General features: G+C 41.0%; 2 protein-coding genes across 3 annotated transcripts; one reads left to right on the forward strand and one right to left on the reverse strand.

Moving 5' to 3' along the window:
• Nucleotides 1-1128: 1128 nt before the first annotated feature.
• On the reverse strand, nucleotides 1129-28585 carry pik3ap1 (phosphoinositide-3-kinase adaptor protein 1; the record flags this gene model as incomplete). The annotated part of the gene is made up of 17 exons (XM_079229804.1): nucleotides 1129-1237; nucleotides 3568-3665; nucleotides 5038-5108; nucleotides 6669-6833; nucleotides 7009-7081; nucleotides 7169-7359; nucleotides 7901-7957; nucleotides 8049-8303; nucleotides 8387-8449; nucleotides 8544-8721; nucleotides 8804-9000; nucleotides 9248-9380; nucleotides 9966-10108; nucleotides 10228-10372; nucleotides 10576-10808; nucleotides 11468-11884; nucleotides 28483-28585. The coding sequence occupies 17 exons, from the start codon at nucleotides 28583-28585 to the stop codon at nucleotides 1129-1131; spliced, it is 2631 nt and encodes an 876-aa protein (XP_079085930.1).
• Nucleotides 28586-32959: 4374 nt separating this feature from the next.
• Nucleotides 32960-49078, forward strand: fam204a (family with sequence similarity 204 member A; the record flags this gene model as incomplete). 2 transcript variants are annotated; one of them, XM_079229623.1, is made up of 7 exons in its annotated part: nucleotides 32960-33202; nucleotides 33550-33640; nucleotides 33989-34019; nucleotides 34616-34721; nucleotides 36328-36417; nucleotides 48491-48600; nucleotides 48894-49078. In XM_079229623.1, the coding sequence occupies 7 exons, from the start codon at nucleotides 32960-32962 to the stop codon at nucleotides 48943-48945; spliced, it is 723 nt and encodes a 240-aa protein (XP_079085749.1). In that variant the 3' UTR covers nucleotides 48946-49078. The 2 variants fall into 2 exon arrangements, with proteins under 2 accessions (XP_079085749.1, XP_079085750.1); XM_079229624.1 differs by having other exon boundaries at nucleotides 34619-34721.
• Nucleotides 49079-72089: the final 23011 nt, after the last annotated feature.

Genomic DNA, 72089 nt, shown 5'->3' on the forward strand with positions numbered 1-72089 from the left:
GATGACCATGACCGTGTGTTGCTGGATTCCACTTGTGCAATGTTACAAATGAGCCTGACTTGTATATCTCTATTTAATAATTTAAAGATTTGTGATTAAAATATATACATTGATGAATATTTGCAATATTCTTTGCTTTTTGAATTCTAAAAGAGTGAATGCATAGAGTCATCTTATTCAGGGAAAAGGACAGCCTTAATTAAAAAACTTGAAAACAATTCTCAGCCAGCTGTAGCACCATTTTTTTTCACTTTCTCAATATTCTTTTACACTGAAAATCTCCACTGGGTTATCAATCACAAATATATACAGTGAATGATTCAATAAAAAACACACCCTGTAATTTAAAGCATGCTTTTAATGTTTCACTATGATGCTGTGTATTTATCAGTGAAGATTTTACTTTGAAAATGTTGACCAGAAGTCCCAGCTGGCTACGCTCTCTCACACTTTATACAAGTGTCTCTCTCCAGAGCTTTAGAGGGGACAGATTTGGCAGCCAGGAGGATTTATTCATATTCATAGCAGTGAAGTCATTTATAATTTCATTAAATTGCTGTGTGCTTACAAATCTACTTTGGGGAAAACATTTTCACATCCATGTTAAATGTTAGTGGAATTCAAAAAGAGAATATGGAGCGCCATCAAGTGACCAAACCTCATACTGCACAATAAAAAGATACACACCAAGTATAGAAAAGGAACACATTTTTTTTTATATTTTATGATGAAATTCAGAAGTTAGAAAAATTCCGATGTACAAAAAAAACGTACTTCCTAAAGGTTATTTTATCATCCATGTAAGAAAGATATACAAATACCACAACCAAACTGTAAGTTCTTTCAGAAGCATAACGGTGACATTATTTGAGGTAAAATAAGTACAATATAATGTCAAAACAACTTGCAATTAAGTACCAGCAGAATTATAAAACAGTATAACTCACTCAAATTATGGGAACTCAATTGCATTATACATCAAAAATGACTAAAATCAAAATCCATACATATATTCACATTGTCTGATGGTTGTTTACAGTGGAACACACTGTCTGTCTGACTCCTCCATCCCTCTTAAAAAAATCCTAACTTTAGAAGCTGAACCCAGCAGAAGCAGACACGTGTCGATCAGCGCAGCCGTCGAGGTACAGGAGGGGCTGAGTCTGTGTGTCTCTGGGTGGGTCTTTGAGGAAGTGCTCGAGTCGGGCAGGATATGTAGCGCTCATTCTCTGGCACCCTACGAGAAACAGACAGCGCTGTAAGGTTATCGACCCGAATGCAGTGGTAGATTTACAGTTAAGCATTGGAAGACTGTGACTTCCAATTTTTGATTAGCCTTTAAAAAAAAGAAGAAGCCACATAGCAACAGATACATCCAGACTCCGAAACTACTGCTTCATCCAATATAATATGAGATAAGATAAGATATTCCTTTATTAGTCTTGCAGTGGGGAAATGTGCAGGATTACAGCAGCAAACGGGTAAAGTGCACAATAGTAAAATATAAATATAAATAAATAGTAAAAAACAGTAAGACAAAAAACAGTAAAGAATCCATAATAGCAATATTATATGTACAGACAGAATAAAATGGATTTTTATTGCACCGGTTGAAGTGATTAGAGTGAATAAAGTGTTGTTGTTTTTTGCCGTGCCATTTAACGGAGCGGAGGCATAATAAAAAGGTTACAATGCTTTTTAAGCCTGTTCTAGCTGATTATTTAACCCATAACAGTCATCGCAATAGAACATACACAATACCTTAAAAATAGTTAAGTAGATACTCCGTTTTTCATTCATGTTACGAGAGGAAGAGCAAATGTCTCCGCAAGCAAAATGTGTTCTTTCAGATTTTTTCATCCATTTGAACAGAGTTTGAACTGAAACCATTACAATAAACCAATTTACAATTTGGATTGATTTAAATGTTTAGGTGGGACAATGCAGCTCAACAACAGCAACAAATCCCATGAAACAATGTTGAATGCTCAGCTAGTGGGTAATGCTACTCTGCTAAGCTAGTTAGCTTTAGCAGGGGTTTAACTGGGGGTGGGGGGTTGTTCTACCTCATTACATGGTTTAGCTGCTGCTTCATTTAGTTATTTGGAGTAAAAATTGGGTTGATGTCAATTAATAAAATACAAAATAAAAAAATAACAGCTATAGGGGTAGATCTGAATATTTAGCTCTAGTTTTAGCGATCAGTGGCTATAACTTCCTCTCGCTCTCACAGGTCTCTTGTGACATTTAGTTGGTTGTTGCTGAGTGCATACTCGCGTGACGGTGTGTTCTTCCCTCCACAGATTACCAATCAACCCGAGTTCAGTAACTGTGGTTTTGGTTTTCAGCCATGTTTGGTGGAAACTGAACATCTAAAATATCCGTTTGCACAGATATTATACATTTCTATGACTGTCTAAGAGTGAGATTCTTATCACAAAGACGTTATTATAGCATTTTGCCGGTTATTTTTAATATCCGTTGGCGCGTAAAAAGGTAATGATACATATTGTACTGCCTTGTGTCATATTGTGTCGCCTCGCGCTGAATCTTATTGTACTGATTGTTTGGTACCATAAGGTGTCAGCCACACAGTTGATTTGCTTGTTGTGTATGATACAACTGTATAGCTGAGAAAGTAAACCCCAAATATCTTCGATCACTCCAGCCTCAGTGTTTACTTTAAGTTGAACTCACACGTTCAGACACACACACACTTTTTGCAGGCCCTCAAACTTTCTTGCAAGTGTAATGCAGATGTTTGCTCATTTCTTTCGTCGTTATTATCACCCTCACATTTACTTGAAAAGCATTACTTGGTGACGATAGATTTACTTAAGTATATATACGCAGAACATTATAAAACGATAAATATAATGTGTTCCACAGCTGAACCAACTAAAAGTGCATTGGCGTGTATACCTGCGTTTGCTGCAGTACACACATTTATCACACTTTTTAAAGAGATACTAACTCCTCTATCATTTTTTGATCATTGCAGTGTGTTGCAGAGAAAGTGAACGGAATTCAGTTATAGTTAGCAATCAAACCCCTTTTAGCGGCTGTTTGAGATGAGCTTTTTTATTTTCAATTGTTGTCAGTGTGTGCCATTCTCACCTCTGTGAAGATAAATATATCTTCACACGGTGTGAACATCAATGCCTTTATTGCTTTCTCACGTAGGCTTCCTCCCTCATGCACAGCTGTGAATCACTGGTGGGTGAGCGTTTCTTCTTTATCATTTATTGTAAATGCTGATCGTAGATTTGACACTGGTCTCCCTGTTTGCTTCTGTCGCCCGTCCACACTTTTACTCTGACACTTCTGAGTCGAATTTCTATAGATTCCCATTGGCTTTTTGTCATTAGTGAGATGTTAACGTTAAAACGAATGGCCGCAAAAAACAAATCATCCCTGCAGCGCGCCACTGGGCGCTGGCACATTGCGATACGATATGTTTGCTGCATCGTATTGTTGTACTATATGCAAAATTGTGTCGAAATATATCGTTCAATGCTGCTCTTCATTGCAACATCAGTGAACTCAATCACTGGTCCTGAGACTGACCTTTCTGGGATGCGTGGAGGAATCCTGGGTGGAGAAGTGAGAGGCGTGGCATCAGGTGGCCGCGGAGGGCGCGGCAGAGGGCCATTTTCTGTCATGTCCTTTTGGATAGAAGAAAAACACACTTCGATAAGTCCAAGCTTCCGCGAGACTCCACCAATACACACAGAAAAATAATGCTTCTTTAAAATGCTGTGTGGTTCCACAAAGAACCATTTGATGTATTGGATGGTTTGTCATATGGTTCTTTGGGATATTAAAGGGTTCTTAATTCATATTTGAGTTGTTGGTGAGGGGTTGAAAAAGGTTCTTTAGAAACCTTTTTTTCTTTAAGTTCTTCAAAGAACCAGAAATGGCACATTTTCTGGTTCTTTAAATTTCTCTTTGAAGTTCCTTACAGTTTAGTTTTTTTGAAGAAGCATTTAAGGAAATGGTTCTTTCAAGAAACGTGGTCTGAAAGACTCTTTGGGGAACCAGAAGTGGTTCTTCTGTGGCGCCGCTCTAAAGAACTATTTTCAGGGTTCCAGACGGCACCTTCATCGTTCTCTGTGTACAGCAGAATCAATTTGCAGATGAATCAATGACTGGACAATCCACAACTGTTTTTGAATTCATAATATGTTTAAGTCATTTTTCAAGCAGAAATGCCAAACACGGTGAGTTAGGACCTTTTTGTTGCCACAAAATATGTGAATTAGTAAGAACACCTCAGCACACATTTACTGCACCGCGACCTCACCATCGATTTTTATGTACATTAGTTTAAATCTGTCCTCTCTGGATGTCATGGGATGTGTGTCATTTCCAACTTTTGGACCCAAAAAGTAGACAGCAAAGTATTTTCTATTCTGTATCTTGAGTGACAGTAAACTGAAAATCTTTGGGTATTAGTATCATTAATATTAGTTTCAAGACAACACCTTGGGTTTTAGGAACATTTTGATGATATTTAATAGTCATTGTATCAAAACAATATGAAAGATGAATGAATAATGAAAATATGTGTTGCTTGCAGGCCTATCCACCGCCAGCAGATAAAAGACGATATGAGTTAGTTCAGTTCTTGGTACACTCTGGTGATTTCTGAGAAACCACAGAGCCGTCGAAGATTTCGCAAGAAAGAAAAAACGGGGGTCTTGCAGAGTGATTCTTTTAATAACTTTTAAATTATAAGTACATATGTTTTAGGAATGGAGGGACTGAAGTGCCCTGTGAATTACATTGAAGACCGGACTTTTTCGTTCATCTCTCTGTTGCACATTTAGTCATGTCATGCATGTTCCTTGTGCAGAGGACAGGGTCAGATACGTGCAGCGCCACAAGAGAGCGTGGAGTTATGTTTACAATCACTAATGCAGCAATAAAAGCCCGTCATGGAGCATCTCACTATCCAGTGTGACCCTTTCTGATGTGAAAAGAGTGGCGTCTTTTTCAAGTGCACTGAAACTGCTCTTGTTGTTGATTCAGGCTCACCTCAAAGTCGGGCTCTGTCCCGCTGCTGTAGCTAAAGTTGCTGTGAGTGCTAAGTCGGTTGCTTTCAGTACCTGATGTAACGAGAGAGAAAAAAAGGGTTAATGTACAAAGAAAACACGTGACTTTGAGTTTCAGTGAGGTCAGTGCTTGTGGTGAAAGATGCTGTAAAGCCACTTCACCAAATGTGGATAAAAATACCTGTTGTCACAACAAAGAGGCTACAGTTGTGTAACGTGTCTACAATGAGCGGTGTGAGCGATCAGAGCGAGATTAAACAGAGGACAGGCGGACCGAGTCTGTGAGGATGAGAATCAGGAGGCTGTTTGCTAACTCCTCAGGCCTTGTCCACATGTGAGGAGTGCATTTCAAAAGCATATTCATATGCACTTTTCTGTTCATTTTTCTTTTAATTTGAAGCAAGTTTTTGAGAGAAAAAAAAACACAAAAAAAAAAACATGATACTCAAACTTATAACATGCAATATGGGTTAATATAAGTGACATTTTAACATTTAAGAGCAGAGCATTGAAGCAGATTTGCTATCTGGAGGGTTCTCAGGAAATCTGTTGTGCAATTGGTCTTTGAATAAGTGAGTCTATGCATGACTTTAATCTGAGACAACGTTGAGAATAAACACAACAGGAGCAAATCTCCTCAGATGTTAAAGTCTTTAATACATCTCTTGGGCACCATCAGAGTCGGACCTGTTTGGAAGTCAAGACATGTGTCCAGATCAGAGGGTGCCTAAACATTGATTTGCTTGCAATAGTGTGCGTCATACTGTAAAAAAAATCTAAATCTTCACGATTTGATATCTCAAATAACGACATTAAGCCTGGTGTTTTCCTCACAGATGATGTCATCAGTTCAGTCGGGTCTCAGGGACATTATAGCGGGGTATAGAAAATAATCTTACGCAATCAATCAATGGCTAAAATTCGTTTGAACTCTGACTGAACAACCAAATCTAGGTTTCGATATCTAGACCTAAAGATCACCAAATGAAGTCTGACTGACGTCTATTCCGTATCAATGTGTTGCACGATTTTTTCTTTTTAAATGATTAATATTTGGACTTTGTTGCCTTTACTTTTGGACATCCGAAGATAGACAGTTAAATGAGAGAGAGGGGACGCCACTCAGCAAAGGGCCGCTGTGGCGAGGACTCAGCCTTGGTGGTGCACATCGGTGCTGATGAAAAACTAATTTCTCATTAAGTCTCTAAAGGGATTTTTCATTGGTGCAATTTGGTGCATTCTGTCATCACATGGTTATCATCCCTCGAGAAGGCACCAATTCATGCTTGAAAAGTAAATTTATATAATAAAATATTTTACTTTACCAAAGTTTACTATTTCCCTCCTTACTGAACAAACAGCATGTACTTATTTTAACTATCCAACACATGTTTTAAATAAAACTAACAGAAATGTCTGTACTCATTACTGCCATTCATGTTAAAAGGTAACCAGAGTCTACTTTCATTTCTTGTTTCCAGGTTGTGTGCTGACGAGAGCCAGAAGCATCATGTCACTGAGGGGTTTGTGTTAACTGTATTTAGTTACAGTTCTCACCACAAACAAATAAAACAATCAAACAAACAAACAGGAAAGAACAGCTTTGGGACTCACTGGATGTGCTGGACGTGCTCCCCGTCTTCCAGCTGCCTCGCTGGAGACTGTGAGGCGTCGGAGGAAGAGGAGGAGCCACCATTCTGGGTGCCGGCTCGTACACAGAGCACTCCAACGCCACATTGGGGCTCCAGTTCCTCTGCAGCGGAGCACTTATCTCATAGTCTAAGAGGGGAGATACCACATTAAATAGAAGCATTTATTTTAAATAGCCGGTGTGCTGCCCATGAATTAATAATTTTATAACTGTAAAATACGCGTGTAGTCAGTTAATTGTGGAGATTTATATTAAATCTGCATTCGAGCCATAAATATTCAAATAATAGTCAAATTATTCTACCAAGGTCCTTTCCTGTCTTCTCTCTCTCTTTGTGGCGTCTGGTGATGCTATCTCGTAATCTCTTCAGATTTTCCTGAATAAGCAGAAAACAAAACAGCACACATGTTAGATCCCTTTGTTGACCACCAATCAGCGCATGAAGTGGATATCATGGATCTACCTGCTGATAGCGTATGGAGCTGGATCTCCGCTCATGGTCAAACTGCCAGGCCTTGAACTCTTGGACGGCTTCTTCCACGGTGATCTCCCCCACCTTCACCCTCTCCTGCAGAGATATGAGCTGCCTCTGTCCAGGTGTCTTCATTCCAGCGTAGGGGTCATAAGCAGGAGAGGGCGGGGCCACAGGCTGAGCTGGATGGGGGGAAAAGGTCGTTGTGAAACTTTCCACTTTGAGTTATTTCATGCCTTACTAGAAACAAACAATGCAGAGTAAAAACGAAAGGCCCTTCTCCTCTCTCACATTAGCTGCACAGCAAACTGAAAAGGCAAACTGTTTGTCCTTTGAGAAATGAGGCGATGATGCAAATTATGTAAATGTTTTATACACTTTGAAAACTGCAGCTGTCAATGCAAATTGACAGAAATGTTGCATGTTGGGGCTAATTTATTAAAACTGTGAAGTGCTTATTTAAAAAGTGTACATGATTAAATCACTGAAATGTTAACATGTATGGGTGATACAGTGGTGGAGCAAGTATTCAAAATTGTTCTAAAGTAAACGAACCAGCATCAAAATGTACTGAAATACCAACATTAAACCGTAACAGTATATCAGAATCATCTATGTTATATTACAGGATTATAACTAGTGATGCATTGATGTCTTTCTCTTCACTACAAAGATTATAAACAGTTGGACGAAAGAAATAATGACTCTCAAACTGTGCCTTACCTGTAGAATATCTCGTTTCCATTGTTCTACTCTGGGACGCAGCTTTATCTGAAAATACTGTCAGAAATATGAAGTTATCTAGTAGCGGAGAGCAATTTTATGAAATCTGATGTGATTTTGGGGGAAAGAAAAAGAGGCAGCCAGATACCTGTGGAGATGTAGGTCTGAGGCTTTTCAACATCAGACATGGACTCGGGTCTGGGGATGGGAGCTGGTGGGCGGTTCAGGATTCCTGGGCTGCAGCTTCCGTTTGCATCCACAGTATCATAGATATCCTCTGGAAAGAGGTTGTATGGATCCTCCTCTTCTTCAACTTCATCAAAGTCATTATGACTTCCCTTTTCCTCCTCCTCACTTTTAAGGCGCTCGTTGTTGTCCTGGTTTACACTGGCATGTGGTTTTGCTGAAGGACACATTTACCCACACCTTATTATATACACCATACTACAAATGTTGCTTTCTAAGGCCATTATTTCAGATGTATACCTTTGAAGAACTTCCTCAGCATCGCTTCTTCTGGGTTATTGTCTACTGCAGTCATCTCCTCGTCTGAAAAAACAATAAAAAAACTCAATTGTTTAACCATATATTTTGTCAACGCCATTATTGTCAGTACCAATAAATACAATCATGTTCATCTTACATAGGTCCTCTGTACATTCAGGGTCAATCCCCAGCATCGACTCATATATGTCCTCTGAGCAACCCGAGTACTTCATCATGATGTCTTGAGAGCTGGCTGACATCGGCTCATACACATCTGCACCTTCCTCTGTGTGGATGGAGTCCTCTATGTGGGACTTGAGCATGTCTGCCGTCTCCTAAATTGGTTTGGACACGAGAGACCGTCACAGAGTGAACTGAAAACACCCGACACATCGTTGGATGCGTCATTGGACTTACAACAAACTCATCCATGAACTGTCTGAGATCGGAGAAGCCGCTCTTCTCTGCCAGCGTGTTTGGGTAGTCTCCAGACTTGTTCATCACGCTGTAAGCCTGCAGAGCCCCGGGACACTGAAGGAGAATGGTGGTCAGCTTCTTCAGGCCGTACTTAGCAGCGAAGTGGAGCAGCGTGGGAAGCTCCTCATTACGCTGATCTGAAGGACAAAAGGCAGTCAGATAAAAAACGCTCCTAAGACTGTGTGTTGACTCCTAAAATATGCTTCTACTCTCCGAGGTTTTGTAGTGATAGATCCAGAAACAGGCATTGCCGATGTGGATCCAATATCAAATGCTTCCAGATATGTATCTGCAACAACAGCACATCTGCCCCCAACTTTGGGGAAGTATTTGGGGAATGACTTCAAATAAATCAGCTTTGGCAACCGGTAGTGTTGTACTCACATGCCTCCATATTGTCTTCTTCGATCTGTCTGACTCCAAACAGCTGAAGACCAGTTGCAGGCATCATGGATTTCAACGAGTCAGTGAGCATTTTGTCCAGTGATTCCGTTGCATTGGACGTTAAGTTGAAGGCCTGAAAGTCCAAAATGACTCGCATGACATGGAGAGCTATCAACATGAGCAGTTATATGTCATAATGGGCCTCATGCAGGAAGCAAAATAGAAACACATTTCCTCTTATTTTTGTTCATATACACAATTTGTTCTTATTTTGTTAGTAGTTCTAGTAGCAGGTTTATTTATTTTTATCCTACGGTCTGGTCGAAAGCACTCTTTTACAAAGAGTCATTCAATTGTTGAAAAATACCATTATAATGAAATTGAGATTATTTCATGTTCTTACAATGATTGGATTGTTAAATTGTCATCGGCAGAAGAAATACTTTTGGTTGGTTGATCCCAAATAAAACTATAAAAACCCTTGGATGATTGGCTGACATACTGCTCTTCGATGCCTTTTGGTTTTCCTGTAAATCACGTATTCTTTGTTTAGGGTCATTTAACGGTGCCTCAACTTCCATACTGCTGCAGTTCTTCTTCTTCTGGCTTTTATTGAGGGGCATTTTTCCAATAAAGTGTTTAGGAGGCGATATCTATGCCAATAATACACAATCGCTCAAATGAGAAATGAAAGAATGTTTCTGCATGAGGCGCTCACCTGGCAGATGAAGTTAACAGGATCCGCAGCATCTTCAAGATAGCGACTGACTTCACCCATATTGGTATAAAACGTAACAGGCTTCAAGCGGACGCAGCATTGATCAGTGTACATGGTGAGTGACACCACTCCAGCAGGCATGTCTAGAGGGGAGAAACAGAAGATACAGTCATTTCAGATTGGAGTTTTCAAGATGTTGCCATCAACACGGGAAAGAAAACCCAACCATCTGAAGATCAACTGACTTCCTGGAGACACTTACCAGGTGCAGCAACACTCATAGTGTATTCATTCTCCACAGTGCCCGGGACCCTTTTTGGGGCTACATTTTCAGATGAAAACTCCACCTCTGGTACCGACCGATCATCTACTTTATGCGTGAAAATTATAAAAAGTTTCTCCCGTCCCTTAATAAAAAAGGCAAAAATAGAATCAACATAGCTTCTTAGTGATTATTTTCTGATTCATCTCTGCATATTTCTGCACGTAATCGCATATCTCACTCAATCAAATGCTGAATCAAACACAAGTTACACATAGTATCGCCATGAAAGCATCCATACCCATGTTATCTTTTGATGTTCTTATTATGTAATCCCTTCAGTCTTACCCCGCACAGAACTCTGTTTGGCTGAACGGTGAGACAGGTGAGCTGCGTGGGTGCACTCTGGTCCTTGCTGGTTGAGTCCGGCGCGCTCGCTGGTTCTTCGTCCCTCTGGACGGCCTCTTGGAGCTCGTCTGACACCGCTTCCCCAGTGGCGGTATTTTCAGTCGAAGAGGCGTCTGTGATGGGCAGCTCTGCCGCAGCTACAGCCTCGCCCTGTTCGGCCTTCACTCGTCTGCCTTTTGAACCCCCCCCACCCCAAAAAGAAAATTATAATCCGAAATGAATTACTTCTATGGTGCCCCAGATATACAGTGGAAGCTAAAGGCTCAGTTTATGCACCACAAAACATTTTTCTCTGCTGATAGCTTCAGTTTTATATGCAGACGTTTCAGGTACTCACCTCTGAAACTTCTGCCAGCACCTCAACCCGATGTGCGGGGGGACGGCAACATTTGATAAACCACAGTGATCAGTTCCCTCTGTACTATTCTCTCTCTGAAAATCGCTAGTTCTGGATCAACCTGATTAACCAGGACATTGTTCCTGGGAAGGCGAGTTGACGATGACGATGAGGAGTATTTTTCAAACGTTTCTCATTGTCAGAGCTCAAGCCAGATACAGTATGAAATTGAATATATGTCTGTTGCAGGGAAGTAGAGTATAGCTCTACCTTTACCACAAGTAAGATGACATGTCGGTTCAGCCAACCGACTCTGTAATCGACTACGTTTGCTCTTTGGACCTCTAATCAGCTTTGTCTGAACAATTAAATAGTAGTAACCTGTTTTGTGGTGTTTTATTATGTCTGTATGTCTGAAGCTCCTTCCCCCCCCCCAAAGTGTGGCGTCTTTAGAGGCACAAAAACAAATCAATAAGTGTGATGTGCTTTGCGTACATTCAGTGATGGACTCCAAAATGGTGGTAATGTAGAGAGTGGGCTCGTCCTCGGCGTACAGTTTCCTCCAGCTCGGCCAGTCCTCGAAGCACTCCGTCGGCACGTCGTCCTCCGGCACGCCGCACAGCAGCGCCACCATCCGCTGCGGCGGGTGAAGCAGTGTCCGGAGCGCCCCCTGCAGGCCAGGGTCACAGAGCATGTCGAGGACCGCTCCGGTGAGGACCAGCACGATGCACTCGCAGCTCTGGTAACGTTCAAAGTCAAACCCGCGGAGCTGAGCGGCGGGGTCGAGCTCGTGCAGCAAAATGGACCTCTTGCGGAATTTTCGGGAGGATTTCAAGATCTGCTGCAAGTACGTCGCCCATTCCTGTGCCTCGGCCGCGTGCACAATTACCAGCTGCTGCGGTTCGGATCTAGCTGAAAAGCAGAATGCAAGCGTGATCAGTACGGACAGTGCGAGCATTCAGACGGCCTCAGCATTAAAACTGGAAAACATCAATCATGAGTTGCTTAAACACTGCTGCTCGAGCGTAACCACGTGAAATGAATCACAATCCTGTCCACTGATGACACGACATCCGCCATATTATGGTAATGTTTGCGGTGGAAAAGCTCCACAACATCTGGCTGTCCTGGGGGGCAACGTCAAGGTGACAGTGGCTGGAGAGTGAATGTCCGATTTGTTTGACATACCAGCGTCGAGCCGGCGAGGAGTAGTGCAAACATCGCCCTGTGTCAACACTGGTGAGAGTAATTTAGTTTGACTCATTACAGTGTTTAATCAGGTCAAGTTCACCATACAGCGCTAACGGGGACAGGAACCTTCCCCAGCTCTCCTCTGGTGACAGGTTTCCTACTGGACCCAGAACGTGGGTCGAATTCAGATGTGGCAAACGTTAAAATAACCTTCATATTAATTTGACCATACAGGAAGGCCGAGATGCTTCCTCTTTTTTCTTTCATGAGCTCAGAGAAGAATTGTCAATGGGAGTTCAATTGCATAAAAATACATTTCAAGATACAACATTGTTATTAAAGGCTAATACATGTTGGGTAAAATAAAACATTGTCACCATCTGAAAGTGATTAAAAAGACAGTTGCACTGAAGAATATATGTCGTATTTACCTGATCTATGGGGTTCCTCCATAGTCGTGGGGCTTCAAAAGTGTATAAAATCACCCCACAAAAGGCATCATTTGCTTTAATATGTCCTTTCGGTGCGTGAGGTCCACTAGAGCGCCTGTCTTCTTCAACTGAGACTACATTAGCTTTCACCAGCTGCACTACAGCCCTTTGCTCAGTTGTATTAATAGCAACACTTGGTTTCCTGATTTTGGTGACACGGCCCCACTTCCTGAAACAGTTAAAGAAGTGAGAAAATGCAACTCAGTGGTGCCATGTCGTGCAACACGTCTTGCGACTTATTTCACTACTCATTTCTAGGTTGTGGATCATTCAGGGGGGGGAATTATAGAATAAAAAGTATTTATAGGGGATAAAAAGAAGGGGTATAGTTCAGAAAACAAATTAAGACAAAGCCTTTAGTCTGTTGAGTAGGAAACACTTTTGCTTTCTGTTGTCAATAATACTGCGCGCACACACACACACACACACACACACACACACACACACACACACACACACACGCACACACACACACACACACACACATCCATCAGTTCACCTGTTGTGTGAGTTGCATGCTTCTTCCGTTTTTTCACTTCCTTAACAAGGAACAACGTTTCAGAGCCGATATAAAAGTTAATGTTAAACTAACATAGTCCTTAAATAGGCAATAAAACGGACTCTTAACATGTCGATGCTCTGTGTGCTCTCACGTACACGCACATGTAATATGTATGTCGTATGTCGCTACACTCAAAGGGACAGTGAAGGTGTCTTTAGTCTTTTTGCCGTTTAAATGTTTAGGATGACACTTGTAATAATATATGTTCTATCACTGGGATATTAACTACAGAGTAATGTATGTGCTCAGATGCTGACTGAGATGATCACACACACACACACACACACACACACACACACACACACACACACACACAAGCATACAAGCACACACTGTATGTGTGTATCGAGGTGAATGAATCATCTGTGTGGTGTCCCAATTACTACGGAAGTGAAGTTTCAGACTTCCCAATAATTTCCCCACTAACAACCGTCTGCAACATCACGAGGCACCACACCGACACAGCCACTAGAGGGCAGCAGTGACTCACTTCCACGAGCCAACGGACCGTCTCCATCACCGTGCAGACAACTGCCAGAAGAAAGCAGTCGCTACAAGGCAGTTACCTCTAAAAAGGTGTGGTACTATACTTCAGCAATAATATCCCACCATACGTATTATTTAAAGGCATTTGGAGTATTTAGACAGACTCAACGACGTACTTCTAACTGCAGGGAGTCTTTACAAAAAACCAAGTCTTTCTCTTCAGCTTAAGATAAAGACAAATGGAGACCCTTCCCCCCCCCCCCCACACACACACACACACGCCACATCCCCCCCCCCCCCATACCGCCCCATGTCACGTCAACAGAGGAAGACTGTTTGCACTTCTGCAGGCCAGGATGATGATTATGCTCAGCTGGAAGAACATGGACACACTTATGTTGGGAATGTGGATGCAGCCTGTCTTGCTTTGGAGAGATGGACATCTAGTGTTCAAGAGAAAGGCCAGAGCGTTACTCATTTCTGGAGTATTAATACAGAATTTGGGGATTCGTTTTCCTTGAGGAGCGTTTTCCTGGCGTGGATTGGACCCACTTTTCAGGCGAGGTAGCTGCCAATAAACACAAAGCAATCATCAGTGATCACTGGATGTGAATTGATAGACCTCATCGCAGCCCAACGAAGCACCTGAAACAGCTTTTTCCCCCACTTCCATGAAAAGAAAAACACCCAAACATCACATCTCTTGAACTCCTTCAACGAACTTCCAGACGCGTGTCGAATCAAATCCGAGAAGCTGTTCTTTAAAGCTTTTTCTTGTTGGTGTTTGGTGTATTTTGGCATGCACATGTAAGTTTGCCTCGTCTTCAATCTTCATTTTCTTTAATTACAGTTACAAAACCACAAGACAAGAGTTTATCGACTTGCCTGACCGTGACCTTTTTCTCTCTCCAATAATGCAATTAGTTCTGTTTCTGCGTTGACCTCTTTTCCCCGACGGAGACCTTTTAATGGCCGCAGCAGAAGTTCACTCTCCGGCTTCTGAAGCTGCCTGTGAGGAGCAGGGTGATCCATGACCCGCCTTTAAGTACAATTTCCTGTTGAAAAAAAATCCCCTAATTTCTTCTAACTCTGCCATTAGCTACCATAAGCATGACCGGCCCGTTACCTTTTGTTTGGGCTCCCTTGAAACCACTATCTATTAGGTGGCTCAAATCAAATCCCTGCAGCCCGAGTTTAATAAGGGAATATTTTCGCTCCTTTGTTTTAACCTCGTTATCCAATATCCTGTCTTTTTAGTCAGCAGTGGGTTTCCAGCACAAAGAGCGACTGCCAGAGAGCATGCGTCAGTTCACAACAGAGACCTGAGATCCTGCCTATCGGAGCACAAAGGTTCACGCAAGGACTAAAAGGTCGGTGATAATCTGCTCTGCTGGCTCTGGATTAGTCACTGACACATACATTAACAGTTTACTACTGACCAGGCTATTTTTAGTTCAAGTCTCCCTGAAACTGATGGTCTCAATCGCTCGTTTCAAGTCTTCTTCAATACAGCATGGTGTCCATTTAGTAAATGATGGTCACATTTAGTCAAATACATCATAAAGCAGAGTATGCTTTAGGGCGGGGCTACCTTGTGATTGACAGGTTTCTACCACACTGTTGTCCGGTCCGGAGTTTGTGTTTTCCTCTTACAACTTTAAGCCTAAAAATGTCTTATTCAGCGTCTGGTTGCACCCCGCCCTCTCGGGTCACTTCTGGTTGCAAAATAGCAAGATGGCGGCGGCCGAAATGCCAAAAGTCCACAAGCAAGTTTGTGACATCACGGATGTTTAACTACATTGACTTCTTACATGCAGTCTATGATGGTAGCTGCACCGCTAAATATGAGACTCACTAGGCTGCTCGACTGAGTTTGGCGATTTATTTTCAAGAAATTAGACCTTTAATTATTATTTTTTTAAAACGGTGCAGAAATGATTTTGCAGCTTTTCTCGGTTAAACCTGTTGTTACTCAGAAAAAAATGTCATGTAGCTGCACAGTTGATCTGTGCCAGTTTTCAGAACTGAATTTGATTTCCACAACGTCCACATAATGTTCCTTCTGGCTGGTAATTTCCCAAAAGGTAATTTTTTTGAGGAGTGGAAGATGTGCGGCCTTATTCTGACATGTATTTTGAGACTTGGAAACAGTTCCATGAGCTCGGTTCACAGAGAAGCGCCTACAATGACGGAATAAAAGCATGACAATCAAACACCAAGCACTCCGAGGCAGGCGGCTGTGACGGAGGGGGAGTGGAGTACTGTACTTCTAATATTGCCCACATAACGGTCATGTTACCGTCTCGTTTGCTGTCCCGGGAAAAGCTCTACCTCGTATCTGCACCGCCTCTGAGGCCATTTGGGAGACTTTTAAAGCGGAGGAAGCTCGAGACAAAGCGCAGTCCGAGGGCACGGAGTGCAATCTTGAAATGGAAAACTGAAATGGGGAAAGGGTCTGGAGCTGAAATGTTATTTGGATGATAGCCTGCATAAGAAAGGAACTGTGTTTGGTTTCTCATTGAGAGTCACCAGCAGGGCTCATTGTGATAAGAAAATAAGTCTAATGTTACCTGATCTGGTATAATGTGGACCAATTACCACTCCATTGCACTTCATTACAGGACTGTAATAGGGCCGGGGGTCAGTGCTTGAGATGGAGTGGCAGAGGAAAATTGAGTCGTCATTGATAATATGATAAAAACTGACAGTGAGAGGGCCCCTCCGACAAATTATTGAAATTTACAGTTGATAGGGAAACACTATAACCTCATTTGGTAAGCAGCTGGCAAGCACTTGTACAAAGCAGGTCCTGGAACACAATGGGAGGCTTATGGAGAGAGGGAAATCCAAAACTATCACAGAATAGTTTGAGACTCCTGCTCGTTGGCCTCTGGCAACGAGTGTGCATGTATTCTGTTTTTAGAAATAGCTTAAGTCACACAAACTACCCCACTGGATTGGGTTTTCTCTCTCTTGAGCAGGTACAGGCGGATTGAGGAACCCATTATAGGTTGCAACAATGATACGCTGACAACAAAAAAAAGAAGAAAAAAAAATCTGTCCCGAGCGACGTTATCTTCATTCTCGGTGTCTCGCCGCAGTGGAACAGAGAAGTGCGCAGCCTAACAAAATATAAAATCTCACCGTCTTCGCAAACCACTCTGCTCTTGGGGAACGTACGGCGGCCATTTGTTTGCCTCAGTTAAAGTGCCTCCATTTGAGGCCCCTTGAATAAATAAATCAAATAAACTACCGTCAGACATACATTTCCAATCCATCAAGGTAATCAGATTCTGTTTACCTGAATGGGAACTATTCTAAAATGTTATTAAAAACTTAAATGGAGTTTAGGTGTGGAATAACCAGGCACAGGAAATGATGAGCAAACAGCAGGATAAGATTCCAATTACTATTAAACAAGCATCGCATTGACTAGTAAAGAGAAAAATAGCTTTGACATTTTCCTCAGCCGGAGCTCCCACCTGACAGGCTTTGTCGTATGAGAGCACGGCAAATTCAATTCATGGGCTTTTAGACACGAGGTAGTCGACGAAATACCGCTTCAAGGTCCATTTCCACTTCCGCTATGTATCATATAAAGTATATTTATAGATGAGGAAATAAGAATGAACATGTTTCATCATGCGTTGGAAACGGAATAGACATAAGGCAACACACTGCCGGTTGAACATGTGTCTCTTCCAGCTCATCGCCGTCTTCCTGAAGCATTCACAAGAAGTCCCAACATTAGGAATTCAACGAGGACATGAAGTCATTACCTAGTACTGGCGGAAATATAATTTGTGAATCATTTAGCGGCCCAGTTAAGTTTATCTCACATATCTAAATAGGCAATATATTGAATGCATGCTTCATTGATCAAAACTGTTGTGGGACAACTTATCAAGGGACCATCTTTAACTAGTATTTAAAGATCATTCCGCTTTCATCTCCAGTCCCCACTCAGCTGAAATCACTTCGACACGATAACGCAGTCAATTTGGATGTCAGCTCTGGCTACAGTAATCACACTGGCCACTAGATAAGTGTGACTTTATTTATTTATATTGAGCCCTGCTGTGCGTGTCTAGTTGAAGATAATAGTTTCATTTTCCAGAGAAAGTTTGCCAGCCGTCCTCATTGAGGAGCAAATGTGGCCGATTTCTGCTTCAATAGGATTCATCGCGCTGGCAGAGATGGACTCGTCAGATGAATCAACAATAGCAAAAGCAACGTGCAAGGGTCTGTGAGTCTCTTTGCTTCCCTTTTACCGGCTTAAAGACGAGCCTTTATGGCTGGAGACTTACAGAAGACAGGCGACAGCAGGTGAATAAAGAAGAATACTCACTCTAAGGAGCACCGGTTCAAGAAAAGTTGCACCAACATCAAATGTGCCGCATGAAAAACACATTTTCTTAAAACAATTGAAGAAATGTTCTCTTTCATTCATGAAAAAAAAAGCATTCTGTATTTCAAGTGGTGTATTGAATAATTATTTGGACTGTTGTAGGTGCTTCAGTCGTGTTGTCAGGATTCATAGGCGGCCAGAATATTTCACAGACTTACACTGTAAAATGCTTTGAATTAACATGCTGGTGGATAACATCTTTCTTTTGAATTTGAATGTTTTATTGTGGTAATATTCATAAGTATTGTAAGTTGTTGTGTTGTATATATTGAGTATTTTGCATTCCTTAAATTTTTTGTGATATTTTTCCCCTCGGGGATAAATAATATACATCTATCTATCTATCTTCTTGAAAGGGAGCTCAAAGTGGTTATTGGATTATATATAGCAGGTTAAACATAGTTGATGAACTGCACATTACATCAGAGACTGACATTAGTCAAAAAAAAACTAACAGCTGTTGATTTTTGTAACAAAAAAATTATAATCATACAGTAAACTATTATTTGATTATGCCCATAAAGGGCTTAACCACTTGAGTTTTTTTGGAACAGATACAGTCAATGTGATACAATGTGCCAGCTGGAACCAACGTTTCCACATTGTTCTCCATATTAGCTCGTATTATTAATGGAGGCTCCATGAAACACATTTCATAAGATTCATGCCATCAACAGACGGCGAGGCCACGTGTCCTTTCCTTCAGTATGTCTCCTGGTATATTTGAAATCTTGGACTTTTTGTTGGATTTCGCCGATATCAAACTGGCCTGTCATCTGTGGCCCCTCAGAGACCGTCGGTCACAGACTCTCCTGGTTTTGCTCACTGGCACTACGCCAGGCTGGATTGTTTGTCCAGGTTAGCAACAGTAACATCGAGAGGTAGAAACTTATCCGGCGGCTTCACTGCACCTGCCAGGAGTGAAGTCAGTACTTTTGAAGGGTTATGGAATATCTAATGGCATGTCTGCTTTTGACTGTGTGCAGTGGAGGGTGACAGGAATGACGAGTCCAAGTCGGGGACGTCGGAGATCATGACCCGTGTGAAACAATAGAGCCACATGGCACCACAAGACAAATACCTTCATTAAATGCAGATATGATGATGACACTGGCTCCATATTTAGTTCCATTGCGAGTTGCTTCAGTGAAGCCTGGCTCGACCATCACCGCCATGCGTCCTTTCAGAAACTGATAAAGGCTCCTTCACAGTTCCAGTGTGAACAGCCCATAAACGGATCCCTGTGGAACATTTCTTTGGGCTGTTGAGAAATGTGACCCAGCCCGTCTATTGTGACGGTTCTTCTGGAAGTCACCAGAGGGGTTCATAAAGTGCTGCATATGGAGACTGTGAAAGAGGCCTCCGAGAAGCTTTAATTTGTCAAATTACAAAGTGCATACTTATAAGATATTGCATTACAGAGCTTCTTATTGCCACCCCTGCCGGTGTAGCATGAGGATTTTGCACTTCCACAATGAGGCACAAGAGGTCAGAGCTCCACTACAAATACTGCGAAACACCTCGGCGTCTAATCCACAGCCACAGTATGCGAGACATGCGCCATGCACCGTTATCACCGGGGCCATTGCCTGAGAGATGTCTGCTGAAATAAGTTTGCTTAAAACATCATTACAAATCCAATTAATAGCGTCATTAAACTAGATGAAAAGAGTGACAACATTGTGTGATGTGAATTCTTTGAAAAGGCAGGAAGCCCACGGCTGGATAACAGGTAGCAATCGACCTTATCAGCGGCGTTACAGAAGAAGTTACAGAAGAAGCTACCGCTATGGGCTTCACTGACTGGCATCAGATGCACTGTTTACACTGACAGTAATTGTCAGATGGATTGGAGATTTTATTTTAAATATATATATATATATATATATATATATATATATATATATATATATATATATATATATATATATATATATATATATATATATATATATATATATATATATGTCTAAGTATGGCCACATGATGTGTTACCACCAGTAATACCACATCAATCATTTCGAATGTAATATGAAAATTACATTTTAAAATGCACACGGTTTAACTCCCCGCACGTTGATCTTGTTGAGGTTGTTTTCATTAAAAGCCCACGATCCATGGCGTGCACATGTGACCAGGTCTCTACTGACAGTCCAGCACACAAAGACGACGTAGCACCATTCATGCCTTAAAATAATGTACGACCCGTTAATTGTTGCTTTTAGATGTTTTTGACACATTCTGTTAAAAGAATATTCATCATTTGGTTGTTTTTTAGCACTAGTTGTTATTTCTTTAAATTATCTTACGGTCATATGTTTATATTTTCACGGGACAGCATATTACTGTATCTTGTATTTTTATTAGACTGCAAGGCACAATGTACTTTTGTATTAACACAGTAATACAATTAGATCACTCAGGGTTTTGTGTTGCGATACTGTATGCAGCTGTAGTAGAGGACACAATAAACTCTCTGATATAATATATGACAACTAAACTGAGAAAAGGTGTCACAGTTTTTTTTTTTTTTTTTTTTCAAAATGTAACAAAGACATAAGCATGTCACACAGAACGACAATGCAGATGTGACAACTGGACTGAGACGATTCATGAATTGCACCTCCTGAATCCTGAAAACACACGCCTGTTTAAGCTGCAAGGCTCTGCTCATGGCTGACATGAAGCCATAAACACTCTTTAAAATTAGCAACAAATACATGTGCCTCAGTCATAAAACAACAGCTTGATAATTCTCCTTGTCGGAGAAAAAACTTCAGAGATTACCTCAAAAAAAAAGATTTAATTTCCAAACGAGTAACCTCACTCTCTCATGTCGAATCCTCCAACGCCTTTTTGCTGCATTCTGAGACACTTAAATAACATTTTTACGGGCCAGCTTTTACCTCAGAATACTCATTTAAAAGATGCTAATTCATACTTTTATCTTATTTTTTCCTCACTGAACTTCCTGATCTTGCTTGTAGAAAATGGAAGATAAACACTAAATTACCACATACAATGTTCTCAAACGTTAGCTCCTCCATCACGCGAGCTGGTCTTTCAACATATTAAAAAACAGCCTTGGAGCTAATCATTTTTTGGAGTGCCCCACGTCCAAAGCCCACAGGAGAACATGAATCCCATGTATCCCATTAAAAGCTAATCTGTTGTCTCCTTCTGCTGTCAGAAAATATCCTCCATCTGACGCGCCGCTCCCCATTTCCTCCTCCGTCATCGACGACATTGACACTGAAGAGGATTACGATGTAAATCAATAAACAGCGGCGGCTTCATGAATGAGCACAGTGAACTGATACCTTCACACCGGGTCAGGTCTATTTACCTGCGATACCAATCCACAGAGGCCCCGCTCTCATATGGCTAAGATTAGACGTGGAAACAGGCAGGTGAACACCAGCTTCCCCGTTTCAAGCAGGGAGGGAACAGCCGCCATATCAATAATGTGATCTAACACAACAGAGCCTTTGTCATCCCGCTCATCCTCTTCTTTAATAAGCTCCGGGTCTTTGCACGTATCCTACTTCGGATACGCATAGCCAATAAATCGAACGTCTTCAACTAGGTATTCGTCGCTTCCTGCAACTTTGGGAACTTCCTTGCTATTTTTTTTCTTCTTCTTCCAGTTGCAGATCTCTTAACTTTCAGCAAATGGCATGGGACAAGAGGAGGCAGGGCTGCCGACCAGACAGACGAGCGTTCCACTCTCCAGCTCTTAACAAGCATAGTAATACATCAGTCAAAAGCAATAATTTTACTATTAATGAAATTCCAATTTGCCTTCAGTGCATTTCACGTTGACATTTTCCACATTGCAACAGTGCTTTGATAAAGTTTTTAAAATGCAAAAACGCATCTAAGAGGCTAAAGACCAGCCCGGGTGTCAGCGTGCCTGGCAGAGGACTATGGTACTTAATTTTTATCGCTGTGTGCCCGGGGCACCGAAAGCCTGAATGTTAACATTGGCTCCATTTTCATTATCATCATATGATTATGGATTTTACTGCATTTAGCTGATAATACAACTAGGAGCTCACCTTAAAAGAAGTTGCTCGAAGGTTTCATTTCTGCCCAAATGAAATTTTCATTTGACAAACAAGTATAATTAGGCTGCACTTCTTGTTCAGTGTCAGTCTGTTTTCTGATTGAACTTAGACCAATTTGCTGCCACTAAATGAGTTTGAATAATTTCCATCCTGAATGTCTCGGGGACATTAGCTTTAGGAGTGCTAAGTGGCCGCATGCTTTTTGAAGTTGCTGATTATTTGATGCCACCCCTGTCTACCTATATGTTTTTTTTTAGCTTACTTCAAAGTTAACGAGGAAAAAGGAGAAAAAAAAGCCTTCCTCGGGAGTACAATGAGAATTGGAAAGTGTTTTTGGCCAGGTCTGGGAGGCAAAGGGAAAATGACTTTAATAAGTGTGTAATACACTTCGTTAGCTTCAATGCTCTTTGCTTCTTCACTTTATTTCTTTCATGTGGCCACTTTTATTGTATTGAATGAGCGGATTTGTTTCTGTTGAAACTGTGCTCCTAATAACTAATGTTGCAGTATCTGTTTCATTAAAAGCGCTAATTATAAATTAATGAATTATGAATTATGAGAACTGCTGCAGCCTCTGTTATTGATAATAAAGTGACACCCCGATGTTTAGTATACATTAGGAGAAGTGGTGGAGCTGTTTACGACTGGTCGGCAGCGTAGGCTTCATCCACGTGAAGTGTTTATTTCCTACGACACAATAACCGTAAATATATTAGCAGATGAAACTGTTGCAGATTGCCTACTATTAATAGCACCGTAAGCCTCTGCAGCCACAAGAGCAGACCACTGTGAATGGCAGAGAAAAGTGGGGTTATTTGTATATTTTCCCCTAATGGATTTGGTAGATGACCTAAAATCTGGGTAACAGCTATTTCAGTAGGTTTAATCCAGTCATCCTCACAAATAAATAAAATAAACAGCGACGTGGAGTGAAATTGAGCGAGAGAAATGAAGTGAATCAAACGGGCGAGGGCAAAAGAAAGAGAGGATCACAAATAAAGCTCAACGTAGGATTGATGAGAGGAAACGGGGATTTTGACAATGTGATTTAGTAATGCTTTCAAAATGTGGAGGAAATGGTAATGTCAATGAAGGGCGGAATTACATTTCATTATCATACATAAGGAAAACCAAACTAGGCTTAGTTATGAGGAGTTTACACGCTGGTGAGCCAAAGACTCCACTCAGACGTTTCTGCCAAATTTTCTTCTGTTGGGTTGCATTTAAAGATCTCTTCATTCATAAGAAAAGAAACTGAACAACTGAACAATTTAACAATAGTAAAACACATTGTTGAGTTAATTCTGTCGATATTGAAAAGAGTATTTTCAAAGCAGCAAATCCTGTGTCATTATGTGATCAAATCTATTTTCCATGCTTTTCAGGGTTCCCAACCCTGCAAAAGGATCGCCGTGTCCATAAAACAAAAGATCAAGCTCTCTCCTGTGTCCACGTTCCCAAAGTGGCACTACATAACAGAGCTACACACAGAGCAATGCTGGTTTACTGTACAGAGGACATTGAACTAACACGACAATGGGCTCAGAGACCACTACAAAGTGGAGATAATGCTGTGGGTTCCACTCAAAAGGCAGAATTACTGTGGATCCAGAAAGGATTGCAGCACATCTGCGATTCATTTGCATTGTACTCCTTTTTCTAAGGACTGACACGACTCCAAAGTTGTACAACAAGCGGACTTACACAACGACGCGCCCTGGCTTTGTCCGTTCACGGAACGTGATCGACACAGAAAGGCACATTTGTAATGCACTTAATGTGACAATAAACGGTGGGGTTTTTCCATTTAATCGTCCCACAATTTTGCGCTGACTTCCTGTTTTCCTTTTCGAGGTACCTTCATTCGCTGAATTCCAATAAACTGAGTCTCCGTGCAATCATCATTATGAATTATTATGTCAAAAAGCTGTGAAAAACACTTCTGAACGCTGCAGTACCTAGAGCACAGACTTTTAATTGACATGTTGAAATTGTATGCATGACTTTCTATGTCTAGAGTAATTCTATGCCAGAAAGTGTTGACTTTTGCAGGTCTTACATCTGCCATAATGATTAGCAAGAGCTCCGCTGCATCGTGGAGACAGGCTGCTGTGTGTTCCTCTACCTGGTTTTGACATGTTGGTGCTGTGTGCCAGAAATAGTGGGGGAAAAAAGAAAGAATAAATCTATGCTGAAGGCTCACTATGTCTCAACCAGAAGCAACACAAACTAGACTACAACACACAGTAGAGTCTCATTAGCTGACAAGAATTAAAAAAAATGTACTGGATACCTCAACCTGATTATCACAACCTCTTATTACCTCTCATAATAATATCCATGCCTCTGAATGTACATGATTCAACTGTGCTAATGCATCCATCTGGGAGCGGTGAAAGTGCAGCATAATGAACGCATCACATGCCATCCTCGTCTACCTTCGCTCACTGTAATGCAAACAAAAAAGTTTTTTAGAAGTAATTAGAGCAAGTTAGAGATGATTTGTCAGCTCCCCCTGGTAAGGATTTCTAAAGATTAAATCTCTCTACACCCACTCCACAAAACACAAACAGCGATAAAGCCCAAAATCTGATTCTGGTATCTATAGCGCACAGTTTGCATCCCCAACCAAAGAAAAGCAGCTTAGCCTAGCTGGCAGCTAGCACACGCGTGGATCGCTCCGGCGCTAACGGGGTGCAGGAGACCTCTGAACCGAGCTGCTGGGAGCGTAATGAATGAATGGGAGGAAACAATGCAAACGATTTATAGCCATAATTACTGACGGCCTTAAGTAGCCTTTTCATCATTAAAGGCAGAGCTGGTGGCGCGCTACTGCTGGTGGGAGTTTACCCGGCTTCAATGAGCATCAACACTCTCCCTCCATTCAGATCTATAGCTAAATCCCAGGTGAGTGACAGGTGCCAGCTACAGGGCTGTTAGGAGAGAGCGTTTGTTGATATAACCGTGTTTTCCTCCCTTTGAGCGACTGATCTGCAAAGGTACACATAAAGGCCCTCCTTCAGCAATGTACACAGAGCACTTCGAAAGGAGTACATAGAAATGCCTCTCCCCCCTCCTCCTCCTCCTCCTCTCCTCCCTGCAACATTAAACAGTGTGGAGGGGGTTCAATGGGAGGCGTGGGTGGGTGTGGGGGAGGGCTGGGGGACTCAAACAAACGCTGGAGAGTGGCAAGTTTGCATTCGCCCATACCAACAAGCTCCTATCTCATTAACAAACCGCTGAAATAAAAGAGTGCTTTTTTGGCTCACAGCTATAAAAAAAATTATCATAGTGATGATGTTCCTCAGCCGTCAACAGAGCTGTGATAACGTTGTTTGATGATGACTTTCCCATGAATGTTAAGCAGCCGCCGCGGCAGAGGAAAGGAGCTTATCAGCGTCTAATGCCCATCTCTAATTCCTGCCCTTCTTGAACTAGCCATTTTCTAACAGCGTTAACTGTCAAATTTACATCCCGTCTTAATGCCACTAAAGAGTACGGGGGATGAAGAGTAAATGACAGCAGTGTAATGAGGAAGGCAAGGCATTCCTTCTTACTTTCTCTCCCCCTCGCTTTCTCAAAGGGGAGAGAGATTTCCACAATATGGGGGCTTTTTTTCTCTCCTCTTCCTCCTCCTCCTCCTCCTCCTGTGTTGTGATGGAGGGCTTACCTGTGAACTTACTGTAGGTGCACATGAGCTTAATTAGCAGTGGGCTCTTATGTGAAGGAGGAAGATGAATATGTATTTTCTAAATTGCACTGCAAAACAAATACATAGGCAGAAATACATTTTTTTTTTAATCAGCACGGCATTACAATTACACATTATTGTTGAGACTTTTTTTGTAATAATGCTGCTGCTCTGATAAGCACAGTTATATCGTCATCGTATCCCCGTCATGTCCGTCAACATCCTGTTCCCCAATCTCTCCGACCAAACTCCTTTCACGTGTCATAAATCATTAGTCCGCGGTGCCCAGTGCACGTAATGGAAGAAAACAATGAATTACAACAGTGTTTGGATTCAGCACAACTGAGCGCGTCTTATCAGAGAACTGACCACTTTCATTTCCTGTTTTTAAATTGGCATTTTGTCCATTAAGTCAATTAAAAATGCTGAACTTCTGCAGGAGACAATCACTTTTGACATTCAAAGAAAATAATGGGAAAAGAGCCACAACTTCATTGTAAAAACAAAATTAGTTTTAAATTGATAAGGTTTTTAAATATATATATATATATATATATATATATATATATATATATATATATATATATATATATATATATAATAATGTAATCCCACGCTGTCCTATCAAAAGGTGACAACATATATGTAGAAGAAACACATCAAGGAGAGGTGAGACATTTAACCTCTTCCTTCTCATTACTGTGACGTATAATTTCTACAATAAATTGTCCAGGCTTCCCAGAGAATGTACGTGCCCCTTTTCCAAGGAGGCTTCCTATTTATGCACACTTCTGCTTCTTTTATGCAAATGAGACAAGTTTTCTAATGCCTGCATGTAATTTAAGATGGCATTTAAGCCTCCTACCCTAGATGCTATCATGGTAATTAATTCATCAGGTATTATTTCCCATTATTCCGAGGCATTATTTTATGTCAGGCAAGGCAATGAATCTCTACGAGGGCACACACACTATTTAGCGACAAAACACAACGATGTCTGCGGTCTGGATGAAACAGAAGACGGCTGGAAACTACAGAATATTCAGAAACGACACAATCAGCGGTGGAACGGTGTAATATATGGACTGGGTGGTTTTGTGAAAGTAAATGTGATTTCCTTCATAATTTAATTCGGCCTGGTGAAAGATGAGTCCCATGTCATTGTGAAGAAAGATAAACAGAAGAAAAAGGTTGTACCTTCCATCTACGCTGTCATAATCAGCCATGCAAGTGAACCTATGAATATGTAGTCCATTTCATCTGAGGGGTCGGACTCTGGCGGGGCAGGCCAGCCGAGATTAAATCTGGGCCCATCTGATTGGACCGTGTAACGATTCAAACTGAGCTAATTTCATGCCAATCTGGTTGCCTCCAGTGAAACTATCCAAAAGGCGAGAAGATGTAGTGATTTGGGGGAAAGGGAGAGACAACAGATAAACGGTAAAATGAAGTTGAGGGGGCCTTCTTACCTTTGAGACGAAATGTTTTAATTTAAATGTATCCCTTCATCGGGGTAAAGTCCTCCAGCTTCGCAGCTCGGAGATTACACCAATTAAACATCAAATATGGCGAACTAACTGCGAATGAACGAATGCCCCGCGTGCTCCTGTTTAAAGGTCGGCTTTATGCCGTTCAGAGGCGTTCGCTCGCAACCACAATTAGTCCCAGCGTCACACGGGGCCTCCGCACAGCGGCTGTGCTGAAGCCATCGGTCGACGGAGCGGCAAGTCGGTCCACTGCAAAAGCGTTCGATTCCAAAGGCTGTGCCTCCATTCATGGTTTCAGTCATTTAATCAAGTAGAAACAGTAAATAAACAATGTGTATGCACATTACTGCATGTGCATATCATATGACGTGTATACACATTGGTCCACAAGATGAATCCTTGTATTGTCTTATGGAGGAAGGAGACCGCATTGGCTCTACTGTAAATAATCTACACTCAATATGCACATTAACCCACCTCAAGTTATTATGAATACATTTTCTTTCCATTGTTCTGTACCACAACTAGAACTACTTCCTTCCTGCTGCTGTCAGGCTGCACAACCAGCTGAGCTCGCAGTAGACCACTTCAAACACTTCAGCCTGTGCAATATTAATACACTGTTCATAATAGTTAGATTTAGTCTGTCTGTCTGTCTGTCTGTCTGTCTGTGTATATATATATATATATATATATATATATATATATATATATATATATATATATATATATATATATATATATATATATATATATATATATATATATATATATATATATATATATATATATATATAGCTCTATCTAGCTGTATATAGCTCTTGTATATTGCTTCATGTTGGCCTGGCTTGTCTTTCGCTGCATGTCTGTATCCTCCAGTAAATTATTTCTTTACCGCTGATTCTACATTTTTAAGTGAGATTCAAGACACCGCTTTGGGGATCTGATCTCATTTTGAATACTCTTCCTATTATTTTACACATTAAAAACAAGCGTTCATCTTTAATTTAATTATTGACAACTCATGATCAGTGAGCCAGCGCTTTGACCCCATACTAAGTCTCTTGCTATTCCCAAGCAGTTCAAGTGGCGAACTGTTTTCCGCTCCACCAATAATAGGAGGTCACCTGTGTCGGCGTGGGACTGACTGGGTGAAGCAGGAAACATCCAGAGCGCGCAGGACCGGCTCGTCTCCGGCCCGCCTCCCGCTCTGCAGCTGAGCTCCTGCATGTGGGCACAACAGATTTGACACAAGAGTGCTGATGAATCTCATCAGTTTAATGTGTTTATGCTCGCTAAGCCCTAAAAGCTTATTGCTGTTCAATGGAGTGCTACAAAGTTACCTAATTCTCTCCCACACCCCCCCTCCCTCCCTCCGGTTCTCTCTTAGCACGCTGCCATCACAGACTCCCAATAACACGATGCAGTCTGCAACCTGTGGAAGACCGAGGCCACGCCGTGTCTCGATGATTTGTGTTATCGGGCGGAGAATAGACCTTGACAGAAATATAGTGAGCGCAGATATTACTGGGTTTTCTTTTTTTCCCACCTTAAATTCAGCCCATGACTGTCTCTCTCTTTCCACATTGATCCCTTTTTACAGCCTTTTCACACTAAGTACTTTAGCCTTATCTTCGCTGCCCCCACCTCGCCTGTCTCATACTCTACCCAATGATGCCGGCTGCCTATACGACAGCTAACACCCAGTATTAATTAAAATGTCATGCCTCCAAATCAATATAGTAAAACAGTTCAAACACAACTCATCGCCACTGCTGTGATAAGTGCTTTTGGGTGACAGGTAAGTAAGTGCAAAGAAAGAGATGCAGGAGAATGGTATGACGGAATTATCCAGAGCGAACATGTAACATTAAAATGTATGACCCCCCCCCACCACCGCCATGTGTTACTTCATCACTCACAATTGCAAATTATCCACACTGTCATGAAGTGTGCGCTGCGCTAAACTGACAGATCCATAAAGTCAGCAGCAACAGGCCAGGAGGCTCGACGCGAGAACTCTTTAGCTTCAGATGTCTGGCTGCAACGCGTTAAAAGTGACTAATGCACACTCATTTGGGAAGGAGGCTGTCAGAAGGGGGGATTTATCAGTGCTGCTAAAGTAGCTGCTATCCATCTGATTATGCTCGCGTTAACTCCGCTCTGTTAGGACGAGGATACACAAAAAGAAAAAAGGAGGCAGGTTATCGCTAAACTGTTTTCAGAGGACTTCTGTGACACAGGGTTTTAGCTTTTTTTGCCATAAAAAGTTCCCTTGAATGAAACCATTTTTTTCTTCTTCTCTCTCGCAATATTCCAACTATTATGAGTGACAAATGGGGTTTGATTCGAAACTTTGCGAGGCCGTACGTGTTCGTGCATACTCGCTGAAAGACATTGTTCAAAAGCAACGCTCTGGATATGGATAGAATGTGACAAATTCTGTCAGAGTAAATATGGTTTAATAAATGAATTAGCTTCATAAATAATGGCTGTAATGACATTTTAGGGGACAATAAGCCTCAGCGTTGTCAGGAAATAGTTGATGTATGAGTTTCATGCCTCAGCGGTTCCTCAAAATGAATAGGCTTGGGAAGATAGCAGGGGCCTGCAACCAGCCTATTTCCTCGAATTATCTACTTGTTGTCAATTTGCACAGTGGAATTACACATGCAAATTGGACTGCCTGCACAAACACCACTTGGAGATGATAAAAACAAATTAACAAAGGCTATAGAAGGAGGATTTATTTCACTGGCTAACCCAGGTCAAGCAATACATGTATTTTACAATTGTGTGTACCCAATTTTGGTGTAATTATATCAGCAAATTATTCTTTGTAATCTTATTATTTTCCCCCAACCTTCTCCTTACACACATAATTAACTTCCTTCATATCCTCGCCAAAAAAAGAGAAGAAAAATCAAGCTTGCCTGCATCAGAGCAACACAGTTTAATCTGATTTTGGGGGTTTGGTCCTCGTCACCTTCTTGCAGCTGCAGCCGAGAGGAAGGTGAGAGGTGGACAGTTTAGCGACACCGTTTAGTGTAACCGCTCGGTGAAGGAGCAGACGGATCTACAGAGCAGAAGTCACAATGTTAAAGTATAAATAATCGCCTCTTCACATCCTCCCTCATATTGGGGAGGAAATTAAGAGTCCCCGGACCTCCACGTTTGCTATTAGATATCTCATTTACTTTGTACACACAGTGCTAATCTGCACTAATGAATTCTGCCACACCAAGCCAGATCGAGATGACTTAAAATTATTACCACTTGCGAAGATATGCCTTTCCTCATTTAAAGCTCAATTTGGCTGGCTCGCAAAAACAGTCTGTCACAGTAAGATACTAATAATTAGGGTTTTAAGATGATTAGTTTATCTCTGTGCTCTTACAGTCCTGCCGCTTATCCGCCATGGCCAAAACTTAATAAGAGGCTCTAAGTTTTAAACAGCCAACTCCAAATTACCAAGAAATGACGGAAATAATGAACTGGAGCACATGCCAGGGAGAGAGAGCGAGAGGGAAAGACACAGAGATGGATGGCGGGAGAGCTGAGAGACATTAATTCAAGTGTGAAATAGAACACATAGTCGAGTAATCAATAAGGAAATGATTCAGACCTGTAATGCTGAAATTGTTTAGCATTAACAGGACTTTGTAACTCATTTTACCTTCAGAAGCTGCCGTGCTCATCAACTTGTCACACCAGTAATGGAAGTCACAATAATGCTGAGTGAGTGGTACCAGTTAGCGGGTTTCATATTTTAGAGGATGAGATCGAGATTTTGCATGTTCGAGATGACATGCAATATAGCGTAAGCCTTATCATCCCGGTTTAATAAGCACTGCATCTTGCAGAGCCGAACTGCGTGACTCTCTCTGGTCTTTGGGGTGCAGGAAGGTCAAGGAAAGAGCAAGGACTGCAGGGTTATTTTGTTAACATTTGGGCAACAAGACAGGGCTGGGCGTCAAAACCTCAATACCTTTTTTTTGTTCGCGACAAAAACGTATTAAAAACTAGCATTGAATGTCTTTAAAAAAAATTGTTGTCTTGTTACTGGTTTTCAGATTTTAGAGTGGCTGCAACTTAATATTTTTTTAATTCTCGATCAACCCGTCGATTTTCTTTTGAACTAAACCATCTCGTCTTTAAAACGTCAGAAATAGTGACTTATGCCAATCACAAGATCGCACCGACCACAATGGTGTCCTAGAGTATTTTGTTCTAGGACCCAAATAAGATTAAGTTGAAACTGAATGTAGTTTGTTTCAGGAGAAAGCAGCAAAATACTCTGAAAAGCTGGAGGAATGTTTGATTTGATAAATTGATTTAAATGATTACTCATTGGTCCATTTTGTTGCCAATTCATTTTGTGTTCATGGTTTAATGGTGTAACTGGCAGTTGTTTCAGTCACACCAGCTTTAAGTCACACCATTGGTGATTTTAGACTGTAGGTCATTGGTATAATGTCTATCCTGTCTAGATGCTTTACATTCGAGCCGTTTTGGCCTCTTACGTTGAATTCAAAGAATAGTAATTTATCAAAGAATACAAAAAACGTTTGTTGGCACCAAAATCACACTGAACCAGTATCGAATCCTTTTCACACAATTCAGTCCTGTCGAACCTCACCTGAGATACTTTTTTTCTTCCACAAAGTTCTTCTTCCCCACGCAGCGTCCAGCCTGCCTGGGCCTCTTGACCTTTATATATATATATATATATATATATATATATATATATATATATATATATATATATATATACACACACACACACACACACACACATATTGGTGCTATAGGTCTATATTGTGCGTTCATATGGCACACAAAATACAGGCTATAATTTATGTAGATTATTGGCTTTGCAATAAGATGCAACCAAAAGAAAGCCTAATGTGAATGAGTGTGAAAGAGCAATTTAAGGGTAGATGTGCCTGTGCCAGTGCCAGGGGCTATACAAGATTTGCATGCTAATCATTCTAATAATAATGTAATGCCCGGGGCGCTTTGAGCAAATTGCTAACCACTGGTCATAGAAGGCCGCTTATCTCGCCGAGAACATGACACAAATATAGGTTAACGTTCGAATGACTCCTGGTAATTCACGGACCTGTCAGCAGCCCAGCTCACCTCAATTAGAAATGCTCCACAACGGCCAGCTCTTGACTTTACTTCGCTGCACAGACTATTTTAGACAGTTGTATCTTCGGCGTCTATTTGGAGCTGTAAATGTCACGATAACCGAAAACGTTGCACCATAAAACCGCTCTGCTAGCCAAAAAAACAACCTCAAATTAAACCATTACTGCTAAACAGGGTGCTTAAAAAACAGCCAATGAGAGCTTTAGTTTAGCCCTCGTGCTCCGCTGCCCAGCATGTATAAATACGGTTCCGATTGGATCATATGCCGAACGTTCTGAGTTTTCAGCCAATCGCTGCTTGCGTATCATAAACGTCATCGTGTTTACCCGGAAATGAGAGCCCGCTCCGAAAAGCTGCTGTCAAAATCCCTAATTTACCCTTTTCTGATCAGTTTTAGTCCGGCCAAATAATACATTAACGTCTAATCTGACTGTAATCTGCTGACTCGGAATGTACAGCGGACTCTTGCCAAAAGGTTTCACCGAAGAAGACCTCAGTCCGAATGACGAGGAGGATGGCGTGGAGGAGAAGAAGGAGGGAGAGAAGCGTGAGGGCTCTGCAGAAAAGATGAGCTCTGCCGGGGAAAATTCATCAGTACCGGCGGCGGAGGCACAGTCGACTCACACTGCTAGTGATGCAGACAGTGATGCCGCGACAAGCAGTATGTCTGGTATATCCCAGGAAATGTGGCAAGTAAGTTACGTGGATTTGGTAAGCAGTAGCTAATATTAGCATCCATTCTGTGAACAACAAGCTAGCTGCAGTGTACTTGTGTTGTTGTTGTCTGTAAGGGCTACGTTCATCCTTAAAAAAAACACATTTCCAATAACAATTACAATTAATTTCCAATTCATGTTAAATCCCCAGTCCATTTTGGGCTATCAACATGTGAATAAACGGGTTTTGTCACCCTGTTGGTCTACATGTGTGTATCATAACATAATGTATGTACAACAGAGGTAGATCAAAGGCTGTGTGTGTGTGTGTGTGTGTGTGTGTGTGTGTGTGTGTGTGTGTGTGTGTGTGTGTGTGTGTGTAAGAAATTCCAGGATCTACGTAAGAAGAATGACGAGATGAAGACAATGAAGGGCCTTGCTGGACGGAGAAAGAAAAGAAGACCACATAAGAAAGGTGCCAGTGATAACACAATGCAAATGTGATGCGTGATACCGTCAGTTGATGTTGAGCCACAAGGGTTGCTTCTGTATGTATGTATGTATGTATGTATGTATGTATGTTTGTATGTATGTTGAGAAGTCCAGTGGGTAAAAGTTAAATCAGTTTTTATGAAAAATAATACAATAATAACACTCTCACCCATATAAGAATGTTAGTCCCCCGCCCCCTCTCTTAATACTGTATATAACAGAGCACCTTACTGGCCAACCTGTAATACTTGAAGACCTCTGTTAAGCTGATGCTTATTTGTATCAAAGTATCCTACAAACTTCTAACTGTGTGTCTTGTGTCAATCAACAGGAACAAAGAGCGAGGAACCCACAGAAACAAGGTACCACATTATTAATGCCCAACCAGTGAAACTAATTAATAAAACAAAAGATTCATGCAATTCTGCGCTGCCAGAATCAAAAGCTTGTAATGGCAGCCAAGTCTCAGATGTCAAAACGGCACGGCCACGAAATGACAACTTTCTTAAACAAAGAGAAAAGCAGTCATGATCGCTGTAATGGACGAGCTAACACAAACAAGTATGTATGCTGCCAGCTGACGCTCGTAACTAAATGACAGGATAGAATAACATGTCTAAAAACCTATTTTATGCTTTAGAAAAAGTAGTAGTAGACGTGATTTGTTGTCTGCCTGCAAGAAACGGATCATTTATGGTTAAATCCTTTGCTTAATCATCTATTTGTCATCAAGTTTGAATCATCAACCAGTGTGGCATCATAGCTGTACTACGTTGAGGGAACTTGAATGAGGCAGAATGTGCCAAAATGATCCCTTTTCACCAGCACTGATGGTGTTGCAATGCTGCGAGATGGACATATGGATTGTGATATCAGCATAGAGTGATAGAATGGTAGTTCGCCTCATCGCGGCGCCAGGCTGCATGTAACAAACATTAACTCACATTCTCTCTGTCAGCAGAGAGCGTAGGGAGGAGCGGGAGAAGCACTGGGACGATCTGAAGCAGCACTTTGGTGCAAACGATCGATTTCACCCCCCCGCATGTTCCAAACCCCCTCCGAAGGTAACAAAGACTGCTGCCTCCCAACTTATCTGCCGAGGTATAATACTGTCAGTCGTAGCTGTTCGTAACACCTTCCCATCCTTTGTGTTTCCGTGCCACTGTATCCCCTCATTGTTTTACATGATATGACATGTGGATTAGAAGAATCCTTACGCTTGCTCAACCTGACACTGAGATGAATATTAGGGATTATGTTTGGCTACATTTAGTGATAAGATTAGGATGAATCTCCTTTCGCGTGTGCCTGAGATTAAAGTGAAGTGTAGGTTTTTTTTTTCTGCACGAGACGTAATGAAAATCTAAATGTTGCTTGACAAAGAAGGGAGGGTTTGAGCACCTGATACAGTGGCTGTGGCTGCAGCTAGAGCACTTAAATTAATTGTTAGATAATAAATGGGCATGTGCCACTGCTGTGGAATTCATAATTGAAAGAAATTATAACTTTCTTTCTTTCATTCTGATACATTTCTGCACTTAAAGCTGAATGAACGCTTTGTGCAAAGGCTTGCAAATTGCCAATGAAGCAAAAAAATAATATTTGCAAGCTTGATGAACATTATAGCTGACCCAGTGAATGGGAGCTGTTCACATTTCAATTTGAAATCCTTTTAATGATTATTTTGGAGTATTTTGTGCTTAATTTATCTAAGAGCAGCATAAAATTGAGTTTTTGCTGATTTTAGCCTCCTTTTGAATAGGACAACTATGAAAGGATAAAAAGAAATGATTAACAAGCTGAATGAAACAGAACTTGTCACATCAACATAATGAGGGGGCTCCTTCATCCCTCGAATGCAGTTCCTTGTAATTAATATATCATATTTTTGTATTCTGCTAAGTCTTTCACACAGTCTCATTTGAGGAAAAAGCTGTCATAGCAACCAGATGTCATTAATTCATCTCCCAGCGTTTCTTCAGTGACCTTAAAAACATGTTTCATGGCACAAAGGATGATGGTCTGTCAGTTAGAGTTGTGCAATACAATAGACTATAATCGAGATCACAAGTCGGGTTGTATCAGTGTCGGCTTCAGTTTATATGCAGAGTAATAAACTATATAAAGTAAAATCAAGCAACTAGAGGTACGGAGAAAAGGATGATACTAATTCAGAGTTTTTTAGCCTGATAGCATCGCCCTCGTACTTTAACAGTAAAATCAAGGTCCTCAAACAATACATCAGAGAAGACACATTAATAATTACAGCCTCTTTCCAGAGTATTTTTCTTTTTAGCAAGATGACATTTTGGAGGCAGAATAAATCTGGTGCTCCATTTCGTCAGATAGGCTCATCACAGCAGAACTGCCTCGCCATCAGTAACCGGGGGCCTCTCTGCACCCCCGTCTGCTTAGGCCTGTAATGGAAATGTGTAATTAAAGAGTCACATTTATGTTTGGTAATCTCCTGTAGCATTTCTAAGATTCCCCCACTAATATCCAATCAAAAAGGTTTTCATTTGTGAAGGAAAATCTACATATTTGTAGTAATGGCAATCATATTAAAAATAAGGCCCTGGGGACTTTTGAAGTTACTCTTTGATTTTTTTTTTTCTCTCTCTCTCTCTACCCCTATTTCAAAAACGGAATTTCTTCCCCCCTCTTTTGCAGTCCGGCCTAGAAAAGAGCATAGAGACGGCCATAGCTGAAGGGAACATTGCAAAGGCGGAGGATATGAGCGACAGACTCGCCACTCGAGAGGTACGTTGTGCTGATAAGAGATCTTTGGGGGTGCTCCCGCTGTGACAAATTGGGCTAATGGATCCGTGGCCATTTCTGCTGCAAAGACATAGAGGAACAAAAACACACACGCAGACACCCACCATTCAGTCCTGCAGCCCTTTTCCATTGAGTTAATGGAAAGCCCTCCCCTTAGTTTTGAAGTGCTGCAGTGTCTAAAGGACTTTTGGCTCTGCTTTTTAATGAAGGGTACATTGCTTTCAAGCCAACTGTTAAATCATTCTCCAGGTAAGAGTTTCATACCTTTGAAGTGTACATGTCCCTAAATGCAGTGCCTGAAGTTTTGTAACTAACCGCCTTGGCAGGCATCAAGGATCAAGTGGTTTGAAACTAATTTAGCATAAAATGTAGCCCGCACACACATGTAATTGGGGCTAAAAAGACATACAGCTGCGGTGTTACTTCTCCACCGGGGGAATCGCCGTACTTGGAGCATCAAAGTTAAACTTCTTTGTTTCATGATGCATGTTGCTCACAGCATCCCATAAGCCTTTTCATTTTGTAATAATAGCAACACAGACGCGTGTAACACTCTGGGCTGAGGTTTCATTGTTGGATTGCGATAAAGTTGCAAAGAAGACTGGGCTGCTGGTTCAGGAGATATTCCACCTCAACATGGAAACACAGGAGTCTCCCATATAATGTAAAGTCCCTATACCGTGCTATATGTTTATGTTTTGGCCACCAGGTAAGAAATCCTATTTTGTCAGTATAATACGCAGAAGCCTATGTTGCCGATGCTGTGGAGAAGAAGCGAGTCAGAGAGTTCATTCTAAACGTTAAATTGTGACAGTTGCCGTAGCTGCTGAATTCTTTCCAAAGATTAATCAATAATCTAAAAACGTAATTGACTTTCTGGCAGAGAGATGAGAAAATAAATATGACTGTCATGTCTGCACACTAAATATGAAGCGAGAGCCAGAAGCCAGTTAGCTTAGCTTAGCATAAAGACTGGAAACAGAGGGTAAATAGCTAGTTAAGCTCTGTAGGAAGGGAACAAAACAGCACCTCAAAATGTTTTGTGCAAAAAATATGTTTCTCATCGATATTCGTCGTAGGAGTTATATTCAACTTCTTTCCTTGTGTTTTATTTGTAATGTCCAACGGCTTATACCTTTTTGACATTTTATCAAAGAACCTGGGTTCATGTCTTTTGCACTGATGCAGGGACGCCTCACAACAGCATCCTTCACTTCAACTATACTAGAACACTGCGACAGTAAATAAAAAATCACAGTAGAGAACATTATCTGACCTTCAGACTACAGATGTGTCATCCAAAAAGATGATATTCAGTCAGTGAAGCGTTTAAGCCTCACCCTCTCGAATGAATAAGTGGGCTCCAACAACAGGGATCTGTGTTGAGAAATAAAAAAAATAAAAAGCTGCGGTTGTACTATTCATTGAATTGGCACTACATGCGTGGCCCCGGTATCTCCAGTGTGTAATGGACATTAGTGTGTAGCATCAGAGCCCTTATATTCCCATCTTAACCGCTCGCAGAGTGGTCAAATATGGGGAAGTTAAATGAAAGCTCTAGTGAGTGGCACCTGCGCTGTACTTTGAGAAAGCCTCTTAGAGCGCCGGTGGATTGTTTTTTTAGCCTGAGCCGAGGTTCTCGCCTCCCTGGCACCTGCCTCGCGTCTTGCCAGAACCGTGATGGGAACGTGACAGCAGGCTGGCAGCCGCGACGCATTGTTTAGCAGCGATAACTTCATTTCACGAGATTCGAGTCAATTGACCGCTTTGAAATCCCCAAAGACGTAAAGTTCTTTATCGTTCAATTTTGAATGCAAAGAAAAGGCTTTTGCTGAATATAAGGGGAAGGGGAGAGGAAGAGGCAGCTAAAAGGGAAAACAAGTTTGATGGAATCTGAATCAGTTAGAAAGGATTATATAATATCTTAAACGATGCAGCCTGTAATGCAGATAGCATTAAGACCAATGTTTGTTTACAGGAGCACTCTGACAAACATTTAGCGGATCAATAATCCCCGCTGTGGCCAGAATCAATTTCAAGGTTATAATTGAGTGCCTCATTTGGTACGGAATGGCTTAGATGTTTAATTTGTTTACGGTCATAACACCAAGACATGATTGTGGCAGGCTTTTCACCGGAAGAATAGGAACAGGTTTTCTTCGCGAAAAATGCAAAAGCATTTCGACAGCTGTGAAGAACTAAAGAGGCCTGTTTGTCCCTCCAGGCATTGTTTTGTGAAGAAAATGCTGGTACATGTTGGATGACAATGTTTCAGTGTATTTTCATCCTCAATCTAACGCTTTCCCACTTATCTCCTCAAAGCAAAGGGAAATGGAAGGAAGATAGAGCGCTCGCTGTCAGAATAACCCCTTTTATGCGACAAATGTTTGTTTCTGCTGCTTTTGGCTCCCTCAAATCAATTAATGATTTCCATTTGCTCCACTTTCTTCTTTTTAATCTGAACATTAAAACAATTTGGTAAAAACCTGTTTTGAAGGCTCCTTACAAATTCAGAGATATGTGTTCTTTCATCTGTCAAACTTCTGAGAAGCGCTGCTCGTATATTGCAGGTTGGTGTTTTTTATTCTCATTACAGTTTTTAAATATTTCCCAAGGCTGTAAGTCTTTGTTTTAGATGAATTCATGGAGACATGCTCCGCTTTTAAGTGAAAGTATTAACGCGCCCGAAGACGGCGCAATGAAATCACATCCCCTTTTCGGTACCAAAATATTATTTATGTCTACATTGCTTAGACAAAGCTCCCTAATGTATTCCTTTTAAACTGTGCAGATAGGGTGTCTTTTCTCATAAAGATGTCTGTTGATCCTTCTCAACGCGTTTAGATTTCCTTTCACACGCCTTAGAAGACACCAAATAATGTACAAAGCTTCCTGCCTCTAAAGTAGTCCTCGTAGTTCAGTAGATTAAAAGGTGCAAGTCCTCAAATGAAGAAGACTGTGTCTCCACCCATTGATTGCTGCACATTATGTTGCACTGCATCTGGGCTAATCAATGCAGTAATTGGCATAACGTAGAGTGACTGACGCATGTGGGAGGCTCGTGGCATGTGGCATCCAGCAGCTCGTACTGGACGGATTGATTTTTGCAGCTATATTCCCGGTAAATGAGAGCAAAGTGGTGATGACTCATCAGTACTGCACAGCACAGTGGGACTTCCTCTGTCATCTAACGTGTGGTGTGACCTGTAGGAACATGGGGAATGGTTTGGTTCAGTACGCACACAAAATACACAAGTATCTTAATAGTTGTACAGCTGTTTTAAAAACTGCAGTAGATTCCGGGTATCTCAGGTTATCTGCTAAACTGTTTCACATTTTAGGATTTTGATCCAGTAGATCCACAGCTATGAATATGGGCTGAATTTTGATTGTGCCAAGTATTATACCTAAGCTGCTCTTTAGCACGCTCAAACCACTTAAAATAGTCCGTTTTAGGCTCCTGACCGCTGCTAGGGTTAGGGTGCTTGCCAGCAGGTGAAAGCCAACCCAGGTTCACTCTTGTTTTGGAACACGCTTTGTCTGCTTGCCGTTTTTTCCTCAGTGTATTTGCAGTTTTTCGGCCCTATGAACGCCATTTTTGTAGGGTCTTCTTGGATGCCTGCTTACAATCTGGTACCTGGTCGCTACGTTTTTTTTTTATAGAGGTTGATGCCCAGAATCGTCTCCAACACAGTAAAGTAAGAAAATCCAGTCTCTGTAGATACGGACACCACACACTGCTTTCTAGTGGGTCATAAGTCTGCCTTTAACCATTTGACCATTTATTCATACTTAAATAGTTTTTTTTGTTATCAAATATGTAATGTATCATTATTTTGTGCGAGCAGTAAGCCGGTCTGTTGCTGCTCATAAATACCATGGTAGCATAAATTACCTGCACAGTGAATCATAGCATATCATATTTGCATTTTTTAGATCGGCATTAGACTTCTGGACAAGCATAAGCATGACATGACCATAATAAGGTAGCCTAAATATCTAGATCTTCGATTGTTCATTGTTTAATGTTTGAGGCAAAACTATTTTGTAATCGATGTCGACGGAAACATTTTGAACAAACAAAGCCAAATCATCAGCAAAGAGAAAATGTTCTCAATCAACTGCAATATATTATTTACATATATTCAAAAGAGTAACGGTCCTAAGATTGATCCTTGCAGAACTCCATGTGACCAGTCCTTGTTTGTATCCGCTGCTATTTATATCTACAAACTGAAATCGATTACCTGGGTCATCACCCCTAGTGGCCAGATATTTACTGCATCAAGTTAAGTAATGTACTGTATGAACAGTCTTTTTGAAGGTCCATCAGAAACAGATGATATTCTGAACCCGGATTGGTGTTGCCAACACATTTTTTGACTAAACATATGATGATCCCATGCAGAGAGAATTCGTATTGGGGTCTTCATTGAGCTGTCCCAAAATCAAAATAACATGTACAGTTCTTTCTTCGTCACACTAATTAACCTTCTCATTGTAGTATTTCATACTACATCGTGCTCACAACAACTAATTTCTCCCTAGCGCTTTTCTTTTTAAAACACAGAACCACCTCTCTCTTTTGAAATAGTCAGGAGCTGTACTTTATATATAGTAAGTGGGCATATTTCACCACAAAAGACTGTCACGGCATGTTAGAGTTTACAGTTCCCCCATAGCACTCATCACAGCTATTAGAGTGGCATTACCACTTCAAAACAGAAAGTCTCTTAGTTTCGAACAATAGGGGGTGTCAAGTCCATTTCATTACTTCTAGGCGCTAAAGAATATGAAAAATAAAAAGTAGTTGCATGGCTGCTGGCTTCTCCTGAACCAAGGCGAAAGAAGTAGGCCCGCAAATTGCACTACAAACAAAGAAATATGTATGTTTTTAAAAGGCAATTTATATTTTCAGTCTATACAGTGAAAAAGTGCTTGGCACAATGGACGATCAGTGGATTCAAGACATAGTGCTGAGACGTAATACACAGAGTAGCTGTAAACGATATAAAGGATCAACCACGCTGCCAACAGACTCAGTCAGTTGGAAATGGGCCTCAGATTGTGAACCTATTGGAAAGGGATGATCACATGATGGGCTCATGGATGTTTAAAGTTCACCTCATGGTTGTATTCATAAAGCCTTGAATTCAGGTGCACTGCCCTTTGAGCCATGAATGAAACCGTTTCTCTCCATTCTTCTGCTGTACTAGTGATGCTTTCATTATTGAGGTAATGGAACACACTGAAGGGCAAAAGGAAAAAGGCAACAGAGACTGTGCACTTCTGTCCAAAGTGCTGACAAAAGGCTCTGGATATGTTTACATGCTCTGTGAAGTCGTCATTATAACACGATGTTATTGTCATGAGCAACTTTCTCAGGGAAATGCCCGGCTAACTGTTCTATTGCTTCTGCACAGCAACGTCTCACATGACCTTTTTGTGGTGGGAAGTCTTGACAATTTAAATGATCATCTCTGAGAAACCTGATGTTGCTCTGTCAGAGAAGAGAGGCCGAACACTTTGCTTTTTTTGTCTTTTGTCCAGTTGTTTCTGACATTTCCCCCAGAATTAAATAATAAATGGTATGTTACAGTATAAAATCCCACGCATATCGTATTGAGTTGTGCGTAGTACTGCTGTTCGTTGTGCCCGTTGGCTCAACAACCCCTAATCTAGCCTCATTTTGGACCAGTGGCTTCCTGTCCTCTGGACCTGTCTTTAGACCCCCGTTTAAACCGAGATTAACCTGTTCAGCCTAATCTGTTTAAAAAGTGCCCCCCCCCCCCCCCCTAATTGGTAGATCACTTCATAAACAATACTTAACCTGATGAGTATGCATTAACAAGAGGCATTTATGGTTTCTGCAGTGTTTGAACTGGTTATAATATCCCTTCATTATGTCCCAGCTTGTATTTCAATCGGAGCGGCAGCTGAAAGGAAAAGCCCCACTGTCCTTGAAATCTACCCTTTGGAAAGCCTCGCTTAAATGCTGTGAAACAAAGGTGTCGCGGCATTTTGTCGGAGGAGACATGGTGGCTTAGTCGAAACAAAGAGCTGAACTAAGAGCGTTTCATGATATTTATATTATTTAGCACCTTTCTTTTTTCTTCTCCTTGCCACCTTCTCCCTGCCATGCCCCGTGTTTTGTAATCAAAAAATTAATGAGCAGCGCTTTTGTTGGAAAGTGGGCTTTATCAGATTGTGAGTCTCCCCGCCCCTCATCGCTCCCCCCCACCCCCCCACAGGCCACGTCGCAGAGAGTTTAGGGAAACTCTCCTCTTTGTTCATTTTTCCTTCAGCATAAGCAATTTATCACTGAATGAACTTTTATTGTATCTCTGGATGACTCACATAAAATTTTCGCCCATTAATTTTGAAATGGGTACTAAGCTTTTATCAAATGCCTGGGAATCTCATTTGGATTATTGTATTTCATTAATTACTTGATAGACAAAGCATACTTTTCAATGTAGATTTGTGTGCTGTTTAATTAATTAGCATGTTTTCTCTTTTAATTAAAGCCATTTTTTTTTATAAATTAAAGCCCACAGCAAAACACATATATAATTTGTTTGTAATTAGGCCTTAATTGGTGGTAGTGGAAGCTTAGCACCCTCGGTTTCTTTTTTCATGATTGCCATTTTATTGCCAGTCACTCAGTAATTAAACTGTTTTTTCTAATTAGCTTATAAAACTGTTGATGGCATATTATTGTAAGTGTGAGTTCAAAGCTTGCTAATAAGCCTACCCTACTCAGAAGAGGCAAGATAATGGAATGTGCACAAAGCAGGCGAACTTTTGGAGATTTCTTTATTTATTTTTTTGTCTACTCCCTAAAGATGTCATGTCATGTGTATCTCGCATCAGATTACTAAGAGAGAAAAATGTCGACATAGCGCTTTTACTGTGCCTTCCCTGGAGTGGCTTTCTTTTCGCTTGCCATGTAATTCTGTTTGTCAAAGTGGAGGCAGGATTATATGAAGCAACATGGATGTGTCGGGTTTGGACTGTTTGTTCATGCTTTCCTTTTACACTTTGTTTAACGCTGCTGCCGACTCAAGTATTGAAGCAGAGAAATACAAGTTACCATTAAAGTCGTAAGCGCAGCTGCAGAGATTAGTCACCTGACCAGTGGATGTACTAGTACACTACTGTACTTACACAGTTGAAGTACTTTCATCGCGCACACTAATTAATATTCACCATTCTTTTTGTTTCACGTCATGCCACTTCATACTTTGACCATATTCGAAAGACAAATGTACTTTTTACTCCACTATATTTATACACAGCTCTTCTTAGTTTAGTTCATATTAAGAATTTTCCATGCAACACGTATGATAATCTGATGAAATATGAGGCATTATTATATATTAAACTACCCAGTAGTGTAGTAAATATGAGCTGAAACAAAAAGTATATTAATCGATTTAGTCGGTCGACAGAAAAGGAATCTGCAACTATTTTGATGGCGGATTAATCCTTTAATACATTTTCCCAGCAAAGATTGCTCTTTTTCTTTTTTTTTAATAAGTTGATAAACGAAAAAAAATAAGCTTTTGAAAGATGTCACTGGGGAATTTTAATGGACATTTCTCACTATTTATTGATGTTGTTGGTCCAAACCATTAATCGATTAAACAATTGGTAGACTAATCAGTAGTGGCAATATCTACATATTCATATTTACATTTCAGTACTTCAGCAAGGTTTTGCAACTTTAACTTGAGTAAAGAATCTGAATGTTTCCTCCGCTACTTGGATGAGTAACAACTTTGCTAACGCTTTAGTAGATTAGTTGTTCTTTAGACCCCGTGAGGTCTGCATGTTCACTGTGAATCACATCTATTGTCTCACAGGAGACCTCAAAGTGCTTGATTGCCATTCTTTGTGTTTACTCCAGTCTATCACTTTACTTGTGTCAAAATGAACTAGCTGAATGGAGCTCTGCCTCCTTCCTCTTTAATGCGATCCGGGTGGTATTGATTGACCTCTCGACCTTTTGACCTTCCCGATGTCACTGCGGCGCTGGGGCTTTGCGGCCCAGGAACACATTTCTCTTCCTCCGCCTCAGTTCGAACAAATTACGCTGAAATAACACACAAGCTGCCTAATCTGATATTCATTCCTTTCTTATATAGCCCTGCTTTCCCAAAGTTGACTAAGGCCACATTATTTAGGCATTAAGGTAGTGTGATAAGGGAATTAGGCTGGTCATTAATCGTTTACACGTCAAATGCAGCAGAGCAGCTCGGGGAGGTGATTTAGCGAGGCAAAGCCATATAGCCCTTGTTAATCCACCTCTCACACGTTTTAATTGGAAGAGGCTTCCTGGATAGTAAATTTATGAATGGGTTTAAGGCCATTTCTTCCTTAAAGCCATCATTTATTTCGTATTGTTAATAGGAGCTTTAACACTTTATCCGCACAGAGATGTATTTTCTCCTCTTTCATTCAGCTATTGTCTTTTTGCACTTGCTGTTTAATTGCCACAGTGTTTTTGTGAAGCCTGTGCTGCTCATAAAGACTTCCTAATGCTTCTTTTCTTCGTCAAACACCTCAGAAATGATGCAATGGAGCAGACGCACATGACTGCAGAGTGTGAAACTGTCATTAAGATAGACTTGCTTTATCTTGTGTATGGCTTATACAGCAGCAATGCAGAAGGCTTTTTTTTGTATTAAGGCCCCATGTTTGGGTCTCTACTTGAGTCTCCATGACGACCCAAACATGAATGAACAGAAAACGGTACTATTGACTTAACCCTCCTAGTGGCCCTAAGCTGCTGCTGCTGCAGTGCCAGCATTGTGCATGATGATTTTTCTTTTGCCCTCAAATCTTCCAAAGGTCAGAGTATTAATCCTCTGAATAAACCTTGTTTTTAGCAGGGCTGTGCCCAGGCCACACAGGAGAGGGACAAACACACGGCACAGAAACACGGCTGTGATGGACACTTAATTGTATATTTACACGTGGTGGAGTGGAAGAATTGCATTTTTAAGGAGCCACACAAACAAAGAGCACATGAGGTTTCCCGTCTCCTGCTTTGTGCTTTCATTCTTATTTTTCCCCCCAGCCTCTGATGTGAAAGGATTTGGCACTAAGATGCACGCAAGGGGAGGAGGGTGTGTGGGGCGTAGGGGGGGTGTGGGAGGGATGGAAGAAAAAAATCCTGAAAAGTGGATCAAAAAAAGTAAATGAAAAATAATGTCATATTACTGAAAATATGAGAGGCTAATTTGTGCCGACTTTTTGCTAATTTTGTTCTCGCCACAGAAAGAGGAGCCGTCACCTGCTCGGCGCCACCGCGCTGACAGTGCCAGTGATCCATGAAATAAGCTGCCGCTGGCTTTGTTCAGATAAGAATGAACAAATCTGCACAATGTACTGCTCTCGGAATCTCATTTTCATACTTGCATGCAGGCTAAAAGAAATAAGCTGTTTGCAGGCTTGATTAATCAGACATTTGAGGTTTTTTTTGTCTCTTTGATCTGTTCTGTCTCCTAGGTAACTTGGTTGACATTAATGTTGAGCCTCAGTAAAGACAATCAGGGACTGGAGACTAAACTGATAAAAAAAAAAAAAAAAAAAGGGAAAAGCCCTTTAATGCTTTAAATATAGTAAACGCTATGTTGTGAATTTAAAAGAGGGCGAACTGAGGGGCACGGGAGTGGGTTTTAATTTAGCTTTCGGAATGTTTGGGAAGGCGTGTTTTCCAGACCTTTTGCATTTCAAATGCAACCCCACAGGAGAGCAGGTTAATGTGGGTAATCCTGGTGTCGAAAAAAAGAAACGGCTCTGGCTGTAAATCTCCAAATGAAACCATTTAGCATCACAATTTCATTTGATTTGCTCCCAGAATTAGCTAAAGTGTTTTTTTTTCTCTTTTTTTTCAAACAAACAGAGAGCAGGAGCTGCTCTCAGATTTGTCAACAATTGAATAAACGTCTGGTCTATAATCTGAGCATTTAGCACCTCCAGCCCTCCATCAAGGAGCAGGGATAAAAACCATGGTGTGGTTTTATCTGCTTGCAAATCTGCTGCAAAATGTAAGAGCATGTCACCCGCTATAACTCTCTTTGAGGGGGGAAAACATGATTTGAGGAATTTAAAACCTATAAAATGGCAAAGAACTGGAGAGCTGTCATAGTATGTACGCTTCAGGTTATGCAGACGCTTTCACAAATCTTCCAGTGACTGTATAGATGAATGCCTTGAGGGCCCAGCCGGAGCCCAGTACTTGCAGCCAGCCGAAGCCCTTATCTTAAATCCAAGCAAAGTACCATTAATCTTTTTGAAAGACCTTTATGGCTTTTAATGTATCCCAAATTAGAACATTTTACACCCTTGGTTCCTGAAATATGGTGATAAAAAGCCTTTAGAGTTTAATTTTTCCTGCCTGCTCGCTCTGACCTGCTTAATCCCAGCATGCATTAGGAGATATTTTAGTTTCAGTCTTTCTAATAAAGTTTATCCCACTTAATTATAATTGAAACATTTTTTTTTTCCAGCAGGTCTTTTTTTTTCCTTTCTTTTTTTCTTCTTCAAGTGGCGCAGTGGTGGCACATTTCTTCATTACCTTAAGACTCCCCTCCTCCTCCCGCTTGATTGTACTACGAATATTACAGAGAATTACCCAAAGGTTGAGAGAAATTGTTCCAAGTTGTTTATCAAAGTTCTCCTTTGCTTGAATAATAAACCTATCTCAGGAGTGACAGAGGAGGCAGGCTTTTCCCCTTTGTTTCCCGTGCTTCTGTGTGACTGGGGTTATTGGGATTATTCTGCTTCACAATACATACGTCCTCCACGGGATTTGAATGTTTGCCTCTTGCAGTCACGGTCATTCTCTTCACTTCTGATTTCAGGGACTGCCGACAGTTCTCCGAACAGAAATAAAAGTCTCCTTTACACTGGTGGCGATGAGTGAAAAATGCCAGAGCAAAAGGTTTTTGAGACTGAGGGCAAAATGGCAAAATGCTGAATGTCATTTCTCATTGTTTTATTTATTCATTCCCTTATTTCATTTACACATTAAACAAGAAAAAAAAAAGTAATCAAATAGAAACAATGTGCGGGAGAGAGGGAGTTTTAAAATAGGACCTCCTCTTAAAACGCCTCAAACAAAAGGCAAAATAGATCAGAGTCATTTTAATAAACGGAATCTCCTTTAATTTATTGAGCTACGGAACAATTACACATTGTCCTGCATCTCTGTTTTTTACGAGACATGTTTCAGATTTTAAACAGTTTCTAAAAAAAAAACATACAGGAAGTACTTCAGAACTACTGGTTGTTTTCATTATTGATTAATCTGCCAATTATTTTCCTAATTTATCGTTTGGTCTCGAAAATAGTAAAAAAAATTGTCTTCAAATGTCTTGTTTTTTCTGACCAACAGCCCAATACCCAAATGTATTACATTAACTATAGAAGAACACTAGAGAAAACTAGCAGATAGTAATACTTGAGAAGATGGCCTTGCCTTTTTTTTTTTTTTTCTTGAACTAACGAGGTAAATGATGAATTGGTTATCAACTCTGTGGAGTTGATTAAGCGTGCCTTAGAGGAGAGGGACTGCTTTTCGTATTATTGCATTTGGAGAGTAAACCGTTATCAAACTGAACTTCCACGTTTTTCAGGATACTGTGAAAACCAAGCCAAACAATGTACATAATAATTATATATAAAAAAAATGGCATGATGTGATCATTACGCGTGTCTAATTTCCTGATATTACTCTTCACTTGTTCTACGTTTTCCCCATGCTGCTGCTTCATCTGGTTGCATCACGTTTAATGCACGGGTTCGTATACACCCTTATGCAAGAGTTACTTTGTGTGACGTACTGTATGTTAAAATGTGTTCAGCTCTGGGTTAGCAGGACGGCATTCATGTGTCGTTGAGCCCGTTGCCGCGGTGCGGAGGAGGCAGCGCGGGGAAGCAGACGCTGACGAGAAGCCGCCCTGTCACATCAGTCAGAGAGGCTTTTTCTCGCCACGGACTGATTTCCATTCTCTAACGGGCCTCTCCTCTGTCTGCCTCTAAATAGCTGGCCGTGAAAATCGCTCAAGCCGCTGATTGCCGTGACTTCGTGCAATGCAAACAGGAAGAGGAAGCTTTGAGGGCAGCGCAGAAAAGGAAGGACCAAATAGCCTGGGGGTAGGATGTCTCTCTCTCCTCTCTGTCTCTCTGTCTCTCTCTCCTCTCTGTCTCTCTGTCTCTCTCTCTTTCTGTGTCTCTCTCTTTCTGTGTGTCTCTCTCTGTGTTTGTGTTTTCCATCACATCTGCCTTTAACACTCTGGGCTCGAGCACAGTTACGATACAGCGACTGAAAAACTGGCATTAGCTGGACTTTGAATGAATCCTCACGCAGAGATTGAAGTTGACAGCTGAAATGTATTCATAGAGGGTTCAGTCACTCAATTTCTTTCTTTTTCTTCTTCTGCTTGCAGGTTTGAGGCTAAGAGACGATGGGAAACCAAAAGCAACATGGGCTTCATGTGACAAACACGGAGGAGAACCACTGGTTGTTTTTAGTTTGAGTTTTCTAAGTTAATTTGATAAAAGCAGTGTTTTTCTTTTTTTTTTTGGCAAACTGATCCTGTTTCTTTTTTATTCTCTTTGTATATTTTGAAGACTTGAGTGTGATATCGGGGGGGGGGGGGGGGGGGGGGGCACAGTTGGCTGAGGAAAAAGCAATCCAGAGGGTACGAGAGTGAGAGAAAATTATGGAGCATTCAAATTAATTCCTAAGGCGCCCATTGGTGTCTGCATTGTGTTATTTTTCATTACATTTCAGTGATTTAAGTGTTCTGGCCTTTTTTCTCCCCCCTCCTTCCCCCTTCTCAAATTAAATCTGGTGTACATTACTGGATGATGCGTTTATTTATTGCTGTAAAGTGGGTTAATCATGAAGGCGCTCCTTTTCTTCTTCCAAGGGAGAGAAAGGAAAGATTAGGGCCCTAATGCAATGTACAGGATAATGTGCGATAGGATTTGGGAGAAGAAAATGAAATTTGGCTGCTGTAAACAGTGTGTGAGCAGTTGTAAACTGGAAGTTGAGTGAACGTTTTGGGCGGGGGGGGGCTTGAGACATGAAACGGAGGCTTTGCTGTTGGCCCTCGCCCATGTTGGGAGACAAGCTATTGTTTCTCATCCCGAACAAGAGGCCCGCGCTGCATCTCCAAGCCTCCGCTCGCTGCTCATTGTGCGATGAGCTCTCTTCAGCATCTGTAAACTCCTCGATTCCTCTCGCCGTCACTTTGATCTTTTTCGATCTGCAGCGTTTTGCCTCCGCGGTCGCTCACGCTGGATTCAGATTCCAGGAAGTGTTAATTGCAAACGGCACGCGAAGAAGCACGAGAATGATAATTACTTTTATTCATAATGCGCGCTTATATGTGTTTTTTTTTTTTTTTTTTCAACCATAGAAAATGATTGCTTTGCTTCAAGGTAATGAGAATTAAAATTAATCCCACCTGCAAATTGTTTGCATTGCACATATTTGGGCACTTGTGTCCCCTGGTGGGGAGCCGCGTTCTCGTAGCTTTGCTGAGTCGGCTGAAACGGGACGAGGTAAAAACAAACTAAACATCAAATAAAAGTTTGAGGGCAATCCATGACACAAAAACCTGAGCTGAACAAAGCTAGATAGGACAAGAGACGAAAAACAAATGCTGAAATTTGAAGAAGAAAAACCCCAGCTTCTCCATCGTTTCACATCCAAAAGAATCACATGACCGCGTTTCTGAGCGGCTGTCAGTTGGTGAGAATTGGTGCTAATTAAACTATTAATTATCTCTGTAATGAGACGCGAGTTAAAACTGCGTTAAGCACATCAAAGGACAACGTGGGATTTCTTCACTTTGATGACTGCTATGAAAAATATATCTTGACTGATGAGTGAGGAAACATCAGAGATGCTTCATTAACGGGACAGAAAGTAGTCGAATTTCAGAGCCTTCTGGAGCGTCGGGGTTTTGGAGTCTCTTTTACTTTTCAGGTGGTGATCGCACGCTCAATGTCTTCAGAACGTTTTCAGAAGGTTTTCTTTCATCGGTGTGTGTGTGTGTGAGAGAGAACCACATGTAGAAGCCATGTAGTTCTTTTGAAGCTACTAGTTATCTGTGAACGTGGTTAGCGCTGATCCAACAGCAGCGCGGCGCCGTATCAATAGCATCTCGCTGTATTAATCTCTAGGAACACGGGACGATGCCCTGAGCAGAGATGATTCTGCTCTTAAGCTGGAAAATCCACTTCCCGTTTCACCGGCTTCTTCCTGGAGGCCCGTCTTAGCCCCCTGACCTGGGATGATTTGTTGTGAAACGCAAGGAGGCAAACTCCTTGGGCACATTGTCGAACCTCTTCTAGGAAAAGTGTTTGTTGTGTTGGGGGGTGAAAAAAAAACAGCACCAATCCCATTAAATGGTTGCAAAGCTGCTGTTGTATGAAAGGGAACATGTGTTGGTGGTAGCACGACATCGGCACTATCACCGGCTGCTATCGCCGGCGAGGAGCGGATTAATTCCATCTCCCAGATGCTGCTGATAAAGACGAGCAACAGAGAGAAAGATGGCTCGCACCTTCAGCAAAGACCCCATGCTGTTATTGTTTTTATTGTAACACATTAGCTGCAACTTGTTACACTCGCCGTCATTGGACGTTTCCACGAGTGAATAAAGGTTTCAGTCGTTATTACGTGATTTAATGCCAATCATGAGCCCATTTCAATACACACAAGGTATATTTGTGCCTTCCTCTCAGAGCAACGCATTGTGTGAGCGACAGGCAGCGTTGGATGTTGACATATTCCTCGGCTGATTTAATGACCTGTTTAATTCTGGCACGTCTGCATCCCCCCACCCCTCTCAGATGTTTCGCCATTTTAATTAGTGTAATCGTCGCTCTTGAAAAAAAGGCCACGGGGTTGTTTAATGGGTCGTGTTTGTCAAGATGCACAGAATTATAACACAAAAGATACGCCGTTTAGTCGGCGCCACAGTCTCCCAGTGATTATGGGTGTCACAATTGATAATTAGAGGAAGGAGTGATTCATCTGAACGCCAAAAATGAAGCTCTGCGGTGTGAGGAAATTAGTTTGACAGTGTTTGGATGAGCGGGTGTTTACACTGCGGCGGTGTGGGAACACTTACTGCCGTCACCGGACAGGGGAGTGCAGACCTGCCATGTAGGGATGTGTCCTTTCGTGTCGAGGCTTCGATGCGCGTGTCGAGTAATCCAGGTAGATTTTGGTGAAGCGCGTATCGAGGCTTGTGTCGATGACGTATGCGGTGACGTTCGAAGCCTCGCGAGCCGGCCGTACCACGTGACTGATTCAGAAAATGGTTCGTGGGTTTGACGTGCGATTTGAAATATAAGAGGCAGAGAAACTCAATGGATTTCCCCCCTTCCTCTCTGTACCCAGCTTCATGTGTGCCTGTGAAAGGGTATTTTATAAAGCAGGCAAAATAGTCTCAAAAAGCCCAGCACTGGAAAAGTTCTTATTTTTACTTTTAAAAAATTGGACACATTAACATGGACTAGCGGAGCTGAGGCTCGAAACACCGATCCTCTGACTGAAAGTCGGATATATCTAACCACTGACTCACAGTCACATCACAACCCTATTGGACACAATATTAATAAGTTAAGAATTGATGTATTGGCGTCACAAACATAATTTATTCAATTTAAAGCTTCACACACCAAAGCCATGGTGTCGTTATGATCACTCTGCCTGTTTTACATCTATTGTCCACTTGGTGGCGCAGTAGAGCAAATAAAGCTCCATGAAGCTCCGGTACATGAGCGAACCACTTGGATGGAAAGCTTCAATGCTTCAGGAAGCTTCATCTCGCCATCACTACTGCCATGTGACATCTTGGAGCAGCCACTGGATGTTTTGCACTAATGGCAAAAAATAAAAAAACTTCTCATGAAATTATGAATGTGTACGGATTGGTTCTCCGGGCTTTTGTCACATAATAAGCAGAGGTTATGGTTCCAATTTTCAGACAGGAAAGTACAAAGTGCTTCACGCCGTTTCCCCTCGCTGTGGGAATTGGGTCAAGCTAACATTTACTGTGTGATAAATGTAATGTTTAAATGCACACCCTCTGTAATTAAAACCCATACTGCGGCACGCGGGTCACTCATACAGCCCTTTTAATTGTTTCTTAGTTTGAAACTGCTTGGAAAGCATCTATTTTATCATTTAGCATAACTTATAGAACAAAAAAATGAAAATGAACTTTCAATTAATTTTCTTCTTTTGCTATCGCGAAATAAAAACACATTCCCGAGCACAAATATGCTGAGCGTGCAGCCATTATGCATTCATCTTCACTCTGCAAAACCACATACTGCATTTTATCTGAATGAATTATTAACCGCGTTAATGAATATTTCATTTTTCTTTATGGAACCATTTAACGGTCCCAACAAGAGGTAATGACGTCCTAAGCAGTGACAAGTACCTGAAGAGAGAGAGAGGAGGGAACAGGTGACGTTCTGCAACATATAAGGCTGTATTGAGATGTCCAGTCTGTCTTTTTTCCATGAACGAGTTCATTTAAGAACTCCTCTTTTCTTTTGGTATAGTTTATAAACACGCCGATATAACTTCCACTGATCTGCTTTTTTTCCACAAACACATGGACCTGAGATCCCTTTTGTATCTGAAAGAATGGACCCAGCGTGATCCAGAGCAACCGGGGGGGATTTACACTGAGCAAATGAATTGAATGGGTGTAATTAGCATTACCTTGATTTGTCCCAGCAAAGACCTCGCTACGTTGGGCCTGTGTGGTCATTTATTGTGAGGTTCCTTGTGAAGAACACTCGCCTGCTGTGGCGCAGGTCATTCCAAACACCGGCTTGATTGGAAGAGGGGGGAAGAAACCGCTCCACTTGTTATTGATAGATTAATACTGACGTTGACCTGCAATAAGAGTTTTTACATTGCATTACATTTAGCTGACGCGTTTATCCAAAGCGACTTACAATAAGTGCATTCAACCATGAGTACAAACTCTGAACAACAAGAATCAAGAAAGTACAATTTCTTCAAGAAGTCCAAACTACAAAGTGCTATAAGTAAGTGCCATTTAAGTGCAACTAAAGTGCTACTTTCTAGTTTGGGATTAATCCTTCGATGGAGAGGTCATTTGAACCTACGCACTTTGCACAAAATACTGATCACGAATTGCTCTGTATTGTTTATTTGATTGATTTTTTTATTTACATGTCAATTTATTCTCAGGAACTCTAATTTGGAATCTGTTGACCCCGTGCGTGATGTTAAATTGGCCATTAAAAGAAATAAAACAACACAGCACATAAATTTGGAACTGGAGAAAGCAAAACACGAATAACTGAATGGGATAAAAAGCTTAGAGGACTAAGGCAGCATCATGCAAAGTACATTTAAAACATGACAACTTAAACTGTCGTTCCATTATATTGACCCAATCTGAGAAGCCGAATGCAGTCTCTGTATGATGACGGGTCTGGTTGCTCTTTAGACAGGTTTTTATATTATGTGCAAAGGAATGTAAAAGTTGTCATGACGTATATGGAAGGATGTTCCTAAACTGGGAAGCTCTTACCGTAAAAGCCGTCTGGCCCAAAATAAATGTTCCTCTCGCTCTTGATCTTGTGAATCTATCGACAACATTTGTCTTTTCCTTGTAGTCTTCTCCCCGTTGCATTCAATGAACTGGTGTATAGTTGGGGCAGCCTTCCAGTTACTTCCTCCTAAGGAAAGGCTGTGATGAGTCAGTGATAGTCTGGGTTGTCTTCATGTGAGATGCCCGATTTGAAGTCCAGCCTTATCAACCTCAGGTAAAGAAATAGTTTACCGCTACCTAATAACGTTGGAGACATATTTTTACATCAATTTACATACAAAATATTTTTTTTATGACATACTGGGATGCATTATTTTAACTAAACACTGGCAAATATACTTTACATTTTCTTTTTATCGATGGTTTACCATTTACAATGTGCACTACCATTGTTGTGGGACTTTTTCGGAGGTCAGAAATTAAAAGAAGTTCAATTAGAGGTTCCTGTTGTCTGGAATGCGTTAGCTACTAAGCTACATGTGAAACACCCTCTGTACAGTTACGAGTTATTAAAGTAGGCTAATAAGTCTGTAATAGTAGACACTCTATATAACATAACTATAATAATTGTGTTACATTTATGAAACTAATCTATTTAGAGATAGTTATTTATTTAAAAGGAAATACAGATATAACTTTGACGTATTACTTAGTAATGAATTAAATACTGCGTAGACCTGACAGATGAAACTGGTACGGATGAAAGGTTCCTATATTCCTATATTCCTTTTGGGAAATGCATACGAGTCATTTTGTTGCACTTATGCATCTCGGGGTTAAGAACCTTTGCAACATTAAATATTGTCGAGGAAATCTTTTTTCTTTCATTGTGTGTAAGAGTTTCACCACTGATTTAAGCCTCATGTTAACTCCATACTTCATTGGCACACAGTCCTTTGCCAGCACTACATGTTGCCATGTCGGCGGGTCGCCCGATGAGCGAGGAACCAATTTGTGTCCAAACCCCAAGAAACTGCAAACTCTCCCAAGTAATTCCCTCTATCCGACCCCTTGAAACCTTGTCTCGACACAAACAATAGCAACGCTTTGTAAAAGTGACTCTAAAACCTCTGCCAAGCATAATTTATCATTTGAATGACAATGGACCACTTAGCACTGCCTAAATTATTTCTGTGCTCTATCTGCTACTTGACTGTCTTTGTGTTGTAACAGCGGACGATCATTAACGCCGCGGGGCGACGGGGCGCGCCCTTATCTCTGGCTCGGTCCTCAGAGTTCACTTCAGATAGAAGCTGCTCGGCCATGACGGCAACAACTTGTTTTGTTTTTTTACTCCAGGACTAGTCATGACTTATTAGATTTAAGTGTAGCAGAGTGAACAATGTCGGAAGTTAAATTACACTTTCATAGAGGTTTTGACATGTGAGAGGCTTCATATGACTAGGAAAGGGTTTTGAAATGAAAGAACTGTCTTAATTGTAACGGGTCAAAAGAATGAGAACCTGAAAGAAAAAGGAGAGTCGAAGAGAAGACTATCGAGCTGCCAATCGTTTTATTTGTCTGAGTTTGATGAGCTAGAAATGTCCAACTGGAAAGAAGGCACACGTTTACATCCAAGCAGGGTTCAGTTAAGATGGAGGTGAAACAAGGATGCAAACAGGCGCTGACGACACACTTATGATTCATCTCTACCACTTTCACACAAACGGCTGGTGATATTCAATACTTTTCTTGCTGTTAATACATCCCATGAAAAGACCAAAACCAACAAGGAATTGATCCAAAGACTGATGAAGCTAATTCCTCTGTGCCATTAAGCGTAAAAACACGTCAATGAGCCGCTTCTGCTCTGGACGACATGTTCCTTCGACGCCACAAACTGCTGCTGGAAACACTCACTCGTGCACCACTGTGTATTAGTCCGCCAATGAAAATAGTCGCGAACAAATGCACAACCATACAACGGTTCTATGATATCTTACGATAAATGACTACATATTTCGTGCATTTTCATACGAATGCAATGCAACATTTTATCTGCAGTCTTTTCAAAACTAACATTTTCACAGGAAACAACTCAGTTAGGTTGAGGCAGCACAACCATTTACTTATAGTAAGGAAAATATCATGAAAAACTTCTAAATACTTAGACTTATATGAAAATATTGTGAACTACTTTGTTAGATTTAGGAAAAACCTCTAAATACTTAGCCAGGTTTAGGAAAAGATCGTCGGGTTCAACTATTCATGGCAGGGCCGTCACATGACAAATAACTCAACTTTGACTTCACACTTCACATGGGGTACGAACAGTGGTCTCCTGGCTAAAAAAAAGTGTGTTGCTTCATTGCGGAAAAATGTGGCTGGACCTGAGAGCCTCAGAAAGTGCAGAGAGACAAACTAACACAATGTTGGTTTATGTCTTTTAAGATTAATTTTCAGTAAAAAAGTATATAGAATAATGCATCTTTTAAAACTCCTTTATACTGATTTCCCCTGAATTTAGTTTTTCATTTTCAAAACGACAAAACAGAACAAATGAAAAAAATATTTCTACTCTGACAGTGTGGAGTGTAGTATTCAAACCCATGAATCGTGCTTTTATGGGAGCATTATTATATCCATGATCTCTACAGTGTGACAAATTTGGTGTCTTTTGAAACTTTGGGATTTCCATTAAAATGAAGTTCCGTGGGATTGGATGGTGTTTAGCCAAAGACTACAGCTCATTAATTAACACATTATATCTCCTTCCTTTAATCCCTGCAAAAAAGTAAAACTGATGAGTTGCGGCTTTAAAGTGGTTTATGTGGTGGACTTTTTGTCATTTCCTGCAATTCCTCAAAGACCCCAGGAAGTCACTATTGATTAGTGAGTTTTAGTGGTGCTGGGAAGGTGGATTTATTTAACCTTTGACCAGAGTTAGGCGACATGTTTCCCTCCCACTTCCAGTCGTAATTCCAAGTGAAGCTAAGTGTCTCTGTGCTCCAGCTTCAAATTGAATGGACAGACAGTGTCGACGTATAAGTGTGTTTCTCAAAATGTCAAACTATTCCGTGAAGTGGTCATGAAATCGATTGGGTCCACCAACAGAGTAACTACAGTATGTTGTATGTGCTTTACAATAATAATTGAAACAACGTCATCTTTTAAATTCCCTTCACGATCTGACCTCACAGTAGGTATCATGTTCCGCGTCAGACAGGTACCACATTCCTGCACCGCGTGGCTTTGTGGGCCCGCCGTTCCCGTCTTGTTCTCCATACAGTGATAACTGCCATAATGAGATTTGCCATTAAGAAAGAAAGAATGAAAAAAGGACCCCGGCCATCTGTATAGCTCACCATGGTAAAAGGCTGAATGCTATCACGCCACAATTCAATCGCTGAATTATACCCTCTTTGTGTGCGTAGGGCTGGTGAGTACCTCGCACTATATTCATTTCAAAAAGGCCTCAATTTAATTAGTTCTCATATGCTGAAAAATTCATGAATTTGTCTGCAATTCCCGCTGCCATTGTTGGGAGCGACTTAAGCGCTGGTGTTAGGCATTGAGGCAGTTTGGAAGGAAAAATAGCCCCCCACAAAAAAGAAACAACTGTTTATGTAAATAGACACTGCGTGTTTACTTGGTAGAAGAAAGCGAGGGCCCTGAACAGAGTGCTAAGCTTAGCGTGGCTTCGCCAAAGGGGACCTCTCACCATCAACTTCAGTCTTATTAAACTGATTACCAACTCCAGCTAATTAATCAGAGACAGTGCCCTTTCTTGTCATGCGGGGAGGGAGCTCTGCGCGTCTCTCAGAGTTCCTCTCCCACCGCCTCCCCCTCCCATCTGCTCGCCTCTGTTCCCCCCCCTTTCTCCCTTTTCTTTTTCCAGCTTTGATTGAAGTAGGGGAATGGTAATTTTCATGCATCATCTGGGCCGGCAGGATGGGAGGACAAGTAGTAATTACCTTAAACAAACAAGGCCGAGATTGCTTGAGAAGCTACCTCTTTATTCAAGCTCGCGAAATAGGAAAACAGACTGGGAGCATAATGGTTTCAAAACACATTTTACGGGCAATTTTGTTCATTGTTTTCGATACGGTTTTCATCTTGGATAACGAGTCGACCCCCCCCCCCCCCCCAAAAAAAAAAAACGTTTTAAGGGAAGACTTGAAAGCTGCTTTGTAGTATTTTGTTTCCGTTGCTGTAACGATGAAGGTTCTGTGCTTTTTAAAGGTTATTTGTGGTAGAAAGCGTGCAAGTGAAACACGTCCTGCAAAGGGATGCCATTGTTTACCCAGATATAAAGTAAATGTCACATCTGGGTTGTCAGGATCTTGCTTGGTGCGTAAAACTAGATATTAAACATGTTGTGTTCACTTGAAAACGCACGTCAGCGCTTTCTTTACGTGTTAAATGTGACAATGTTTATTGATCTTATTTAGCTTTGTGCTAGCAGATCTGTTAGCACTGCACTGTGACTGCAAAGGTAGAGGACAAGCTGATATCTGATAGAATATCAACAGAAAGTATGATAATAATTACTGCTACTCATCATTTGGAACAGCAACACAGAGGCTTTTCCTGTTTTTTGCCAGTTGGTTTGTAGAAAGCAGAATTCAAACAAGCCTTAATTGAACGTTCATTAAGTGAGGCCATGCATGTAAACATAGCCGTCGTGCTTAGCCCCCGCTTTGCACCATGCATTCAGTCTTTTTTTTCTTCTTCCTGGAGTGCTCTTCCTAAACTGCTAAATCTCCCAGAGGCCATTGCCCTCCACATTTCCCCCCGCACGCTCTACGCCGGACAGTTTTATTGCTATTACAGACGTTTGCAGGTTCGTGTGCAGCTGTTTCTCCCGTCAGTGACCTCGGTGTTGTGTCACATCATCTAATTGCTTTATGATAATGATTTATTTGACCGTGTTAATCGTTAGGCTGTTTGCCGTTACATAACTGGTGTATGTGTTGTCCGTGCCCAAGGAATTTTTCTGCTCTTTTGAACTTCTTGAACTTTGCCTTTTCGTCTGGTCTGTGTAGGCTTTCCTCTTTCCCATCAAGAGATGTTTAGCCTAAATAAGAACATTGACTAAATGAAAGGTAAAATAACATAATTCTTCAAGGACGGCATGGATTTGTGAACCTGGTGTCGATAGAGGAGCAGGTGTTGTTAGGACGGATGGGAGGGTGGCATTAAAAGATTAAAAGATCAGCATGCATGTGCGTGTTGGCCCCATCGTAACAACCTATATTAGAATAAAACAGTGGTGAAATGTTTAATCCAGATATCAGACCAGTGAGTCTGAGTTTCCCGTCTGGCTTTGCCGAAGGAAAGATGTGCTTTGTGTGGGAATGGGGCTTGAGAAGCTCACATCCCTATTCTCCCAACTCACACTTCCTGCTGTTCTGTCTGATTGTGTTGTCTTTGTCTTAGCCTGATGTGCTCGCCTGCTCCTCTGGAGAGGCTAATGCCGGCCCTTTTTTTTCTTTCTTTCCTCCCCCAATCTCACCAAATGCCAAGTGTAACTGGTGCCCCTATTGCTCCTAATTAATGTGTGATTAAAGAGTGAAATAAGGGATTCTACCAGTGATTTGTTTTTTCAAGGAGTAAGAAATTAATCCCCTTTGGATCTTGCAGAATCATTTAAGGATTCTCCTTGTTCTGTTTATCAAATAAACCAAGTAATTAGAGACTTTAGATAAGTAGGCTAAATTGATGCCCGCCCTATGTCTTCCCGAGCTAGTGTTCGCTGATAGAGGCAGCTGTGTTGCTCTGGTAATGTGCAGCATTATACTTGTCCAATAACAATGCCCTTTGTGTTTGGTAGTCGCGTAATTACGCCGGGGAGCCTCCTTGACCTTGGTAAGCACATCTATCTCACTTGTGGATCAGTGTATTTCATTTCTTAACCCACAAAGATACATCACAGGGGAGTTTACTGACATCCCCGTGAATGTAATTCAGAGTACAGACTACATTACTGGCAATGCGCGATTGTGTAGTATGCAATAGTGCAGTTATCCGGGCTGATGATACACGTGCAGCCTCCGGCTACTCGGCAGCGTAATCCTCGGCTAACTTATTGTAGCTCTACTGTATCTGGAGAGGCAGCAGAGTGATTTTTATTACTTTCACCTGAGTACCCAGGGGAGGTATCTTATCTCCCCACTTGGTTTTATGCAGTTTGGCTTTGAAAGGTCTTCAAATGTTGGAAATTTGAATTTAGGCTGCATGTCTGATCAGGTAGACACATGAGGTGACTTCACTTCGCTCTTTCGCCCCCCCCCAGCCTCCTCGTTTATGGAAGGGGGTCGGACATTTCTGGTGTTGCATCAGTGTTTCCACTGCTGCACCTGCAGCAAGTGTCCAGTCTGAGACCTCAAACGGACACTTTGAAGCCGAGCAGGGGCCGGGCTGTTCAAATGACTTCATCTTGTCCAGATGGAAGAGGAAATGGTAGATTTCTGCGTCACAAACAACCATTGAGTTTTCTGGCTCTTTGCAATATTTTTGGTTTTGTTTGAGTTATTGCCATATGAGTCATATTCTATGAAGTCCTGCGGGTATCAGGAATTGTTTTCCTTTCGCATGGGCATAAAGTAGAAATGTGCACTCCTGAATTACTATTTTGTGGACATGAATTAGTCATTTGTGCTCATTGCTCATGGTACTGTAACCATAGTGGCTGAGCCCGCTAGCTCTTTGCCTTTTGAGCTGCGTACAAATAGTCATATCAATAAGGTTGGGCTATTATCGAACAATAGTTAACAATATTGTTTAACATTATCTTTCGTACATTTTCAGAAATTATTAATATGATAATGAATTGAAGGTGTGTTGAATTTTCTTATAAAGCAACAGGTTTACATTCAGTGTTTCTAAAGACATGGCTCCATAGCGCTACTAGTGGACAAAGACTCCACAGGGGACCTTTAACCAATTCAAGGAAAGAAAGGACTAATCTGTGCACACAAACTACGTTTCTTTGAGCCATTCTAGGTCGGTATCTCTCTGAAAACAAGATATCCGTTGTTTCACAAACCTGCCAAATCTGTATTTGTGTCTCGCTAATTACCTTCAGTTTAAAAAGGTGCAATATGTAAGATCTAGCCACCTGCTCCAAACAGATAGGGGGCAGCATTTCACCTCGACTACTGAGTCCAGACAATCTTAATTCACAGTCATCAATTATACAAACAAAAAGCCAACTCCTAACTAACAGAAGGGCAAGAATTGACAACATTTTACTAAACTGCTAAAACTCTGAGAGCAAGACAGGACGGGCCGGAGCCAGCTGGTTAGCATGCTCATCTCATTGATATCTCTGCAACACAATACATAAACGTCATTACCATGATATCTTTGAAACGTCTTCACATTCTGTCGATAATGTTTGTTCATTTTCTCAGACGTAAAAAAAATATGTGGCCAGATTTGACACATTGCACCTTTTTAAGAATTCTGTGGATTAACTGAATTGGAATACATTGCATGATGCAACATTTGCTGCACTATTAGCCTCGTTGGCTAATAAAATGCTTCTACATCTTCCGTAATCATATTAGCACCTAAAGCCAATTCGCGCCATGCTGTCCAGCTAACTTGTTGGCTTGCGAGTATCTAGTCTGCTTCTGTCATTTTATAGCAGCTCAATATGTTTGTCTCATTCTTGGAGAGATCTGTGAAACATCTGAGATGTACTTGTTTTTCACACAGATAGTATTACAGTTGAGCCAATAATCTCGTGAGTAAAATGTACACATCGTTATTCTGATTGAGAGTGGGCGGGTAAAATCATTCAAATCAGCGGTCAGCCATGTTCACCTGTTCAGTTCACTGTGCACTTGTTTCTCCTTCCTCTCTCTTTCTCTTTCTATTTCACTGACTTCTTATTCCCTCCGCTCCCTGGGCACACGGCCTGCCTGTGCTCTTTATTCTTTTATGGCCGGCCTAGCGCTGAGCCTCCCTCTAATTAGATCAGGAACTATGGTATGGATTAGGTGATGGAGGGGCATGCCAGTTCTTCTGACCATGGTAGCTATTGCAAGTCACCATTTCAAAGTTATGTGTTTAATTCCTCCCCCACCCCTCTTTGCTTTGCATTATAACACAGCTGCAGCAAGAGTGACAAACACTGTTAATCTCTTGTTTGCTGGCAGTCCATTACAAAGGGGTAAAGCGGGATTTTTCTCCAGCACTGTAAACACTCAAAATTCAGCATTGTCCATTACCTCTTAAACACAGCTGATAACAAGCATCATTAATTAAACTGTGGGAGTAAGTGGGGTTACATAAATTGAAATTAATAATCGGGCGCAAACAGAAATAGAATGCATGTTTCCGAATTGTTTCCTCAGAAACTCCCGAATGTCGCCACGTAGATTAAGGAGGTTTGGCTCCCGTTTCGCTTGTGATGTTTCCACCAATCCTAGGGATAGGTTTAGTCATGGAGTGCTCTTTTAATTTGTTTGCCACATTCTCACATTTTCCCAGAAAAAAATGATCAAGTAGGCATTTAATTACTTTAAGAAAATAAATCACCTCCCATAGCTATTGTGTTGCTGCCAAGTCTATTGCACATAAGCTGCAAAGAACATGAAATATTTCAACACTGGTATTTGAAATACCTACTGTGGAGTCAATTTGGGGCAGACAATGGCGGAAAATGTTCACTCCGGTTTGCTGTTTTTTGACTTTCTGGAGGCTGATAGACCATTGATATGCATTACGTCACAATAGCTGGATTCCTGTGTGCAGTCACCACATATGAGAGAGATGTAAATGTCTGAGGCATGATTCAAATCCAGACTAGCATGTTGTGTTTCGAGTGTTGACATTACACGAAACACCGGCGAGCCCTCAGAGGACTTCAACATGCCTGACTGAAGACTCTGTTGTCAGGGGGAATCAAGTCAAGACATGCCCGTCTCCACCTGACAGCAGAGGGAGAGAAGAACGGTACCAACTATTTTTTTTTACAATAGAATTCATTTTATGCATTTGATTGTGAGACTTTCATCATTTGACATGAATATAATCCACAATGTTGAATCAATTTGAGCGCAGTTTTTTTTTTACAGGTGAACAATGGCGGCGACTCCCATGAGTGACTGCTGGCACTGCGGGCGCCTGAGATACCTTTCATGTATAAATAACAGCCACATTGGGCCGTAATTTCACCTCTGGGATAACACCAATCCACCTGATGAAGACTGATAATCAAAATCTGACAGGAACCTCCGAAACTCCCAAAAGGTGACACCAAATCCCTCGCGCGGCAAATTGAGCGATGGGTTGGACAAACATCTGCCAAAAGCCACAGTTGAAATCCATATGGCTGGGAGTTAATTGGCGCGCGCAGGCCCGGGCTTGACGCGAGCATGGATACATAACAGCCTGCGTGGGTGGGCAGAGGTGGCTGGAGGTTTGAGGCCGAGCCTCGGCCCCCTCTCGTACCATTTCACACGTGCGTCATGGAGCTTATCTGAGAGTGAGGGGAGATCTTGGGGCACTTCCTGCAAATGGCATGTTAAATGTCTCATTAACGGCAGTGACCTCAACTATCGGCCATTACCTCACGGGGAGAAGCACTGCAGCCATTAGACAGTGACTAATCAGACAGACATGAAGTGATTTTTCTGATTTTAAAGGTCTAAGTTTGTGTTTTGTCACTTTGTGATTCCAGTAATCTGACATAACAAAAGTGAAGATGGATCTCTGGTGCATTTGGCGGGTTTGCTGAAGCCTCAGTAATAAAGAATCACAGTTTCCCCCCCCTCAGGTCCTTCCCACAATGGAGAGGCTTGATTCATTAGGACAGCAGGTCTCTTGAGGGAAATCTCAAGGGCCTTCTAACCATGCAAGTGACTGGGACAACACCAAAAACACACAGGGAAGTAAAGGAAAAACCTCCCTTTACTTCACTGGAGCACAAGGCAAACATCATTTGCATGTTGTATCTTTTAATTATTTATATTTCTACATATTTTCACATTCATTCCCAGCAAAACAAATGAGTGCTCACTGTCAACAAATTGCCATAAGCGCCCCCCCCGAGCAGCCATGGGAATTTCCATTAAAGGCGTTTGAGTCAGAATCGGCGTACAAATAAATGACGCGCTCCTGGGAAATCACGGCAACAAGCAGATACATGTTAAAACTCAGGAGAGTTCCTCGTTTGAGCTGGAGAGGGCTTCCCAAAATCCAGATGTGGTGGAAGCGCAGACGGGGCTCAGGCCTCCTCGCCAGTAATGAAGCAATTAGACGGGCAATTATGAACACCTGTGACGCTGATTGGCACCATGCGGCTCCGTCTCCTTCCGCGGTGCTAAAGACGCCTGAATGTTGCTAAAGTTAACCTCTAACAAGGCCTGTAATGACGGCGAGGGCCAAAACACACCACACCGATGCTCGTTCTCTCTCTCACACACACACACACTCTCACACACACGCACACGCACACACTCACAGGAGGTTCGCATTAGGAAGACTGGCTCATCCCACACAGACGGTTGCGTCATGTATTATTGAAACCAGCCCTTGTATAAACACAACTCCAATAAATTGAGGTCTCAATTTTTCAGATTCATTAAGGTTAATGCAGTTTTAATTAGTGCTTGATTTGAAGCCCATTAGACGCAATTTATAAGGCCTTTTCAGGGACCTGCAAAATGACGTTGCGTGGGATTAATAAGATAAAAAGCACAAGTTGGGATTGTAGTCCTTCCTCGACTCAGGGGTTCCTCTCTCTTCACTGTAACCGCTTGTTTATTTGCACAACCGCTTTCAGGCACACTAAAACAATCTAATGAATAGAGAGCTTTGGCTTCAGGGATTGCATCACCCATTGGATGAACAAATGTAATGGTGGTTATGGCCTGATTAAAAAGGATGCTCAGGAAATAGGTTGAAACAGCTGAGGGCTCTATAATTATAAACCATATAATAGGGCTTGGGACAGCGTTTTATCTAGCTGAGCAACTTTACAGCTCAATCCTGACGCTCTTGTTGGTTTTGTTTTGAATCAGACTGAGAATATATAATGTATGGTCAAGAGTAGAACTGTACTACGTCAAGCGCAATCAGAGATGTACGTGCACATGAACAGCCCTCATAAATCGGTATATTGGATTATAGTAACACATATGTTAAGCCTCCTCTTTTTAAGGACTGAATGACAATTATTAGGAAGTGTCGGCCTGCTGTTTGCTCAAAGGCTCATAGGAATAGTTTTTTTCTTTTTCTCAGCCCAGATTTATGTTTTCCATCTGTACCAGGAAAGTTATCACTTCACTCGCTGTATTATTCACCAGCTCTTTATTTCAAATATTTTTTTTATTATACCTTCTACCTATAACTTCTTTTAACAATTATAAATCATGGGAAGCATCTGGTACTAGTTTAAAAAAAAGTAATGATTGATAACATAGTTTAGCATATATGTAATCATATTTTATGAAATAAGAGAACGCATCGTAAAAAAAATATTCATATGTTCTTTATCTAGAGTTTGAGAAAATCTCCAATCGTATAAATCTTTTTTTGCAGTACAAGATACAGAGATTTCAACAGTACGTATTGGCCCGAACAATACTACCATAACTTAACAAGTAATAAATCACAGAATAATATAGTTAAAGAGTTATAGAGTTAACAAAACACATTAATTAAACCCCATTTTCTGAAAGTCGTATTATAAGAAAAATCTTGTATTACTTAATTAAGCATAATTCTTCGCATATATACATTTTTCTTTTTATTAGAGTAAGGAAATATACATGTTATAAAAAACGTGTTGGTATCATTAGACCACAACATTTACATACTAATAAAAAGTCAGTAATATACTGGAAAAGAAATAAGGGTCCTAAAATAGATCCTTGTGGTACACCGCATGGTATATAACTAGTGTTGCTACATATGACTAGTTAACCGATTAAATGTATTACCATGGAAAGCCTAATGTGGCTTTCAAAATATAATGATTAACGTGTCAACGCTTTAGAAATATCATTGAAACAAAAGGTACATTGTTATTATCTTATTGTTTTAAGTTATTATCATCATTGTAGCTGTGTGCATTCTGTTTGGAAAGTTGGAAAAATTATGTTATCACAAATGTAATAGTCAATAAATATGTTAAATCTATTAATATATGGGGAAACATGTTGATAACAGCTGATCTTCATCCGGTAAACCCTCTAGTTTAGTGTGTATATTATGTCTGTCCCTCTCAAATCAACCATGAATCAATGGATAAATCAATGCACGAGTTACAAGTTATAGTTGCTGACAAATACATTAATAAATACTTGAAATGTGAACAATTTGCTTACAACTAAAAATGTTGTGTATTATATTGTGTTATAAACCATCTATCAATTGTTTATATATTGCACATGAATGTTAAAATTTATAGTTTCATTGTTTTCCATTTCATTGTTGGATACACACAGGTTTGGGATTAAGATTTGGGCTTTTTACATTGCTAGCAGACTTACATCTTCACTTGCTGTGACATAAAACAAGTAAGTGATACTTGATGACTAAACTGAGTGATCATTTGTTCATACAACCAGGCGGTATCTCCAAATATTGCGCTTGGAAGCATGGGACTTACACAGAGGCTTTAAATGTGGCCCAAAACATTCTGATCATCCTCTCAACAGGAACACATTTAATTCATCTGGGCTACATGGGTGTTTTGAAAGCCTCTTTCTTTGCTCCCATACAATGTAAGACATCAACACCACAGCAAACAGTTAACAGCCCCCACAGCTTCAGCACGAGTGATAGTGAGCAGCCTTTTGAAACGGTATCAGTGCAGTGGAGATGGCTGAAAATTACAGGAAGAGGGAGTAGAGCTGAACTGCTGACAGCAGGAGTCACAATACATTAGCAGATCCTCCAACTGGCTGCTCCTTCTCGAGACAGTCCCACTGCACTGTTGAATTGTTAACACACATTGTTCCACATTGTCACAGCTACACCCCCCTCTCTCTTCATGGGCAGGAAAATTATGCTCCAACAAGGTTATGAGACAGGTGGAGCTCCTGCGTTTGGCTCGCAGGTTGTGGTGGAGAGCTCTCAGTTTTACATGTTTGTAAATTGCCACCAGAAGTGAATAAAATGGTCCCATGTGTAAACTCCGGCTCCGCGGGCCCACTTCAGAGACCTGCGATCAATTTTGGTGCATTTATTCTCCGAGAGAGGCACACAATGGGAGTTCGCTGAAGATCAGTTTTCAATTGGATAATGGGGTTGTGAAAAGAGGGGATCTAGAGGGCATCGCTTTCACACATTCTTATGGCTTCATATCTCTGTAACACGACCCGCCTACACCGCTTCAGTCTCAACACCTCCATAAGCCTTTTCTTCCCCACCAAACCAAATTCAATTTGCACCTAAAAGAGTTTCACGTGCCCTACTATATATTGTCAGTCCACATTGAAGCGCGTCTTAATGAGATATTCAAACAAATTGAATGAAATCATGTCTCTGTTTTCTTTTAATTTTACAGTCATTTGCATCCAAAGTCTCTATTATTATTATATTATTGCAGCCAAAGCGAGGGGATTTTTTTCCCCTCAAAATGTCTATAATCTTTCTATCTATACATCTATAGCAAAGCGTCTTATTTGACTGTTTCAACATTAGTGTAGGGAGCAGCTAGTCGAGGTCTAAAAAGGTGCTGCTGACTGTCCTCCTCCTCCGCCTCCTCGTCTCTCCTTTAACCCGCTGCAGCCACTAGATGGGGTATGATAACCACAGAGAGGCTCTCCCAGTGGGACGCCTCCAGCTCTGGTGGGTGCTGCTACTGACGGGAGAGGTGAGGAGAGGAAATTGTCTGCCAAGTTTGCCACAGATCCCAATCAGCATCTCATTTGTTTTTCTTTATCGTTTCTCTCCTTGGCAAGTCATTCTCAAAGTGATCGAACGGTCCCACTCGTAGAATACAGTATTTATCACACGTACAGTAAGAGCATATCACTTGTAAAAGACTCCACTGGCGCTGCTGCTGGTGCAGTTTTTTTGGATGAGATTATCAGTTTCCAGTGGCTGCAGATTTTAATCGGTATTAAAATGCTCATTCATTCAATTAACCTAATAGTTTTGTAATGTAGAGCTCCAACTTATTGAAATACTCCACTTTCTGCGGGAACAATTGATTTTAAAAGGTGTATGGAATTTTCTTCTTTTAAATGTGTTTGATAAGAACGAAACACATCTTTAATTTCTAGAGTAACAAATATTAGTAAACGGTTTAATCCTATTGATTCAAGTTGGCTAAATAACTTGATTGAACTTGACACGATTTTATTTTACCAGCTTGTAGTTAAATTGTAGTGATGATACTTGTTCATTTGAGTGTTTTGGGGATTTTTCTTGAATTGATTAAAGAGAGAAACACAGAAATAAATGTTCACGCTGAAGAAAAGGAAATTATTAAAGTTGGTGTGTAATTTAAGTTAAATGTACAGCTTAGTGTAATTGAATTCACAGCCTTTGCAAGGTTTCCCACATTGGAGTTAAAATGCTTGCCGCACAAACACACACATGGTCTTCATACAACCAGCGCTTTGTTGCAGTGACGTGACCTTCTAGATCACCATCTGACTCGGGGACAGTGAACTGTAAAGCAGGGAGATAAACATCAAAATGCACAATTACTCTTTGAAACTTCTTCCCGAATAAAGTCTAATTTCTAATAATTTTAAATGAATGAAAACAGCTTCAACCTATTTTACTGAAAGAAAAATAAAAATAATTGACAATAAAAAGAACATCCGTGACTGTATAACACCATAAATAAAAGGAGATTTAATGGTTTAATTTAATTATTAATTGGGCCATTTACAATGCTTGGAAGGACGCACTCGTGTCTGCTGTGTAAGTGGAGCCCAAACTGGGGCTCAGGGACTCCTATGGGTCTCCCCAGTATAAGGACTAGACTTTTAAACCTGTAATAGGATCGACATGACTGACTGCCCTGACCGGAGTTATTTTTTTTTGTTGCTACTATCTCCTCACTACAGTTCAGAAAAATAACATAAATCTTCAGTTGAGAATCTCAACAGCATCCCAACTTCAGTGTGTTATATATTCAACACGGTTCTGACAAACAAAACAATTAGGATTTTTCTCTCTATCTTTCTCTCTTTTTTTAAGAAAAGAAGAAGAAAAAAAGCTCCAGATATGTAAGCGAAATGGTAATTTGCCTGAATATACATTTCATTTATAAAACCCAGATATAAAACCCTGTGATCATAAATTGAAGGCATGATTTTCTATTTATTTTATAAAGAGCATCTCTCTCAGTTTTTGCCTAAGTGCTTATGATGATTGTTTGACAAATCAGTCAAAATTCATAACATGTACTGCACTTGTGCCTGCAGTCCTTGAAACGGTTAAACAAATATTTTGGGCTAAAAGATGACCTCTCATAATTGCATTTCTCCCCTGCTTGTGAAGACTATTTTCAAAGGCTACTGTATTGTACTAGAAAGAGCGAGTGTGTGTGTGTGTGTGTGTGTGTGTGTGTGTGTGTGTGTGTGTGTGTGTGTGTGTGTGTGTGTGTGTCAGAGAGGGAGACGTTTGAAGAATAGAAACAGCAACACCGTTTTCTTGAGCTTTGTAAATCATTTCAGACCAACTGAAAGTGTAATTTCTTCTGCCAGTCACCGAGTGTTTTGGATGCAAAACTCTTGTAATACCTCTCTGCGAATTTCTTTTTTAAATCACTGATGCTGAGGTGCTGATATTCTAATGATCTGGGGAACGGGAATGTGCTCTCTTTTATCTGCATTAATGCTTTAAATGGTTCACAGGGAGTTGGTGCACATCAACGGCTAAAATAGATTTATTTTACTTGGGGCACCTATATCAACAGTAGTTACACGGATTACTCTGGATGCCATCCTATTATAGGATGTCAAATATTTTGATGCTATTGGTAAATGGCAGAATGGTGCGGGGGACAACAACTGGATGGCAATTCTGCAATTCCTGGATCAGAATAATAAAAATATATATATATATATATATATATATATATATATATATATATATATATATATACAGCCCGTCTGCTCACCTCTGCAATCTTGGAGTTCACCCCAGTCTGCAATGTAATACTGAACAATGAATTTTAAATAAAGTCAAACATTTGCTTCATGCTCCTCCACAGTTTAAACAAGACGTTTCTGATGGAGACGTGTGGATTTATTGTAAGTAAGAGATATAAGAGATAACTTAATCCCCAATTGGATTGTAAACCCCACCTCCACTTCACGTTGGCCCCACCCCGTCGCACCGCTTTCTTGACCTTTTGTCTCATTTCTCGGCGGGTAATGAATGCTTTCGGACTATTTCAGCCGAAAAAGACCACGTAGCATTGGAATGCCATATCAGAAAAATCACCCAATCAGCATGCTGGTGTTGAGAGCAAACAGAGAGCGAGGCCGCGGCGAGCACAGAGCAGCGGTGGACTGGGTCGTCTGGATGTCAATATAATAGACTGGCTTATGATGTGTAAATAGCACACCGCTTAATGGTCCTCTCCCACTCTGCCAGTGCATTTTGAATCACATGGAGGGCAGCGTCTTCCCTCTCCACAGGGCCTCGTCATCCAGTATTCATCCAGCTCGTCTCTTTCATCCAGAGAATACCACGACAGCTAAGACCTATAATGCAGCTCGTTATACAAGATGTTCTGATGCCATTGTACGGTTTATTTCTTTTGGTTGTGGACGGAGGTGAAGTGAGTCTTTTGGGTTCTCGTGCAGAATCCAAAATATACATTTCTCTCCACTTACTTCACCTCCTGCACGACCAACTCTGTGTTTTTGTTTTGACCTTATCTCCTCTCCCCTTTTCAGACAAAATCGTAATAATTAAATTATAGGATGAATCGAGGCAAAGAGATTGATGGGCACACGAGAACAGTCGGTTTTAATAGTATTTTACGTGCCACAAATACAATATGCTGCAGTGAAACCCACGTGTTGCCTTCAACATTTAATGAAGCTACTTCACTCAATTAAAAAGGTAAATAAAAAAATAACTTCTTCACAACTTTTATGTATCTTTAAATTATTTGCTGTTGTAGTTGCAGATTAATGTGGCTTCCTGTATTGAATTAACTGGAATATTCAGTCACGAGTTCAATGTTCCTTTAAGTTTTATGAGACATTTGTATCAAAACGCTGTAAATTTAAAATGCAATTATCATTTGTGCCCTTTCCCATATTTATGCATAATTAATTTAAATTCTGAATGTGCTGAGATACTTGTAAAACTAATAACAAGTACTATTATTATTATTTTCCTCCGGCCTCTAAACTTGTATTTGTTGTTTAACCAGAATAAATACACCTAAATAAATTCGGACTCCCTGAATGTCAACATTAAAAGCCGGCGTTTCCTAAACATCGCAATTAATTCTCCCAGATGAATGAATGCATGCAGGGTGGCGGACGTATATTAAAAAAAGAAAAGTACAAAACAAATATGCCCCAGAGACTCTGACACATTGGGTAATATTTTTGTGAATTAATAATTACGATACCTTTTCTTTTGTTGTTTGATGTCAGGTGTCCTTACAGTGGTCGGAAACCACCATGACATTTATTGCAACAGCCTTGAAATTACAAGACCACGTCAATGACACACTCTCACTGTGTATTGGCTTTATTTGTTTACAAATTTGAACAATTTCAACATTAATACAATGCAATGCTTTGTGTGTTAATTACACACTCTGTGGCATGCAAATGAGGCCGAGCTCTGTGGAGTTAAAAGTTAGAGGTGAGAATCTTCTACTGTCCTGATCACTAGCAAAATAAAAGTAGTAAGACCACACACACACACACACACACACACACACACACACACACACACACACACACACACACACACACACACACACACGTAAATACAACGTATATAAAAGCTGTATCACTTGCTTATTAATGACAAGCCACTCACACCTGCTGATGACATACATCAGGCGTCATCACTGTCCCTTCCATTATAGACCTGCAGTGCATGTGAGACTCTCCCCCTGCGGTAATAAAT

This window comes from Taurulus bubalis, assembly GCF_910589615.1.
Source record: "Taurulus bubalis genome assembly, chromosome: 14".
NCBI classification, from domain to species: domain Eukaryota; kingdom Metazoa; phylum Chordata; class Actinopteri; order Perciformes; family Cottidae; genus Taurulus; species Taurulus bubalis.